Source organism: Macaca thibetana, chromosome 4 (genome assembly GCF_024542745.1).
Source record: "Macaca thibetana thibetana isolate TM-01 chromosome 4, ASM2454274v1, whole genome shotgun sequence".
Lineage (NCBI taxonomy): Eukaryota > Metazoa > Chordata > Mammalia > Primates > Cercopithecidae > Macaca > Macaca thibetana.
In genome coordinates, this window is record NC_065581.1 from 82802241 (window position 1) to 82874329 (window position 72089).

At 42.0% G+C, this 72089-nt stretch overlaps 1 long non-coding RNA gene, 3 other non-coding genes and 1 pseudogene across 5 annotated transcripts; all 5 read right to left on the reverse strand.

Annotated features, from left to right (window-relative positions):
* Window positions 1-9832: 9832 nt before the first annotated feature.
* LOC126953415 (pyruvate kinase PKM-like) lies at window positions 9833-24294 on the reverse strand (annotated as a pseudogene).
* Window positions 24295-27143: 2849 nt separating this feature from the next.
* On the reverse strand, window positions 27144-27216 carry LOC126954059 (small nucleolar RNA SNORD50). The gene has a single exon (XR_007725510.1). It is a non-coding gene; the product is annotated as a small nucleolar RNA SNORD50 (small nucleolar RNA).
* A 430-nt stretch (window positions 27217-27646) lies between these two features.
* Window positions 27647-29519, reverse strand: LOC126952963 (uncharacterized). Of its 2 annotated transcripts, none has more exons than XR_007725082.1 (6): window positions 29290-29519; window positions 28732-28780; window positions 28554-28630; window positions 28396-28469; window positions 27982-28051; window positions 27647-27757 (listed from the first exon to the last, which is right to left on the reverse strand). It is a non-coding gene; the product is annotated as an uncharacterized LOC126952963 (long non-coding RNA). The 2 variants fall into 2 exon arrangements; XR_007725083.1 differs by having other exon boundaries at window positions 29286-29329.
* On the reverse strand, window positions 27854-27926 carry LOC126954058 (small nucleolar RNA SNORD50). The gene has a single exon (XR_007725509.1). It is a non-coding gene; the product is annotated as a small nucleolar RNA SNORD50 (small nucleolar RNA).
* On the reverse strand, window positions 28189-28258 carry LOC126954060 (small nucleolar RNA SNORD50). The gene has a single exon (XR_007725511.1). It is a non-coding gene; the product is annotated as a small nucleolar RNA SNORD50 (small nucleolar RNA).
* Window positions 29520-72089: the final 42570 nt, after the last annotated feature.

Genomic DNA, 72089 nt, shown 5'->3' on the forward strand with positions numbered 1-72089 from the left:
ATGAAATAAATTCTAAAACGGAAAAATGGAGGAAAAAATGTAAAAAAAAAATTGAAAAAAAGTAAAGTCTGGGTGTTGTGGCTTACGCCTGTAATCCCAGCACTTTGGGAGGCCAAGGCATGGATCACCTGAGGTAGGGAGTTTGAGACCAGCCTGACTGATATGGAGAAATCCTGTCTCTACTAAAAATACAAAATTAGCCGGGTGTGTTGGCGCATGCCTGTAATCCCAGCTACCCGGGAGGCTGAGGCAGGAGAATTGCTTGAACCTGGGAGGCGGAGGTTGCGGGGAGCCAAGATCGCGCCGTTGCACTCCAGCCTGGGGAACGACAGCGAAACTCTGTCTCAAAAAAAAAGGAAAAAAAGAAAAAATACATTATCAAAATTAACCCAAGTAGAAAATAGACAGAGACCAAAAACTATGGAAGAAATGAAAAAGATGTTAACTAATTAACTTCCTAAAAGGTTTTTGGCCTAAATGGTTTGAAGAATAGATCCTTTGTTTCTTTCTTTTTTTTTTTCTTTTGTTGAGACGGAGTCTCACTCTGTACACAGAGTGCAGTGGGGCGATCTCGGCTAACTGCAACCTCTGCTTCCTGGGTTCAAGCAATTATCCTGCCTCAGCCGCCCGAGTAGCTGGGATTACAGGTGCCCGCCACCATGCCCGGCTAATTTTTGTACTTTTAGTAGAGGCGGGGTTTCACCATGTTGGTCAGGCTGGTCTCGAACTCCCTGACCTCAGGTGGTCCGCCCACCTCAGTCTCCCAAAGTGCTGGGATTACAGGTGTAAGCCACTGCGCCTGGCAAAGAATGGATTCTTTCATAATTACAATGTTATATAAACTGTTACATAGAATAGAAAAGATGGAAACTTTCAGTTTATTTTATAAAATTAGCATAAACTCTGATATCAAAACCCAAGAGAGCACTCATACACACACACCCAAATTTAGACTAATTGACATTATAAAAGAAATGTAGGGTCAGGCATGGTGGCTTATTCCTGTAATCCCAGCATATTGGGAGGCTGAGGCAGGATGATCACATGAGCCCGTAAGTTCAAGACCAGCCTGGGCAACATGGTGAAACCCCATCTCTACAAAAAAATATATAAAAAATTAGCCAGGCATGGTGGCATGCATCTGTAGTCCCAGCTCCTTGGGAGGCTGAGGTGGGAGGATTGCTTGGGCTTGGGGAGTGGAAGCTGCAATAAGCTTCGTTCAAACTACTGAATTGTTCGAACTACTGTTCCTGCCTGGGGAACAGAAAGAAACTCCATCAAAAGAAAAAAACAAAAACAAAAAAACTCCAGGTGCTGCGGTTCATGCCTGTAATCCCGCACTTTGGGAGGCTGAGACAGGTGGATGGCCTGAGGTCAGGAGTTCGAGACCAGCCTGGCCAACATGGTGAAACCCTGTCTCTACTAACAATACAAAAATTAGCCAGGCGTAGTGGCGGGCACCTGTAATCCCAGCTACTTGGGAGGATGAGGCAGGAGAATTGCTTGAACCTAGGAGGCAGAGGTTGCAGTGAGCCGAGATCACATCACTGCACTCCAGCCTGGGCAACAGAGTGAGACTCTGTCACAAAAGAAAAGAAAGAAAGAAGAAAGGAATAATTTAAAAATCTGAAATAAGTACTTGCAAGTTAAATTCTGCAACTGATTTCAAAAAAGTTCTAAAAGAGCCAGTTATGGTGTCTGGTACCTGCTACTTGGGTGACTGAGGCAGGAAGATGGTTTGAGCCCAGGAGTTTGAGGCTGCAGTTTGAGGCTGAGCTATATCTCACCACTGCACTCCAGCCTTGACAACAGAGTGAGATCGTATCTAAAAAAAAAAAAAAAGCTTGGGCATTGTTCACACCTGTAATCCCAGCACTTTGGGAAGCCAAGGTGGGCGGATCACCTGAGGTCAGGAATTCGAGGCCAACCTGGTCAACATGGTGAAACCTCTAGTCTAATACAAAATCTCTATTCTCTACTAAAAATACAAAAAAAAAAAAAAAAAAAAAAGAGCTGGATATGATAGTGGGCTCCTGTAATCCCAGCTACTAGGGAGGCTGAGGCAGGAGAATCACTTGAACTTGGGAGGTGGAGGTTGCAGTTAGCCGAGATCGTGCCATTGCACTCCAGTCTGGGGGACAGAGTAAGACCGCATCTCAAAAAAAAAAAAAAAAAAAAAAAGAATTTATTGTGTAACACTTGATCGAATACATCATTCTAAAAGGTCAAAGAGATGAAACTACATATTTATTTAGATAGTTGCTGAAAAGGCATTTGATATAAATAAATATCCACTTTTGAGTTTTATCTTAGTTTGGGCTCCTATAGCAAATTACCATGGGCTAGGTGGTTCAACAACCATTTGTTGTCACAGTTCTAGATCAAGGTACCAGCAGATCCATTGAGGGTCTTTTCCCTGGTCTGTAGATGGCTATCTTTTCACTGTATCCTCACATGACGGAAAGCAGAGAGAGATTGAGATCCTGTGTCTCCTCCTCTTTTGATAAGTGCATTAATCTCATCACGAGGGTCCTACCATCGTGAACTAATCTAATCCTAACTACCTCACAAAGGCCCCACCACCAAATACCATCATATTGGGGTTTAGGATTTCAACATATGAATTGTGGGGAAACATAGACATTCAGTTCATACAAGTATTAATAACGATAAACTAGGAATTGAGTGAAACATAAACATCAAGAATACTTTTATGAAATCCAGGTAATATCACACTTAACATTGAAATACTAGGTTTCCATTAATGTAAGGACTACAAAAGATAATCTGCCCTTATTACCATTATTTAACAAGTTCTGGAAATTCTAGCAATTAAAATAAGATGTAAAACAAATAAGGATAACTATGAAAAAGAGAAGATAAATGTATCATTATTTACAGATGATAAGGTTGTATATATTTATAACTAATAAAAAAGTTAAATAAAATAGGCAGATAAGAAAGCAGTCACTGAGCTGGGCACTGTGGTGCATGCCTATAGTCCCAGCTACGTGGGAGGATCTCTTGAGCCAGGAGTTTGAGGCTGCAATGTTCTATGATGACACCTGTGAATAGCCACTGCACTCCCACCTGGGCAACACAGCAAGACTCTGTCAAAAAAAAGAAAGAAGGAAGGAAGGAAGGAAGGAAGGAAGGAAGGGGAAGGAAGGAACGAAGGAAGGAGAAGGGAGGAAGAAAGAAAGAAAGAAGGAAAGAAAGAAAGAGAAAGAAAGAAAGAAAGAAAGAAAGAAAGAAAGAAAGAAAGAAAGAAAGAAAGAAAGAAAGAAAGAAAGAAAGAAAATGCAATCAATGACACCATTAACTTTTCTATATACCAGCAATATCTTGTAATCAAATATGACGGAAAAGAGTTCTGTTTCACAATTGCGATGATTTTACATATAAGTGTGTTTGTATTCACACACATATACCTACACAAACATATATAAAACATGTGCACCTTTGGATATGACGATCACATATCAGGAAAATTATAAAACTTATATTGAGAAATACATGTAAGACATATAAATGGAGAGATACAGCATAGTCGTGGATGAGTTTGCTTAAATGCTGTAAAACTGTCACTAGTTCTAAACAGGTTTAAGACAATCAAAACCTTTGGAAATTAATTTGGCAATATATGTCAAGCTTTAAAACTATTATATTCTTGGACACAGTGATAATTTTGCTTCTAGGGCTCTATCCTAAGAAAATAATCAGAGTACTTGAAAATATTTAAGTTCAAGGTCATACATACATAACAGTGTAACATACTTTAAATAGAAAATAGAAAAAATATATTTTCAATTTGATATAATTTAACATGATTTGTTGAGCAATTGCTATATGCCAGATTCTATGCTAATTAATAGAGACACAGATGAACTCACAAGACTAAAACTTCCCTCACAAGACCAAAACTCAGCTAAGCAGTTATACAACATGGTGATTAGTTCAATGAGAGGAGAAAGGATGCTTGTAGCCCTTAGGAAGAGTGACTTACTGAGACTTAGGGTTGGAGAAGGCTGTACTGGGACCTCAAGTCTGAATAGGCATTATCTAGGTGAAGAGGTAGGGAAAGAGGAATCCAGGCTGAAGGAACAACATGTGTCAAAGCAGAGGGGTAAGATAAACATGGGGGGCTTCTAGAAATGGAAAAAAGTTCATTGTAGTCAGAATGCGGAGTGGGCAAAAGGCAGGGCTGGGGAAAGAGAACTTCTTGCAAGTGTGATATTGGAGAGGTAATATACCATCATATTGGGACAGCCTTGCACACCATCTGGAGCTGAGGCTTTCACACTTTTTTGACCATGACTAAAAGAAAAAGATATATTTCATAATATCAGCAGCTTACACATTTCATGTATATGTATATAAGAACTATATTTCATGAGAATACTTTTACTATGTCCAAAGCTCTTTTATATTTTCTATTTCATGTTCACTTTTACTTTTAAAAAATTCTGTCTTCTACTAGACTACACTGAGCCTTAGTGTGAATTAGAAATAAGTGTTCTCTCTAGGCAGATATAGTTAGAGACTGTGAAGATCAGGCCTTGAAGAGTGGAAGGGGCAGTGGAAAGTGCCTTTATCCAAAAAAGATGCCTCTTCCCCAAGTTGGATGAAACTCCACATATTTGCCCCCAACATTTGGAGAGCATGGGGCGAGAGTGCAAACAGAAGCCTACATACCCTCAAGTCTATTTAAAAACTGTAGACCAATCTAACCAACCAATAAATAAAATGTGTTCTGGCCGGGCATGGTGGCTCACGCCTGTAATCCTAGCACTTTGGGAGGCCGAGTCGGGCGGATCACCTGAGGTCAGGAGTTCAAGACTAGCCTGGCCAACATGGTGAAACCCCATCTCTACAAAAATACAAAACATTTGCCGAGCATTATGGCAGGTGCCTGTGATCCCTGCTACTTGGGAGGCTGAGATGGGAGAATTGCTTGAACCTGGGAAGGGGAGGTTGCAGTAAGCCAAGATGGCACCATTGCACTCCAGCCCGGATGACAGAGAGATTCCATCTCAAAAGAAAGAGAAAGTGTTCTACCCTTCTACCCTGACTTATATAACTTCATAGTGACCTCAAAGATTCAGGTACCAATTTAGAATTCTTGGACTCAGAATTCAATGTAGGTGGCCGGGCACAGTGGCTCACGCCTATAATCCCAGCACTTTGGGAGGCCGAGGCGGGTGGATCACGAGGTCAGGAGTTCAAGACCAGCCTGGCCCATATGGTGAAACCCTGTCTCTACTGAAAATATAAAAATTAGCCGGGCATGGTGGCACTCACCTGTAGTCCCAGCTACTCTGGAGGCTGAGGCAGGAGAATCGCTTGAACCCGGGAGGGGAGACGGAGGTAGCAGTGAGTCGAGATTGTGCCACTGCACTCCAGCCATCCAGCCAGGGCGACAGAGCGAGACTCCATCAAAGAAAAAAAAAAAAAAAAAAAGAGAATTCAATGTAGGCACATAACTTCAAGCCTGCTCCCCTTCTTTTCCCACCCTGAACTCCACCCTATCCAAAAAGGGCTTTTTGTCCATATACATCTGAACACTCTGTCCTAGTAATCCAAGTTCTATTCACCATTCCCTCTCCTCCCAGCAAACAGTTAGAAGTGAACTTTCAACTGTTTGAGTAGGAAAATACGTAGTCCTGGGTAACTGAACTAGAATTGTGTGTGTGTGTGTGTGTGTGTGTGTGTGTGTGTGTATTTAAGAGATAGAGTATTGCTATGTTGCTCAGGCTGGACATGAAATCCTAGGTTCAAGCAATCCTTCTGCCTCAGCCTCCTGAGTAGCTGGGGCTACAGGCATGTGCCACTATGCCTAGCTGAAAATGGGTTTTCATGTCAAAGTGGCATGGCATAAGAAATCCAAGAGCAAGGTCCTCTAAAGCTTGGTTACTCAAAATGTGGTCCTTGGACACAGCATGGACACCCCTGGGGAGTGCGCAAAAATGAGGAACCTCAGGTCTCATCTCATACCAATAAAAGAAGAATCTGCAGATCCTAAATTGATTTGCATGCACTTTGGAGATTAGACACACTACTATCAAGTGGGGGCCCCAAAATAGTGGCTTCTTTTCCGTGGTGTAAGGTCATTACTGCACCCCCACGTCAGGATGCAAAGCAGGACAGGCAGAGTGCAGGCTGGATTCCCAATCCCTTTTTCCTTTTGAGTATCATTGTGTAAAATGCAACTGTAAGGGAAGGCTCTGGCAAGTCTCAGAAACATTTGTTTTTTGTTTTTTTGAGACAGAGTCTTGCTCTGTCACCCAGGCTGGAGTGCAGTTGTGCCATCTCGGCTCACTGTAGCTTCCATCTCCTGAGTTCAAGAGATTCTCCTGACTCAGCCTCCCGAGTAGCTGGGATTACAGGTGTGCACCACCACACCTGGCTAATTTTTTGTAGTAGAGATGGGGTTTCGCCATGTTGACCAGGCTGGTCTTGAATTCCTGACTTCAGGTGATCCTCCCACCTCAGCCTCCCAAATTGCTGGGATTATAGGCATGAGCCACCACTCCTGCCCTGAAGATTCTTAGAATGTCATTGCCTTCTTTGTTTCTTCAAAGCAAGATCTGATTCCCCAGTGGAAAGCATGGCTTTTCTGTGCTCACCGAGACTCAGCACATTTCTTTTGTACTCACTTCGAGACTTACTGAACTCCCACATATCATGGGTCCACTGGAATCCTGTGCTCATGAGGCATCATGGCTACTGTATGGAAATGGAACAGCAAAAAATGGTAGGCACACATATTGCATATATCTCCCCTGCTCACACATGTGCTCTATTGTCCCATTGGGCTTCACTTACAAAATACAAGTTTAAAGATAAAATATTAAGAATTTCAAGTTGGCAATAGTAGAGCTTAAAACCAAGCATGGAGCCCTTTGAGTGTGAAGCCCTGGGTGACTGCACAGGTCATCTGCCCATGAATTCCACTTTGAGAGCCACAGCAGAGGCAAAAAGACCAATATAGAGGGCACTATAATAATCAAGGCAAAAAAAGGTGGTGGCTAAGACTGTTAACTGTTGACGTTGGCAAGGACAAATTCAGTGGAGTGATGGAAGCAAAGATGAGAATGCAGTGGGCTACAATGTGAGTAGATCAGCATACAAGGCAGGTGTAGACAACTCTTTCAAGAAATGTGACTGTAAAAGAAGACTGTGGAATAACTTGGTAGCTAGAAGGAAACTTGAAGGCAAGGAATATTAAAATTTTTATATAAAGAGATTTGGGACATTTAAAAGTGAGAGGAGCCAGAAGAGAGGGAGAAGTAGAAAACAGAGGATAAAAAAGAGATAATCTATATGTCTAGGCTTTTAGAAGGGCAGTTAAGCTCTACAGCAAGGGCAGGGATCTTTGTTTTGCTTACTGTTTTGTGCTGATAATAGCACATTAGTTTCCTAGGGCTTTTATAACAAAGTACCACAAACTGGGTGGCTCAAAACAACAAAAATTTGTTATCTCACAGTCCTGGAGGCTAGAAGTCTGAAATCAAAGTTGGCAGAGTCATGCTCCCTCTGAAACCTTTCTTGCCTCTTCTCAGCTTCTGGTGGTATACAGGCAATCTATGACATTCCTTGGCTTATAGTGCATAACTCCAACCTCTACCTTTATCGTCACATGATGTTCTCTCTGTGTCTGTCTTTTTTATGGCCCTCTGTTATAAAGACTGCAGTCATATTGGATTAGGACCCACCCTACTCCAGCGTCACCTCATTTTAACTCACTACATCTGCAATGATCCTATTTCCATTCTGTGGTACTAGGGATTAAGACTTCAACATATCTTTTTTGGGAAGACATAATTCAACCTATAACAAACTAGTAAATTCTGTATTTGTTGAATGAATGAATGAATGAATGAATGTGATTCAGAGCACTGGAGGAGAAATTTGCCTTACCCCAGAGGACACCATTCTATTGTAGTGAGAGGGAATGAAAAACAGTGGATACATGTGAAAACTGGTGTAAGGAAATTGTGTTGTCTGACAACATCAAAATTCTCCATGAAGAGGGAGGTAAAACCATATTTTTAGGTGAGGAAAGAATTGAGATAGGGGAGGAAGGAGTGAAGAGATGTGGAGGAGAAAGGAAGTCTGAGGAACAAAAACTGACAAAGTGGCTGGGCACGGTGGCTCATGCTTGTAATCCTAGCACTTTGGGAGGCTGACGCAGATGTATCATGAGGTCAGGAGATTGAGACCAGCCTGGCCAACATGGTGAAACCCTGTCTCTACTAAAAATACAAAAATTAGCTGGGTGTGTTGGCACGTGCCTGTAGTCCCAGCTACTCAGGAGGCTGAGGTGGGAGAATCACTGAACCTGGGAGGCGGAGGTTGCAGGGTTGCAGTGAGCCGAGACCATGCCATTGCACTCCAGCCTGAGTGACAGAATGAGACACCGTCTCAAAAAAAAAGAAAGAAAACTGATAAGGGAAACAAGAATTGCCTGTAGTATTGAGAACCTGGTTGAGTTGGAGACCATAAATTTATGGTGGCATAAGTCTGCGCTGCCATATGATTTAGGCAGCAAGGCTCAGTAATACTGGCATGTTATTGGGAAAGGCAATTGGTTGAATCAATCCATAGCTAGGTTTTTCCAGGTAGTGTTACAGACCAATGGATTCTTCTTGCCCACTGCACAGAAAAGCCAATACAATGAGATAGCAGTGTTGCAGCAGAGAGTTTAATTGTAGCAAGGCAACTGGATGGAAGGATGGGAGATATTTCTTGAATCTTCCTCCCAGAGAACTCAGAGGCTAGGGTTTTGAAGGATAATTTGGTGGGCTGGGTCTAGAGAATGAATGCTGTTGATTGATTAGGGATGAAATCATAGGGACTTTGAAACTGTCTTTGTGCCCTGAATCAGTTTCTGCATGGGGTGGGGGGGTGTCAGGGAATCACAGGACCCATAGAGTCAGTTCTTTGGCATGGGCCACAGGTACAGCTAGCATCTGCCAGGATGCCGAAGTCTGAAAAATATCTCAAAGACCAGTTTTAGATTTTACAATGGTAATGTTATTTATAGGAGCAATTAGGGTTACAAATCTTGTGACCTCCAGCTATGTAACTCCTGAACAGTAAACACTTACAGAAAAGTAAGCTAGGGAACAATGGCTTGTTATCGTTTAACTGTGTCTACGTCTTCACAGAATTCAGGCCACTCCCATAATTCTAACATTGTGGACTTTCATTAGCTTTAGGGAGGCAGTTTTGGTTCCTGAACAATAAGGGGTTAGTTTTAAGAAGGGACTGCTATCATCCTTGCTTTAAACTATCAACTAAATTCTTCCCATAGTTAGTTTGAACTGTGCCCGAGAATGAGCAAGAGTAGTTAGGCCTTGTGAGGTTAGAAGCAAGATAGAGTCAGTTATGTTAGATTTCTCTCATTGTTATAATTTTTGCAAAAGTGATTTCAGTAGTTGCCCAGGAAAGAAGACAGGTAAGGAAGTTGGGAATATTGCATGAGAGAGCCACCAATAAACCTTGAAATTAGGCTGGATAGGAAGGGAAGTTAAAAACAAGTAGAATTTGATATGAAATGCAGAGGTCCTTAACTTTTCTTGCCATAGACGACTTTGCCAGTCTGATGAAGCCTATTGACCCCTTCTCAAAAAATATTTTAAAATGCATAAAAGATGCTCTTCAATTTACAATGAAGTTATGTTCCAATAAACCCCACTGAAAATATTGTAAGTTGAAAATGCATTTAATATAACTAACCTACTGAATATCATAGTTTTCCTAGTCTACCTTAAATGTGCTCAGAACACTTACTTTATCTTATAATTAGGCAGAATCATCTAACGCAAAGTTAAAATGTTGAATATCTCATATGCTTTATTAAATATTGCAGTAAAGTGAAAAACACAATGATTTTATGAGTATTTGACCTACAGTTTCTACTGAAAATGCATTGCTTTCACACCATTGTAAAGATGAAAAATCATAAGTTGAACCATTGTAAGTTGGGGACCGTCTGTACAAGATTACAAATGAAACCCTTTACATTAATATACAACTATCAAAATATTTAAACAAACCAAAAGTGTCCCATAGTAATATATGTGCTTCTTTGCATTAAATAACAAAATCTGTGACAGGCTTAAAGAGAAACATAATTTCTACATAGAAGTAATGTAGAGGTTTACATATTTGTGTCTGATCTGAACTGTAAGATATATAAAAATAGCTGTGACTCTTAGTTCCTGTGGGAAGGTAAGAGCCTAACTCCGGTGGGCAAGTGGGCAGCTTGCTCCAATGTGCAATAATTGCCTTTCTAATTTCATGGACATTAGATGCCACGTGGATGAAAGAGGCAAACACCATATCCACATCCAATCCTACCCCACACTTCAGATCCTGGATGTCCTTTTCTGACATGGCAAGCACGTCCACAGCCACCAGGAAGGTCTACACCCTTTTTGCTGCCCAAGGAGCCACCATTTTCCACTGCTATCACCAGGAGGTCAGTACCTTTCTGCTCTGCCTGCAGAGAAATAAGTTATTACATCTGTAGATCTTGCTGCCGACTTCCACTACCTTACAAATGTTCTTGTAGTCCAGCCACAGGAAGTTCTAATCATAGTTTTCCATGTAGGCATTATCCAGTGTGATCTGAAGGTGGCTCCCTTCTTCAGCTCCACCTCCATGGGGACACTGCTCTGTGTGAGCCCAGTTCGTATCTCAGGCCCATTAGCGTCCAGAGCCACAGCAACTAGCCGCTAGAGATTGGGGTTCGAAGCAAAGCTTTCCAGAGTTGTGCACACGTTCTTGATAGTCTCTGCGTGGTACTCAAAAGTTCAGACAAGCCATATTAATTCCAGACTTAATCATCAGCATTTCCACCAATCAGGAAGCTGGGCTGATAGTACAGATGATGCCAGCATTCTGGGCTGTGGGGGTGGCCAGTCAGTGTTCAGACAGCACACATGCTACAGCAGTGTGTCAACTACGACCGTGGGCAGCTGCTGAGTCTGAAATGAAGGCCCTCCTGGCTTCACTCTGGGGCTTCCACTTGGCTTCTGAGGTCTTCCAGCATTTTCTCGCTCAGACTACTTGTAAATGCAGAGAGGTCAGGAGCCTAGGGATATTCACTCCTGTCCATTATATATGTTTTATTCCAGAATGTCTATTTGATTGTTTTCATATCATATGAATTATTTTTGATGGTCTTTTATTTCTGTATCATATACCAATGTCTCCCTTTATTTCTTTACACATTTTAACATACTCATTTCATAATTTTTATTTAAAATTTCTGTATCTGAAGTCCTTGTGAGTCTGGTCTTGAGGTTTGAAGATTTTGCTAATTCTTATTCATGCTGGCTCAGTTCCTTGTGTGTTTTGGATTTTTTTTTTTTCACTTTTAAATGTTTTTAAGTTGACATATTATAATTGTACATATTCGTGGGGGTACATAGTGATGTTTCAATATATATAATGTATAGTCATCAGATCGGGGCAATTAGCACATCCATCATCTCAAACATTTATCATTTCTTTGTGTTTAGGAACATTCAATATCCTCCTTCAAGTTATCTGAAAGTATATATTATTGTTTAACTATAGTCATCCACAGTGGTATAGAACACTAGAACTTATTCCTTCTACCTAGCTATAATTTTGTATCTTTTTTTTTTTTTGAGACAGAGTTCTACTTTTGTTGCCCAGGCTGGAGTGCAGTGGTGCAATCTCGGCTCACCACAACCTCCGCCTCCCAGGTTTAAGCGATTCTCCTGCCTCAGCCTCCCGAGTAGCTGGAATTACAGGCATGCACCACCATGCCCAGCTAGTTTTTTGTATTTTTAGTAGAGACAGAGTTTCTCCATGTTGGTCAGGCTGATCTCAAACTCCTGACCTTAGGTGATCCACCCACCTTGACCTCCCAAAGTGCTGGGATTATAGGCATGAGCCACCACACCCAGCCTTAATTTTATATCCTTTAACAAATCTCCCCTATCTTCCCATTTCCCATAGCCCTGCCAACCTCTAGTATCCTTTGTTCTACATTTTACTTCTATGAGATCAACTTTTTTTTTTTTTGAGACGAAGTCTCACTCTTGTCCCTCAGGCTGGAGTGCAATGGCGCGATCTTGGCTCACTGTAACCTCTGCCTCCTGGGTTCAAGCAATTCTCTTGCCTCAGCCTCCGGAGTAACTGGGATTATAGGCACCCGCCACCGCACCTGGCTAATTTTTGTATTTTTAGTAGAGATGGGGTTTCACCATGTTGGCCAGGCTGGTCTCGAACTCCTGACCTCAGGTGATCCACCTGCCTCTGCCTCCCAAATTGCTGGGATTACAGGCGTGAGCCACTGTGCCCGGCAAGATCAACTTTTGTTAGTTTCCACATGAGTGAGAATGTGTTGTGTTTAACTTTCTGTTCCTGGCTTATTTCACTTAACATAGTGTCTTCCGGTTCCATTCATGTTACTGCAGATGACATGATGTAATCTTTTTTATGACTGAATAGTAGCTCATTGTGTATATATACACCACGTTTTCCTTTTTTTTTTTCTTTTGAGACAGGGTCTTGCTCTGTTGCTCAGCTTGGAGTGCAGTGGTGCTATCATGGCTCACTGCATGGCTCATTGCAGCCTCAATCTCCTGGGCTCAAGTGATACTCCCACCTCAGCCTCCCAAGGAACTAGGACTACAGGCGCACACTACTGTACTTAGCTAATTTTTAAAATTTTTTGTAGAGATGGATTCTTGCTACGTTGCCCAGGCTGGTTTTGAACTCCTTGGCTCAAGCAATTCTCCTACTTCAGCTTCCCAAAGTGCTGGGATTACAAGTGTGAGCCACTGTGTCCAGCCCAAATTTTCTTTAACCATTTATCTGTTGTTGGACACCTAGGTTTATTTCATATCTTAGCTATTGTGAATAGTGCTGCGATAAACATGGGGATGCAGATGACTCTTTGGAAAAAAACAGCTGTGCTTTCTATTGGTGACAAACCCATAGATATTGCTAGTACTACTGTGGTGTACAGTCTACATTTGTTATTGAAGGAAATTCTAAATTTCAGTTAGTGTTTAGTAAAAGTATACATATTTTCCCCTGTCCAAGTTCACAGACTTCTTGAATTTTATCCATGGCTCTCTATGGGACAGTGGAATCCCAGGTAAAAAGGGAGGAAGTGGAGGGAGAAAGTGGAGGAAGTCAAAGAAATAATAAACCAAATTGTTTGGACATTGACTTGTGAATATTAGAAATAGATGTTACAGAATAGAGCCACGAACCTGGTCTCAAACTCTTCAAAATTAGTAAGGGGCAGTAACCACCAAGTAGGAAAATGATAGCCTTGAAGTAAGACAAAAGGTGACAAGCCAGGTGACATGAACATGAAAAGATCAAGGGGTTTTACATAAAGATGGAGGAGTAATTGTTAAGAAGTGGCAGTAGGGAGTCTGGGCATGGTGACTCACGCCTGTAATCCCAGCACTTTGGGAGGCTGAGGCGGGCAGATCACTTGAGGCCAGGAGTTCAACACTAGCCTGGCCAACAGGGCGAAACCTTGTCTCTACTAAAAATACATAAATTAAGCCGGGCATGGTGGCTCACACCTGTAATTGCAGCACTTTGGGAGGCAGAGGCAGGTGGATCACTTGAGGTCAGGAGTTCAAGACCAGCCTGGTTAACATGGTGAAACCCCATTTCTACTAAACATATAAAAATTAGCTGGGTGTGGTGGCACACACCTGTAATCCCAGCTACTTGGGAGGCTGAGGCAGAGAATCACTTGAACCTGGGAGTTGGAGGCTGCAGTAAGCCGAGATCGTGCCACTGCACTCCAGCCTGGGCAACAGGGCAAGACTCCATCTTAAAAAATAAAATAAAATAAAAAAATAAAAATACATACATTGGCTGGGTGTGGTGACATGCGTCTGTAATCCCAGCTACTAGGGAGGCTGAGGCATAAGAATCTCCTGAACCTGGGAGGGAGGTTGCAGTGAGCCAAGATTGTGCCATTGCACTCCACCTGGGTGACAGAGTAAGACTGTGTCTCAAAAAAAAAGAAGTGGCAGTACAGGGCAAGGAAGATACTAACCTTAACTTCATACCTGAGGAAGGAAGCAAGCTGCAGCAAGAGAAGGCAGTACCCTAAGGAGGGAAGAATCAGATTTTAATTAGGGCAAGGAGGTGGAAGAAATGCATGCCCACAAAAAAAGGTCGAGGATATGGGGGTAGTTTCTTATCCCTGTAGACTGTGCGTGGAAAGATTGAGAGAGAGAGGGCCATGTTGGGGGGTAGTGTAGACTAGAATGACTGCAAATGGATATGAGAGGATAGACTACCAGAGAGGTTTAATTTTTTAATGGTAATATAAACCCACTAGCTAGAGATTATTCTACTGTCCAGAGATAACCAGTGTACCATTAAACATTTGGACTATTTATTACTGTAAACTTTGTCATCCTGATAAAATTCAAGGCAACCTGAATTTCTAAAATTGATTAAATAACCATTTAATATCTACAAAAATAAAATGCAGCCGGGCACGGTGGCTCACACCTGTAATTGCAGCACTTTGGGAGGCCGAGGCAGGTGGATCACTTGAGGTCAGGAGTTCGAGACCAGTCTGGCCAACATGATGAAACCCCATCTCTACTAAAAATACAAAAATTAGCCGGGTGTGGTGGCATGCACTCCAGCCTGGGCAACCAAGTGAGACTTTGTCTCAAAAAAAAAAAAAAAAAAAATTAAAAAATAATCCAGGCGCGGTGGCTCACGCCTGTAATCCCAGCACTTTGGGAGGCCGAGGTGGGCAGATCTGAAGGTCAAAAGATCGAGACTATCCTGGCCATAGTGAAACCCTGTCTCTACTAAAAATACAAAAATTAGCTGGGCATGGTGGCACATGCCTGTAGTCCCAGCTACTCAGGAGGCTGAGACAGAAGAATTGCTTGAACCCAGGAGGCACAGGTTGCAGTGAGCTGAGATCACGCCACTGCACTCTAGTCTGGTGACAGAGTGAGAGTCCGTCTCAAAAAAAAAAAAAAAAAAAAAGGATAAAAAAAGAATAAAAGAAAATGCTCTCAATATTGCCAATGAAAAGAATGAGTAGGAGAATTTTTAATAATGTTGACAATTGTCATGATAGAAATTAAATGAGCTGGCCTGATCCTGGCTCACTGCAATCTCCATCTCCTGGGTTCAAGCACCTCCCGAGTAGCTGGGATTACAGGCATGCACTATCACACCCAGCTAACTTTTTTGTATTTTCAGTAGAGACAGGGTTTCACCATATTGGCCAGACTGTTCTTCAACTCCTGACCTCAAGTGATTCACCCGCCTTGGCCTCCCAAACTGCTAGGATTACAGGTGTGAACCACCGTGCCCAGCCCCAGTTAGTCACTTATACTCAGGTAGAAGAGTGTTTAAGGCCGGGCACGTTGGCTCAGCCTGTAATGCCAGCACTTTGGGAGGCCGAGGCAGGCAGATCACCTGAGGTCAGGAGTTCAAGACTGGCCTGATGGTCATGGAGAAACCTCGTCTCTAGTAAAAACACAAAATTAGCCAGGCGTGGTGGTGCATGCCTGTAATCCCAGCTACTCGGGAGGCTGAGACAGGAGAATCGCTTGAACCTGGGAGGTGGAGGTTGCAGTGTCGAGATCATGTCATCATACTCCAGCCTGGGCAATAAGAGTGAAACTCCATCTCGGAAAAAAAAAAAAAAAAAAAAAAAGGAGTGCATAAGATGTCGTGTTAGCCATGGTGGTTGACACCCCAACATTCATTTTGTCCCCAAATGATTGGTTCACATCAATCATAGTAATGCCATTCTCCTTCATAGTAAGTAGTTTAGTAATGGATATATGATCTAATCTTGGTAAATGAGCTGTGAAGTGTGGTCTGTCAGAAATTTCTGGAACAGATTTCCTCATTCTCAAGAAGAATAAAATAAGAGATAATCCCTCCTTTCCTCTGGCTAACGTTGTGTCTGGAAACGATGTCTGGAACTACTGCCACCAGTTTGTGACCATGAGGGAAGCCATCCTGAGGGCAAAACTTACAGACCTAGGATGATGGAGCGGAAAATGGAACAAATCTGGGTTCTTAATATAATAACTGAGCCCTTACATCAATTTACTTTCATTACCTCTGAGCTTCCTTTTACAAGAGCTAAGAAATTTGGCCAGGTGTGGTGGCTCACGCCGAGGCGGGCGGATCACCTGAGGTCAGGAGTTCGATACCAGCCTGGCCAACATAGCGAAATCCCGTCTCTACTAAAAGTACAAAAATTAGCTGGGTGTGGTGGAGGGCACCTGTAATCCCAGCTACTCGGGAGGCTGAGGCAGGAGACTCACTTGAACCGGGAGGCAGAGGTTGCAGTGAGCCAAGATCATGTCACTGCACTCCAGCCTGGGCGACAAGAGAGAGACTCCGTCTCATAAAAGAAAAAAACGTGGGCTGGGCGCGGTGGCTCACGCCTGTAATCCCAGCACTTTGGAAGGCCGAGGTGGGCGGATCACGAGGTCAAGAAATCGAGACCATTCTGGCCAACATGGTGAAACCCCGTCTCTACTACAAATACAAAAATTAGCTGGGCTTAGTGGTGCGCGCCTGTAATCCCAGCTACTCGGGAGGCTGAGGCACGAGAATCGCTTGAACCCGGGAGGTGAAAGTTGAATCCGGAAGGCGGAGGTTGCGGAGTAGAAATGGAGCCGCTGCACTCCAGCCTGGCAACAGGGCAAGACTCCGTCTCAAAAAAAAAAAAGAAAAAGAAAAAAAAAAAAAAAAAAAAAAAAAAAGGTCCGGGCGCGGTGGCTCACGCCTGTAATCCCAGCACTTCGGAAGGCCGAGGCGGGCAGATCACGAGGTTAAGAGATTGAGACCATTCTGGCCAACATGGTGAAACCCCGTCTCCACTAAAAAATACAACAATTAGCTGGACCTGGTGGCGCTCGCCTGTAGTCCCAGCTACTTGGGAGGCTGAGGCACGAGAATCGCTTGAACCTGGGAGGCGGAGAGTGCAGTGAGCCAAGGTCATGCCCCTGCGCTCCAGCCTGGTGACAGAGCGAGACGCTGTCTCCAAAAAAAAAAAAATTTGTATAGTTTAAGCCATTTTGGGTTTGATGTTATATTCGAGTAAAAGCATCTTAAGATAGAGATGGCGTTTTATTAAGAGATATGTATGGAAGATATGTTGAAATATAAAAAGTATATTTTGGAAAGTTTTATTACGTTGAAGCCAGGCATAGTGACATATTACTGTACTCCCAGCTACTTGGGAACCTGAAGCAGGATTGCTTGAGCCCAGAGTTAGAAGCTACAGTGAGCTGTGATCAAGCCACTGCACTCCAACCTGGGCAACAGCAAGAAACCTTGTCTCTTAAAAAAAAAAAAAATATATATATATATAATGTATATAATATATATATTATAGGTGTGTGTTATATATATGTAACACACACATATATGTATATATTTTATATGTATATATATATATAATCACACACACATATCTCTCAAAACATCCTTTGCTGGCATTAAACTCTCCAGCTGTGAGTTCTTCACCTTGCCAAGTGAAGTGGGAGCACACCAGCACTTTGGGAGGCTGAGGTGAGAGGATCACTTGAGTCCAGGAATTTGAGACCAGCCTGGGTAAAAGAGAGAGGCCCTGTCTCCATGAAAAAAGAAAAAAAAAAATGCCAGTTGTGTGTGGTGGCATGTGCCTGCTAGTTGCAGCTACTTGGGAGGCTCCTGGGCTCAAGTCATCTGTGTGTCTTGGCCTCCCAAAGTGCTGGAATTATAGGTGTGAGCCATCACTCCATGCCGTGCTGGGGTTTTTTGTTTTTTGTTTTTTTTTTGAGACAAGAGTCTTCACTCTGTGGCCCAGCCTGCAGTGCAGTGGCATGATCTTTGCTCACTGCAACCTCCACCTCCCGGGTTCAAGCGATTTTCCTGCTTCAGTCTCCTGAGTAGCTGGGATTATAGAAGCGTGCCACCACGCCTGGCTAATTTTTGTATTTTTAGTAGAGACGGGGTTTCACCATGTTGGTCAGGCTGGTCTCAAACTCCTGACTTCACAGATCACAAATTTTTTTAACTGAAGGAATCTGATGGACTTAACTTATTCGAACGTAGTGGCTCACAATATTGTGTTTACTGATATGCATTGAAACACCCAATTTTATTAACAGTTATGGCTAATGCATGATGACAAGCACTATATTAAACATTTTATATGCATTATTTCTTTTTCTTTTTTTTTTTTAGATGGAGTCTCCATCTATCACCAAGACTGAAGTGCAATGGCATGATCTAGGCTCACTGCAACCTCCACCTCCCGGGTTCAAGTGATTCTCCTGCCTCAGCCTCCCGAGTAGCTGGGATTACAGGCACCTGCCACCACACCCAGCTATTTTTTGTATTTTTAGATTTTTATTTTTATTTTTATTTTTATTTTTTTTTTGAGACGGAGTCTCGCTGTGTCCCCCAGACTGGAGTGCAATGGCGCGATCTCGGCTCACTGCAAGATCCGCCTCCCGGGATCCCGCCATTCTCCTGCCTCAGCCTCCCGCGTAGCTGGGACTACAGGCGCCCGCCATTGCGCCCGGCTAATTTTTTTTTTGTATTTTTAGTAGAGACGGGGTTTCACCGTGTTAGCCAGGATGGTCTCGATCTCCTGACCTTGTGATCCGCCCGCCTCGGCCTCCCAAAGTGCTGGGATTACAGGCGTGAGCCACCGCGCCCGGCTATTTTTAGATTTTTAGTAGAGATGGGGTTTCACCATGTTGGCCAGGCTGGACTTGAACTCCTGACATCCAGTGATCCGCCCACCTCAGCCTCCCAGAGTGCTGGAATTACAGGCGTGAGCCACCTCACCTGGTCTGCATTATTTCATTTAATGCATGTAAAGTGTCTCTAAAGCATATGCTCTGACTGGAATACTCTGAATTTAATCACTAGGAGAACACATGAGAGCACTGTAGAATCATGAAGACATTATATATCTATATGGACAGGTGGGCTATGTTTGTGGCAGCAGTAAACGGCCCTGTTCTGTTACAGCACTAGCTAGAACACAATAAAATCAAATTGTGAAGAAACACAGTATCTTGTTAGAAATTAAGTCAACTTAAAAAATTCACAGATTAAAAAAATTTTATTCTATAAATTTCAAACAAGTACAAAAATAGAGAAAGAGTATAATAAACTCCCAAGAGCCCATCATCCAACATTAACAATTATCAACTTCAGGCTAATCTTGTTTTTTTTTTTTTTTTTTTTTTTTTTTTTTTGAGATGGAGTCTGGCTCTGTCGCCCGGGCTGGAGTGCAGTGGCCGGATCTCAGCTCACTGCAAGCTCCGCCCCCCGGGTTTATGCCATTCTCCTGCCTCAGCCTCCCGAGTAGCTGGGACTACAGGCGCCCGCCGCCTCGCCCGGCTAGTTTTTTGTATTTTTTAGTAGAGACGGGGTTTCACCGTGTTCGCCAGGATGGTCTCGATCTCCTGACCTCGTGATCCGCCCGTCTCGGCCTCCCAAAGTGCTGGGATTACAGGCTTGAGCCACCGCACCCGGCCAATCTTGTTTCATCTATACCCTTCAACCACTTCCTTTGTTTTCTGCATTATTTTGAAACAAATCTCAGACATCAAATCATTTCATCCATAAATAACTCAGTATGTCTAAAAGATACAGCCTCTTTAACAACAAAAAGAGCCACAATGCCATTATCACACCTAACAAAGTCCCAATTATTTTTTGATACATGAAATAGCCTGTATTTAAGCATGTATCTCATAAATGTTATCTTTTTTTTTTTTTTACAATATTGAATGAGAATCCAACTGGGATGCAAACATTGAGAATGTTGATATATCTTCTCAGTTTCCTGATTTATAGGTTACCCATTCATCTCTTGTTGGTTTCTTTCCTTGCAATTTATTTGTTATAGAAATCATTTGTAGAGTTTTCCATAGTCTGGATTTTGCTGATTGTATCTCTGTAATGTAGTTTAACATTTTCCTCTGTCATCTGTAAATTGGTAATTATATCCAGAGGCTTTATCAAATTCATATTCATTTTTATTGTTTTCAGACAAGAGTCTGAAATAGGCAGTGTCAAATTCTTTCTTCAGGGACATATAATATTTCATCACCTCTTTTTTGGATGTTAGCAGTTGTTGATATTTATTGCCTATATATATTAATTCATTAGAATGTTGCAAAATGATGATCGAATTACGCCAATCTTTTTTCATTGTTAACTGGAATATATCAATAAAGACAAACTTTTTATCACTTTTTATTTGATTATGTCAGTACAGTTGGTATTGGAAAGTCCCTTTATTTGCAGTTCTGAAACTGATGATTAGCATCCTTTAACACTATTAAATTCAGTTTTTAAAAGCATCATTCTGAATTCATAGATTTGAAGACATTTTATGTCTTTTTCTCTATTACAGCTCAATAATAGTCAAATTTTCCATCTTTGGAAAGTGAGACACTCTCCAAGTTGACTCCTGAGTTCCTTTTTTCTTTTGAGATGGATCTCCCTCTGTCACCCAGGCTGGAGTGCAGTGGTGAGATCTCGGATTACTGCAACCTCCGCTTCCCAGGTTCAAGTGATTCTTCTGCCTCAGCCTCCTGAGTAGCTGGGATTACAGGCACCCGCCACCATGCCCAGCTAATTTTTGTATTTTTAGTAGAGCTGGGGTTTTACCATGTTGGCCAGGCTGGTCTCGAACTCCTGACCTCAAGTCCTCACTGGGATTACAGGCATGAGCCACCGTGCTTGGCCTCCTGAGTTCTTTTAACACAACTCTTAACAGTCTTGCTACCTGCTATAGCAAGGTACAACAAACTCATCTTGTACATTTCCTGTCTCAGATCTATTTCCTTTTAGTGGTAAGTGGTATTTAGAGGCCACAATCTGGGCCCTAGGGGTAGGGTTCGTAGATTTTGATGTGTGTGAATCATACTTGGAGTTTCTGTGTTTTCTTTCACAGTGGTTCCCATTTGACTAAGAGTGAAATCCTTTCAATGACACATTAAGCCCTACATAAGCTGCATGCCTTGCTTCCTTTCTCACTATGCATGCTCCTTCTTATGGGCCACTGCTATGGAAATGCACTTTTCCCAGATATATGCACAGATCAATCTCTCACCCTCTGTTAGGTGAGAGATTGAGCTACGCACACATGTAAATCTCTGCTTAATTAATCTCACCTTTTCATTGAAGCCTATTCTGTCAACCCCATTTACTTCAATTGCCTCTTAGATGAGAGAATCCCCATTTGAAACTGCAATACTAATTATCTCCCCAAACACACTCCCAATATCTCATATTCTATTTTTTGTGTCACTTCTCATTTTTTAACATAGTTTATAATTTATTATATAATGTCCTTCTCGTCTACCTACAATGTAAGTTCCACAAGAGCAGAGGTTTTTGTTTGGTTCACTACTGTATCTTTCGTGCCTAGGATAGTACCTATACATGGTAGGCATTCAGGATATTTGTTCAATGAACAAATGAATGCAAACCTTAGTATATTTCTGAATCATCACACACTTAGTCTATCAGTATGGTTCAATCTCCTGAGGAACAGATTGAATTGAAAGCAAACAACATCCTTCAAGAAAGTGAGCTATATCAATATGTGGGGACAAGTCCATGAATTTCAAAACTATCCTAATATTTCTGGGCATGTGGCCAAACTGAACAATGTTTGTCTCCCTCTCTCCCTCCCTTCCTTCCTTTGTTTTTCTCTCCCTTCCTCCGTTTCTCTCCTTCTCTTTCTTTGAGACGGGGTCTTGCTGTGCCTAGGCTGGTCTTAAACTCCTGGGCTCAAGCGATTCTCCTGCCTCAGCCTTCCGAGTAGCGGGGATTACAGGCATGCCACCACGCCTGGCTGCTTTTTTCTTTTTTTTTTAAGGGCTAGTCAATGTACATTCACTTTTGAAAAAGAAATGTAGTATAAACTCAGAATCTCCATCAGCAATGAAATTCAAGTCAGAATTAAGATATATCTCAAAGAGTATACCTTACTATTGTTCCAGAGTAGTTTAGTGTGTTTAATGCTAATGTTCTCATTGAAGCAATTAAACTAATGAACTATTAGCAACAATTTCCAAACTGTACTTTTGTTTTTATTTTATTTATTTTGTTTTTTGAGACAGAGTCTTGCTCTGTCACCCAGGCTGGAGTGCAGTGGCGTGATCTTGGCTCACTGCAACATCCGCCTCCTGGGTTAAAGCGATTCTCCTGCCTCAGCCTTCCAAGTAGCTGGGATTAAAGGCTCATGCCACCATGCCAGGCTAATTTTCGTATTTTTAGTAGAGATGGGGTTTCACCATGTTGGCCAAGCTGATCTCGAACTCCTGACCTCAAGTGATCTGCCCGCCTTGGCCTCCCAAAGTGCTGGGATTACAGGCGTGAGTCACTATGCCTGGCCTTAATCAACTACTTTTATACAAAAGTACAGGTTGCGGCTGGGTGCAGTGGCTCACACCTGTAATCCCAGGACTTTGGGAGCCTGAGGCGGTCAGATCACGAGGTCATGGTGAAACCCTGTCTCTACTAAAACTACAAAAATTGGTTGGCCATAGTGGTGTGCGCCTGTAGTCCCAGCTACTTGGGAGGCTGAGGCAGGAGAATCGCTTGAACCTAGGAAGCAGAGGTTGCAGTGAGTTGAGATGGCACCACTGCACTCCAGCCTGGCAACAGAGCACGTCTGTTTCCAAAAAAAAAAAAAAATAAAAAAAAGTAGTTGATTAAAATTATTTAGTATAGGTGTGGCTACTCACATCAATAATCACAGCTACTCAGGAGGCTGAGGCAGGAGGACCACTTGAGGTCAGGAATTCAAGAACAGCTTGGGCTACAGAGTGAGCTCTCATTGCTTTAAAAAAAAAAAAAAGGCAGCTTGGTGAGGAGACTCACACTTGTAATCTCAGCACTTTTGGAGGCCAAGCTGGAAGGATCACTTGAGGTCAGGAGTTTAAGAGCAGCCTGGGCAACACAGTGACACCCCATCCCTACAGAAAGTAATACAAATCAGCTGAACTTGGTGGCACATGCTGAAGGATCTCCTGGTTATTTGGGAGGCTGAGTGGGAGGATCCCTTGAGCCCAAGAGTTCAAGGTGGCAGTGAGCTATGATTAGGCACTGCATTCCAGCCTGGGTGACAGAGTGAGACCCTGTCTCTAAAATAATTAATGACGATAACAATGATAATGTTATTTGGCCTGTATTTTTGTTACTGCTCATATCCATCTTTTTTAATGCACTAAATGTGTTTTTATTGATGGTATGGCCTCCAGTTATAAAAAATATGGATATAAGCCTAATAAAGACACAGTGCAAATAACTTCAAATAACTTTTTCTTTTTTTTTGAGAAAGGGTCTCACTGTTGCCCAGCTGGAGTGCAGTGGCACAATCATAGCTCACTGTAGTCTTGACCTCCTGGGCTCAAGCAATCCTCCCATCTCAGCTGCCACATAGCCAGATCCTCCAAGTAACTCAGTTACTTTTTAACACGTTGTAGAGATGGTCTTGCTATGTTGCCCACTGGTCTCAAATTCCTGGCCTCAAGCGATCTTCCCACTTTGGCCTCCCAAAGTACTGGGATTACAGGCATGAGCCACTGCACCTGACCTAATAAACTATTTTTGTACAAAGGACAATTTGGGGTTTGTTGCTAATAGTTGGTCACTTTAACTGCATCAATAAGAACACAGGCATTAAACACACTAAAATTCTCTAGGGCAATAGCAAGGTATGTTCTTTGGGGTATATCTCAATTCTGACTTTTGAATCTCATCATTTATAGTGATTCTGGGCTTACATTATACTTCGCTTTGGGGTATTCAAAATATGAATTTTGGGGGTATACAGTCAGGACACAACAGCTTCTGACTTTTCTCATTTCTGTCTCTTTTGGATAATTTAAATCATGCCACCAGTTCCACCCTAAAAAACATGTTGAACTCCATTCCATTCGGTATTTTATGGATGCCAACACATTGTCCTAGGCACCAAGTTTAAACAGAGATTAAAGGGAAGTCTCTGCTTTAGAAGAACTGACACTCCAGGTCCAGAAGGGAGAAACCAATAATCACATATTACATGGCTCATTCCATAGTGTAATTGGAGAGGGGCTTATTCTACCTTGTTTTCAGCAGCACGTTTCTATGGCACATCTGATCCTCTGTCATTACCTGTGACAATTTTCCAGCCCTCTCCTTTTTTTTTTTTTTCCCTTCCCTGATCAGCTTGGGATTACAAGGTCAATACAGTAATTTTAGCACTTTTACCTGCATCCTCAATACTCTTGGCCCATTATTGCTCTGCTCCTCCTGGTCAGTTTATCTCTGATTTTGGATTAATCCAGTCTTATCTTTTTGCTCCCAAGGAGATAAGCACCACACAATACTGAATATGCTGATTATCTTTGTTAAAATTAGTGGTTTTCAGCCTCTGCTGATACTTTATCAATGCTAGGCAAGTTTATAACTTGTCCATGGTCAGCTCCATTTTCTCCAAATCCGCAGGGTCTGATGAAAAAGCCTTATCATACCTCCTAAATTCCTCATCTTATTCTCTCCTGAAGATCACTTTGTTATTTTGCAAAGTCATCATCAGACACTAACTTCTTCAGTTTTCATGTTGACTAATGGTCTGTATTAAATCCAAGGCAATTTCCAGCAACTTTTGCTTGGTTCTCATCCTTCTTTTTCTTGGCTCATTTCATTCCAGGCATCCTTGGTTTTCTACTTAGTTTCTGTTCCTAACAAATATGGCACTTGAACTTGGCAGCAGATTCCTGTGTCCTGATTTTTGTCCCTTGGCACAAATTATTCTCTAGGATTTGAATAAACCTGGAATGTCCTAATCCTGAAAGGCCACAGGGTTCAACTCTTGGACACCTTTTTTTCTCTATTGGTGATCTCATCTAATCTTATGGCTTTAAATATGCCTTCCATATGTCGATGACTCCCAATTTTATTTTAGTCAGATCTCTCCTCTGAACTGTGGACCTCTATAACTACTCAAAAATCCCAATTTGAATATCATGTGCTATCTTAAACTTAACATGTTCAAAATCAAGCTAACAAGAGAACATTTTTGGAAGTGATGGATATAGTCATTATCTTGTTAATGGTTTCATGAGTGTATTCCTATGAAAAAAACTCATCAAATTGCATACTTTTTAAATGTACACATTTTTGTATATCAGTTATATCCACTACAGGAGGTAAGGACAAAACAATTTCCTGATCTCAGTGAAGTGATGCACATTTGTAAATTATCCCCTTCAAATGACAGATCTTTTGCATATTCTGAAGTGCCTTTTCCATTGCTCGTTTGAAGAGAACTATAATAAATGAAGTAACAAGAAAAGATAAAGTTCTCAAATAGGTTGGACTGGACTGTACTTGATTTGGGATTCTGATTAAACCCTCATAACTCTGATAAACTCAGCTACATGGCATGCTGAGACCTCAGCAGTGGGGAGACCAGGACTCATCAGAGTAAGACAAGGAGTCTAGTTCTCATACTGAAAAGGTATCCTCTTCTGCCCCAAGATGGTCTCTAATGATGTTATTCTACAGGGTGGAATAAGATCAGAGGGAGTGGTAATATGCAGTTAAGTCATGCATATTAATATATACTTATAACTAAGTACTATGTTATAAGTATTGTTTGGATCCAGAACCAAGTTTTTGGAAAGGTAGGGAGGGTCCTACTCCCAGAAAAGGACTAGCAAAAGATAAGCAGTTTATTCTAGTAGGCTGAAATTCAAAGAAAGGCTCTAATCCCAACTGGGGAACTGTTACAAAAACCATGAAAACAGCTAAAAGCTCTTTCATACACACTGGGCAGTGAGGATTGATGTGTTAGTTCACAGGACACTTGACTGGGGAGCCAAGCACAGTGGATATTGGGTTTCCGGCAATAGAACTAATTTTAGAAAGCACCAAATGGTAGGTTTGAGCTTACTATATTTTAAGATTACCTGGAAGCCTGGTGTAAGGCAGAAGGAAAATTCCTGTTGGCTGAAGTCACTAAAGTCAGACACATGTAAATTGCCTTTGAACTTCTGAAGCCAATCAGAATCAAGGATATCCCAGTTTAATTATTATAGTCAAGCTCCTTAGGTCCTTAAGGATTTTTTTTAGCCTGGCCTGTTGCTCACGATAGAGCATAGAGGTGCAATTATGGCTGATTGTAGCTTCAGTTTCCTAGGTTCAAGTGATTCTATCTCAGCCTCCTGAGTAGCTGGAACAAGTGCACATCACCACACCCAGTTAGTTCTCTTATTTGTAGAGATGGCATCTTGCTGTTTCCAGGTTGGTCTCAAGCAACCCTTCCTAAGTGCTGGGATTACAGGCATGAGCCACTGCACCTGGTCCCAAGCAGCAGATATGCTCTGGAGGGTGAACTTATGCAACTGATCTTAACCAATATTGCCTGAGTTTTTAGGAGGCTATTACAGACTAACAGCCTCCTGTGTGATTAGAAATTGCCATCAAGGAGTCGGTAACCAAAACTGAGCTTTCAAGTTCAATTCCATTCAAGTTAAACCTTTTTGGATCTGACTCTAATTACAGGATATTCTTACATTTCTAACTCCCTTGCTCACGAATCTTAAGGGTATTTATAACATGTTTTCTGTCCCACACACATCCACCCTATTGGTACCCAAATCCTCAATATTTGTCTCTCAGACTCTGAACCATACTGTCTTTGCTCAGTATTTCTTGGGCCTATTTTCCCAACATCTGTGCTGGTTTAAACTCAAATCCACTTGTTCTATTTTCAAGAATTCTTCATAGCTTGACTTTTCCTTGGCATCCTGTGCCACTATTGACAAAATGGTGTTTTATTTCAGGAGTCTTGGCAGAGCCTAGCACAGGCCAGTGTATATAAATGTGGAGTACTAATTTTGATATCAACTAAGAAAATGTGACATATTAAAAGATCTATTGGGAGGCAAGGGAGTTAGAAGGAGCTACAGAAAAAGAGGTCAGAGGGCTCGAAAGCAAATAGTCTATTTCACGTGGCACTAGCCCTAGAAAAGGAAAAACATGAGATTCTTACAAGACTACCAACATTACAACAGCTTATGTAAAAGCATTAAAAAAAAGTATTGTCCTTATAATGGTCCATCTCAGAAGCCAGATCCGTAAAAGTTTTTTTTTCAACAGAAGTTCAGGTTCGGGATAAGATCATCTTTGTCTTGGTTGCCAGCTTTGACAAAAGGGAAATGGCACTCTTCCCTGAAAACTGTGGAATATGAATAGTCTTTTACCACATATTCTATAACAGTAAGTGCCTGGCCCTATTCTAGGCACTTTTGAAGTAATGAAACACAGATCTTAAAATTTTATGCAGAAGTTCTGGAAGGGGGAGAAAAAACAATGATTAAGTTTTATGTCTAGCAGGCAAGGGTTATAGGAGATCAAGGGTATAAATGCAAACACTGCTTTCACTGCCATCTTACACACACTACCTTCATAGTGAAGGTGTATTTTCTATCTCCAAATGTAATGTTACATGCCTAAGGCTTCTCTCTCATTTTATTTGGTAGTATCAGATAGTAGTGGATTTTCCATTTAATGCCCGCCATGTTATTTCAGGACCTATTTAAAATAATTAAAAACAACATAATCCAAAATTACGTGTTTTATTTTCGTGTTTGTAAAACGAAGAGCTTTTTTTCTGGATGGTTTTCTTATCAGCTTTTCATACAACAGTCAAGTAAACCTCGTGGCACTAGCCCTAGAAAAGGAAAAACATGAGATTCTTACAAGACTACCAACATTACAACAGCTTATGTAAAAGCATTAAAAAAAAGTATTGTCCTTATAATGGTCCATCTCAGAAGCCAGATCCGTAAAAGTTTTTTTTTCAACAGAAGTTCAGGTTCGGGATAAGATCATCACAGATAAGACCAAGGACACAATATTCACTAATCGCTAAGCAAACAGAAAAACTCCACTTACAGAAATCGTTGCAACTTTGGAACTTCCAAGACAATCTGGCCTCTTATCAATGGGCAGACAGCGACCCTCACTGTTGGCAGAAAAAAAAAAAACAACAACCCGGGATTTTATAACAGAACTGTTATAAACTTTTACGGATCTTTTATAACAGAACTGTTATAAAATCCCGTCAACAAAATTTACTCCACTTCTGAATTATTGGTCTTAATCTCAGAAGCCGAATCCGTATTTATTTTTCTTCAGGTTATCAGCTTCGGGATAGGTTTCATCATTGATTAGACCAATCAGACCTTGTATATGTACACATTAACACATTAAACTGCACTTCTGTGACACTGACCATAAGCCAAGGTAAAGGTAAAAGGCAAGTATTATAGTACAAATACTACAGAACTTTTAAGCCATACAACCTACTTCAAAATGAAGCTGCTAGTCAGTGACATCCGACATTCATTATCTTCACTGGCTGATCGTCCACACCCAGAATGCTGTTCAATGACAAAAAAATTTGATTTAGTCTAGGTGTGGATTAAATACTATGCTCTATCATAAAGTACTAAAACAACACATACCCATGAAGAGTGTCAGGTTTAACCAAGCGGTTTTCCATTAAATATTCTCCCGCATATTCTGGAATTCTTTCATGTATCTAACAAAAAAAAGTAAGTATCAAACGATGCAACAGTTCCTATTCCTGTAAATCAACAGGTTTACTCCTTTAGTTTGGTAACTAAGCTTAACAGCTCTTACCTTTGCATCTTCAGAGCTGCTCTGCTGGGCCATGACAGCGCCATTGTTCCTGCGGGAAACCGATAAGCATTCTCGCAGAAACGTCACACTCCAAGGTGTTTTTCCACACAAAACCTTTCCCCTTCATTAATCCGAGTTGTACACAACGCCGCCTTCGAACAGCTCAGTCTCAATGCAGGGTTGAGGCTGCCCGTTTTAAAACAACGCCGACGGAAGGTCTTCGCCATTTTAGTAAAGGCCCCTTGCTCTTAAAACTAACCCTCTGCCCCAATTAAGTGTGGCTTTTCCGCCGCCGTTCAGGCACATGCCAGAGGCCAGCAAGCGCGGCACCCGTGGCCGATCAGCGTTCTCCTCACGCCAAAACTCGGAGCCTGTGGCCGTCACGACTCAATCTCAGTACATGTGGCGGTCGGGCTGCACATTTCCCACGTGCAAGCTTTCAACTCTCAGCACTCTAAGCTCTACACTAACATGGTTTCACACTATCAAAACTCTTAACTCGGCCTGCACCTCCACCTTTTGCTCCAGTACTCGCCCGCAACACCGACGCTTACCTACCACACAACCAAACGATCACGAAGGCCTACGTAAAAGACCGAAACACGCAGCCAGTAGCTCCTTATATAGCCTCCCCAGTCAGAACGAGGCTGCCCCGCCCTCTCGCACCTATTGGACATGGAAGTAGACAGGGGTGTGGCCGCGAATTAGCGGGAGCGCGCGCGGAGGCTCTTCCGAGGCCCGTCCCGCGTTGTGGCGCGCGCGCCGCAGGCCGGCCGCGCGCCCGGCCATTTCCCGGCGCGCGCCCGCAGGCGCACTGCGAAGCGTAGCTTGCTAGTCTTGCGCCCGACTTGGCCCTACGTGGCGCGGGTGTGGCGCCAGAATTCAAACAGCCGCAGTTGGAAACGACGCTATCGCCTGCCACAAGCCAAGTTCGCTTAGGACAGATTGGGTCTGAGAGTGGACCCAAGTTTTGCAGCACAGGGCCGCCTCAGCTTAGGACCGACTCGAGAAGCCGGGCTGGCTAGCCGGCGCCGGCTGTAATGGGCCCCCAGCGGAGGCCGCCGGAGGAGCGGGCTAGCTCTGGCCGCAGCACTCCGGGGAAGGGCAGTTGGCTGGCAGAAAAGCTTGGGTGAAAAAGCAGACAGCGCCACGTGAGAACCGCCCCAGCGTGCGGGTCCCAAGGCCTCAGGGCCTCAGGGCGGGCATCAAGGCCCCATGGGGGCCCATTCGTCTTCACGCTTCCTCGTGCCAAGCATCCGGTTACACTAAACCTGACCACACAAGTCTCCCTCAAACAGCGAACGTGAGGTTCAGTACTCCATTTCGCAGAGGAGAAAACTGAGGCTTAAAACAGCCAGGTAATTTGCCTAAGGTCACACAGCTGAAATGCTTTGCTAATTTTTAACTTCTTTGTACTCAATTAGTTATATTGAAAACGAGAGAAAGATTAATTTGAGGAGTATCCCTGAATACTTTATCCAGACGACAAACTTACAAAATTCAAAAGCAGTGCTTTCATTAATTAGCATGTTTGAGTTAATTTGTGTGCGTGTGTGTTTGTGCACACATTTGAACATTTCAGTATGTGAAAATTCAGGCCCTTGACTTCTGTATTTCAAAGCACTACTTATTAAAGTTGTTTATGTGTGCATTTGATTATGGTCCGATTCTGCTAGAGTGTGGGAGAAACACATCTGATTTTGTGCTCTGCTGTTTATTTTTTCTTAAAACAGTGCCTAGCATTAAGTAGGTTGTTGGTAATGGTTAAATGAATGAATTAACAAATACATTCGGTGACTTTTTAGAAAATTAGAATGAAGATCAAACTTCACATTCAAAGGCAGTGAAAAGCACTTTTCTCTAGCAGGAACCTAAATAATGAAGTATTGTCAGGGCCGGGCATTTTGTCGGTTTTTATATTACTTCGTAATGTCTAATATAAATTTTCATATTGCTCATAGTAAATAGTAAAACAAGCAAAATTAATACAGTACAAAAGGATATAAGAAGCAAAGTAGGCTGGGTGTGGTGGCTCATGCCTGTAATTACAGCACTTTGGGAGGCCGAGGTGGGAAGATTGCTTGAGCCCAAGACCCTGTCTCTATTGTATTAAAAAAAAAAAATTAAAAAGTTAACAAAAAAAAGCATAGTGAAAGTATCTTTCCACATGCCTGGGAATCTTCTCCCTAGTTGTACTCTTCAGCAATGCCACTGTTAACAGTTTTTGAGACTTCCTATGCAAATACAAATATATGTACGTCGTTTTTCACATACAAATGGGATCTATATGTTCTGCAACTTGTTTATCCTTCTTGTATCATAAACATCTTTCCATATCAGTACATATAGATGACTTCTTTTTTTTTTTTTTCCAGACAAGGTCTCACTTTGTCACGCAGACTGGAGTGCAGTGGCTCTATCTCGGTTCACTGCAACCTCTTGGGATCAAGTAATCCTCCTGCCTCAGCCCACCAACTATGTGGGACTACAGGCATGCACCACCACGCCTTGTAATTTTTTGTATTTTTCGTAGAGATAGGGTTTCTGCCATGCTGAAGACCACAAACATCACCTGGTCAAAAGCCATGTAAAACAGTGATTCCTTACCCTGACTTACCAGTTAAAATCTGGTAAGCTAAAAAATATCAAAATTCTGGGCCTGAACCTGGAACTTTGAAAGCATGATGTTCAAAAGTGGGACCCAAAATCCACATTTTAAACAAGCATTAAAGGCAATACTGTCCAATTGGAATATAATATGAACCACAAATGCAAGCAGCACAAGTAATTAAAAATGTACATGTTGCCAGATGCGGTGGCTCACGCCTGTAATCACAGCTCTTTGGGAGGCCGAGGCAGGCGGATCACGAGGTCAGGAGATCAACACCATCCTGGCTAACACGGTGAAACCCTGTTTCTACTAAAAATACAAAAAATTAGCCGGGCGTGGTGGCGGGTACCTGTAGTCTCAGCTACTCGGGAGACTGAGGCAGGAGAATGGCGTGAACCTGGGAGGCGGAGCCGAGATCCTGCCACTGCACTCCAGCCTGGACAACAAAGCGAGACTCTGTCTCAAAAAAAAAAAAAAAAAAAAGTACTAGTAGCCACTTTAAAAAAAATTATTTATTTTATTTTATTTTTTTGAGACGGAGTCTTGCTGTGTCCCCCAGGCTGCAGTGCAGTGGCGTGATCTCTGCTCACTGCAAGCTCTGCCTCCAGGGCTCACGCCATTCTCCTGCCTCAACCTCCCGAGTAGCTGGCATTACAGGCGCCCGCCACCAAGCTCGGCTCATTTTTTGTATTTTTAGTAGAAACGGGGTTTCACCGTGTTAGCCAGGATGGTCTCGACCTCCTGACCTCTTGATCTGCCCACCTCGGCCTCCCAAAGTGCTCGGATTACAGGCGTGAGCCACCGCGCCCAGCCTATTTTTTTTTTATTATACTTTATGTTGTAGGATACATGTGCACAATTGTGCAGGTTTGTTACATATGTATATATGTGCCATGTTGGTGTGCTGCACCCATTAATTCGTCATTTACATTAGGTATATCTCCTAATGCTCTCCCTCCCCGCTCCCCAACCCCACAAGAGGCCCCGGTGTGTGATGTTCCCCTTACTGTGTCCAAGTGATCTCATTGTTCAGTTCCCACCTATGAGTGAGAACATGTGGTGTTTTGTTTTCCGTTCTTGCGATAGTTTGCTGAGAATGATGGTTTCCAGCTGCATCCATGTCCCTACAAAGGACACAAACTCATCCTTTTTTATGGCTGCATAGTATTCCATGGTGTATATGTGCCACATTTTCTTAATCCAGTTTGTCATTGATGGACGTCTTGGTTGGTTCCAAGTCTTTGCTATTGTGAATAGTGCCGCAGTAAACATACGTGTGCATGTGTCTTTATAGCAGCATGATTTATAATCCTTTGGGTATATCCCCAGTAATGGGATCGCTGGGTCAAATGGTATTTCTAGTTCTAGATCCTTGAGGAATCACCACACTCTTCCACGATAGTTGAACTAGTTTACAGTCCTACCAACAGTGTAAAAGTGTTCCTATTTCTCCACATCCTCTACAGCACCTTTTGTTTCCTGATTTTTTAATGATTGCCATTCTAACTGGTGTGAGATGGTATCTCATTGTGGTTTTGATTTGCATTTCTCTGATGGTGAGTGATGATGAGCATTTTTTCATGTCTGTTGGCTGCATAAATGTCTTCTTTTGAGAAGTGTCTGTTCATATCCTTTGACCACTTTTTGATGAGGTTGTTTGATTCTTTCTTGTAAATTCGTTTAAGTTCTTCGTAGGTTCTGGGTATTAGCCCTTTGTCAGATGAGTAGATTGCAAAAATTTTCTCCCATTCTGTAGTTGCCTGTTCACTCTGATGATAGTTTCTTTTGCTGTGCAGAAGCTCTTTAGTTTAATTAGATCCCATTTGTCAATTTTGGCTTTTGTTGCCGTTGCTTTTGGTGTTTTAATCATGAAGTCCTTGCCCATGCCTGTGTCCTCAATGGTATTGCCTAGATTTTCTTCTAGGGTTTTTATGGTTTTAGGTCTAACATTTGTCTCTAATCCATCTGGAATTAATTTTTGTATAAGGAGTAAGGAAGGGATCCACTTTCACCTTTCTACTTATGGCTAGCCAATTTTCCCAGCGCCATTTATTAAATAGGGAATCCTTTCTCCATTTCTTGTTTTTGTCAGGTTTGTCAAAGATCAGATGGTTGTATATGTGTGGCATTATTTCTGAGGCTTCTGTTTTGTTCCATTAGTCTGTATCTCTATTTTGGTACCGGTACCATGCTGTTTTGGTTACTGTAGCCTTGTAGTATAGTTTGAAGTCAGGTAGCGTGATGCCTCCAGCTTTGTTCTTTTGACTTAGGATTGTCTTGGCAATGCGGGCTCTTTTTTGCTTCCATATGATCTTTAAAGTGGTTTTTTCCAATTCTGTGAAGAAAGTCATTGGTAGCTTGATGGGGATGGCATTGAATCTATAAATCACCTTGGGCAGTATGGCCATTTTCATGATATTGATTGTTCCTATCCATGAGCATGGAATGTTCTTCCATTTGTTTGTGTCCTCTTTTATTTCATTGAGCAGTGGTTTGTAGTTCTCCTTAAAGAGGTCCTTTACATCCCTTGTAAGTTGGATTCCTAGGTATTTTATTCTCTTTGAAGCAATTGTCAATGGGAGTTCATTCCTGATTTGGCTCTCTGTTTGTCTGTTATTGGTGTATAAGAATGCTTGTGATTTTTGCACATTGATTTTGTATCCTGAGACTTTGCTGAAGTTGCTTTTCAGCTTAAGGAGATTTTGAGCTGAGACAATGGGGTTTTCTAAATAGACAATCATGTCAGCTGCAAACGGGGACCATTTGACTTCTTTTCCTAATTGAATACCCTTTATTTCTTTCTCTTGCCTGATTGCCCTGGCCAGAACTTCCAACACTATGTTTAATAGGAGTGGTGAGAGAGGGCATCCCTGTCTTGTGCCAGTTTTTAAGGGGAATGCTTCCAGTTTTTGCCCATTCATTATGATATTGGCTGTGGGTTTGTCATAAATAGCTCTTATTATTTTGAGATACGTTCCATCAGCACCTGGTTTATTGAGAGTTTTTAATATGAAGAGCTGTTGAATTTTGTCAAAGGCCTTTTTAGAGCCTCGCTGTGTCACCCAGGCTGGAGTGCACTGGCGCCATCTCGGCTTACTTGCTCTGCCTCCCGGGTTCACGCCATTCTTCTGCCTCAGCCTCCCAAGTAGCTGGGACTACAGGAGCCGGCCACCACGCCCGGCTAATCTTTTGTATTTTTAGTAGAGAGGGGTTTTCATAGTGTTAGCCAGGATGGTGTAGATCTCCTGACCTTGTGATCCACCTGCCTCAGCCTCCCAAAGTGCTGGGATTACAGGCATGAGCCACAGTGCCTGGCCTAGCCACATTTTTTTTTTTTTTTTTGAGATGGAGTCTTGCTCTGTCGCCCAGGCTGGAGTGCAGTGGCGCGATCTTGGCTTACTGCAAGCTCCGCCTCCTGGGTTCATGGCATTCTCCTGCTTCAGCCTCCGGAGTAGCTGGGACTACAGGCCTCGGCCACCACGCCCGGCTAATTCATTTTTATTTTTATTTTTACATTTTTAGTAGAGATGGGGTTTCACCATGTTAGCCAGGATGGTCTCGATATCCTGACCTCATGATCCACCCGCCTCGGCCTCCCAAAATGTTGGGATTATAGGCGTGAGTCACTGCGACCGGCCACACATTTTTAAAACGTAGAAAGGATCAGATGTCCTGGGGTGGTGGTTCGTGCCTATAAGCCCAGCGCTTCGGGAAGCCAAAAGGGGTGGATTGCTTGAGCTCAGGAGTTTGAGACCAGCCTGGGCAACATAGCAAAACTCCGTTTCTACAAAAAAAAAAAAAAAAAAAAGAAGAAAAATTAGCCGGGGGTGTGGCTGAAATGAGAGCAGAGCTTGAGCCCAGGAGGCAGAGGTTGCAGTGAGCTGAGATTGTGCCTCTGCATTCCTGAGGTGACAGAGCCAGACCCTGTCTCAAAAAAAAAAAAAAAAAAAAAAAAGAAAAGAAATTAGTTCTGTTCTACCTAATGCAAATATAATCAAAGTTTTTTATTTTGACATAGAAACAATATACAAATTATTGAAATATTTTCCATTTGTTTTTTGTATGCAGTAAATTAAATCAGGTGTACATTTTTAACATACATCTCAATTTGGTCTGTACATTTATTATTTTTTAACTTTTCGGTTCGTGGACACATGCTCAGATTTGCTATATATAGGTAAACTCATATCACAGGGATTTTTTTTTTTTTTTTTTTTTTTTTTTTTTGAGACGGAGTCTCGCTCTGTCGCCCAGGCTGGAGTGCAGTGGCGCGATCTCGGCTCACTGCAAGCTCCGCCTCCCGGGTTCACGCCATTCTCCTGCCTCAGCCTCCCGAGTAGCTGGGACTACAGGCGCCCACAACCGCGCCCGGCTAATTTTTTGTATTTTTAGTAGAGACGGGGTTTCACCGTGGTCTCGATCTCCTGACCTTGTGATCCGCCCGCCTCGGCCTCCCAAAGTGCTGGGATTACAGGCATGAGCCACCGCGCCCGGCTTCACAGGGATTTTTTTTACAGATTATTTTGTCACTGAGGTATTAAGCCTAGTACCCAGTAGTTATTTTTTCTGCTTCCTTCCATCCTCCAACCCTCCACCCTCAAGGAGGCCCTAGTGTCTGTAGTTCCCTTTTTTGTGTTGATGAGTTCCCATTATTTAGCTCCCACTTATAAGTGAGAACATGCCGTATTTGGTTTTCTGTTCCTGCATTAGTTTGCTAAGGATGATGGCTCCAGCTCCATCCATGTTCCTGCAAAAGACATGATCTAATTCTTTATGGCTGCATAGTATTCCATGGTGTATATGTACCACATTTTCTTTATTCAATCTGTCATTGATGGGCATTTATGTTGATTCCACATCTTTGCTATTGTGAATAGTGCTGCAGTGAACATATACCTGCATGCGTGGTCTGTACTTTTCAAGTGCTCAGTTGTCACATGTGGCTGGCCACTGCATTGTACAGCACAGGTGTAGAGTGATTGATATAGAAATCTGAGAACCACTGTCTTAGGGTAAGAGAGGTACTACATATGTGATATATATTCCAATCTTTTTTTTTAAAAAAAAATCTTCCTTGTAATTATTTTTTGTTTTTATACGGACAGGATCTTGCTCACTCAGGCTGCAGTGTAGTAGTGTGATCACAGCTCACTGCAGCCTGGAACTCCTCAGCTCAAGTGATCCTTCTGCCTCAGTCTCCCAAGTAGCTGGGACTACAGGTGTGTACTACCACACCCGACCAATTTTTTTGGTTGAGACAGGATCTTGCTTTGTTAACCAGGCTGATCTCAAACTGCTGGTCTCAAGCAGTCGTTCCACCTGGACCTCCCAAAGTGTTGGGATTACAGACATGGGCCATCTTGCTGAGCCCCGAATTACTTTTGACTCAAAAACTAATAACTGTAACAAGGGCAATGCAAAAATGAAATTTACTAAGAGCCTGATAATTGACAACAGTGCCTTCCTGTTAACGTGGACAATGACTGTAAAGTCAGTACACAACTCCTTTAAGATGTTTATCTCTTCAGGAAACAAAGATGAACTGAGGGATGAAGCCATCAGTTATTGCTCCCACACTTAAAACAGTCAAGCGAATTACTACCAAATATTTGAAGTGGCTTAATAAAGATCAATACTGAAATTAAAAGTGTCTTGAAAGTATTCATTATACTGAAAATAAATTCTTTTTTTTTTTTTTTTTTTTTTTGAGACGGAGTCTCGCTCTGTCGCCCGGGCTGGAGTGCAGTGGCCGGATCTCAGCTCACTGCAAGCTCCGCCTCCCGGGTCCACGCCATTCTCCTGCCTCAGCCTCCCAAGTAGCTGGGACTACAGGCGCCGCCACCTCGCCCGGCTAGTTTTTTGTAGTTTTTAGTAGAGACGGGATTTCACCGGGTTCGCCAGGATGGTCTCGATCTCCTGACCTCGTGATCCGCCCGTCTCGGCCTCCCAAAGTGCTGGGATTACAGGCGTGAGCCACTGCGCCTGGCCTGAAAATCAATTCTTACATTCTATAACAAACTTCCTGATAAGATAATCACTTTAGTCATTTTTTTGAAGAAATGTTCACTGAACCCCTGGTACGTACACTGTGCTTCAGATAAATCTAATATGAATATACAAAAATCAACTTTGAAGGAGTTTATAGTTTAGTAAAAAGTAAAAGTGTCCACCCAACTTTTTACAAAGTTTAGAAATGAGATATTGTGAGGGACACCATTATAATTTTGACCATGGAAATGGAAGGTAGGGAAAAGTATAACATATGGTGAGCACTTGTTATATGCTGTTAGGTTCTTGTATGCATTAAATCATGTACTCTTCAAGACAATTCTGGTGTGTATTTTTAACTTTATATTAGAAATGAGCAACGTGAGGCATGGAGGTCTCAGTTAACTAATGTTCCCAAGTCTTTCCGACCTTAAATGCATAATCATGTCACCAGGGCATTATGTAGCTGTGCTGAAGTAAGAAATGAAGGATGTGATGATGAGCTGCGGGAGAGGAAGTGGAGTGGAGCCCAGGCGGCTTAGAGAATGGCAGCTAGTTACTGGTTTAGGAGCAAGGAAAATAAGATAATTCCATTTTGGTTGTGTTAATTTTTGAGTGGAACATTGGTGGGTTATAGTTGTTCAGTGGACCATCAGAAATTGGACCTGAAGGCAGAGAAAAATCAGCACTAGAGGAGGACCATTTGGCAAACACTAATGTAGAAGGGAAGATTGAAGCTATGTGAACAGATGAGTGTGGAGAGAAAAGGAAAAAAGAGCCAATAGTGGTGGCCTAGAAATAGAATTAGTACTATAGTGTGTGCAGATAACTTACAGTAGACAACTTTAAAAACATAGTCAATATAAAGATCTGGTTACAAAATTAATGTATAAGAAAAAAGTACACAAAGGTTTTGGTTATATCATGGGAGAAACACGTATAACAAGTTAAGTATTGGAGGCATAATTACCTTATTCCAAAACAGAAAAATAGCCTTAAAAAAATTAAAGAATTCTATGACAACTGAGAAACAAAGGAATTCTATCTGTTAGTCTAATTTTTAAAAAAAATTTTCCACAATATCTGATCTGGCCAGTAAATTCTAGGTTCCATGGGACAGCCAACTGAAAATCTTATGAATACTCCAAGAAGTAGTAAAGTTAAAGAGTTAAATTAGGGAAAATATCTTGTGTATGTGGAAACATTAAGGAGGCAGTTTGGTTCTTGAGTGTGAAGTTCAGAGGAGAGGTCAGGGCTTGAGTGTCATTGGCATGAATAAGGAATTTAAAGCCTGACGTGAGTGAGATCATCAGAGAAAATATAAATAGAGAAGAGGAAAAAGCCCAGGACAGGACCCTGAAACACTGCAAAGAATAGAGTTCTAGTAGAAAAGGAAGAGCCGACAAAGGAGACACCTTGGGAAAACTGGAGAATATGATACCTCAGAAATGAAGTAAAAAATTTTAGGAAGAGTTAGGTGAATTGGTTCAATGTTTCTGAAAGATGAAGTAAGAACAGAAATGATCACTGGATTTGGCAACATGAAGATCACTGGTGATCTTGTAAACACAGTCCCAGTGGAATCATGATGATGGAAGTCTACTTGAAGAGATTGAGGTGAGAATGAGGTGAGAAGGCAGAAACGGGTCACTAGGTAGAGAGGGATGTAAGGACAAGGGACTCCTTTGTAAATAGGAAATACTAGAGTATATATGTTCATGGGAGTTATTTAATAGGGGGAGAATATTTATGATGCAGGACAAAGAGGCAAAAGTTATAGGAGCCAAACCCTGGAGAAGACAAGAGGAGATCCTTTCCAGAATGCAAATGGAGATCTTTGATTGGAATAGGGACACTTCATCTGTTTCATTTGTTCAAAGAGAAGGCAGGTATTGGGAAAGGCTATCATGTGCAGCCTGTCCACCCTTGCGTGACTGCATGAGTGTGCCTTGTAACATGGGCCTGGAACACTCTTTTTTCATTGAGATAAGGAGCCCTTACATCCTGAATTGGACATGTCACCTTATTTGGTAGTATCTTTCCGTGTTCCGGGCTTGATGTGTACTTCTTTGTTCTTTGTTCTGCTTAAAATATGTGCAGCATACAGCACCTGGCCAATCCCAGTACTATTACCTATACCTAGTTGGGAAGGAAGGGGTTCCTTTGCCCACAGCCCAAGTAGGATGCATACAGACCATTATGCTGTGTCAGCTGCCTGGCAAGACCCACTGCAGGACCATACTAAAATTGAAGCTAATCTCGCTCTGTCTCTTCTCTATGTGAGTAAAGTGTTGTTCTATCCAGTACGTCTGTGAATTGTGTCTTTCCTGGTGATCCTGTCGCCTGCAAACCACGCAGTGGGATGACATCCTCGGACTGCTCCTCCTCACGGTAGGCAACAGGTGTTGCTTGCTTGACAGTTTGGCACAGCAAGCAGGGTCTGCCAGTGCAGCCATCTCAGTATGGTGCCAGCTCCCTGAGGGAATGATGGGCTGACTAAGCTGCTGGCTTCCCTCTGGTTGCGTGGGGGGTACATGGGATGTTGACACTCTCCCTGTTAACAAGAATAAACTGGTACAATGGATGAGGGTAGAGATGTAAGAGGTGGGCCCTACGAAAAATATAGGATAACTATACCTTGGCTCTGGCTGGCCAGCTTTACACTCCCAAACCATCTGCCAACTCTCACTGTGTCCCAGGAGTTGCAGACAATGCCTGAGGGGAATCAAAGGCCCCCACACAGGAAACTCCTCCTGGTGTGGTCACTTACAAGTCCCAAGTAAGACCTGTTTTCACTATCACATAATCATCAATGATGTTGCTGAAAATGAAACTTAAAATGAGTATCTTCCTTGATAATGAAATAATAACACTGAAAAACAGACATGGGCAGAGGCCAGGGGAGTCCTAGGTGGCTTCAATAGTTACTTGTTTAATGAGGAGGTATTGTACACCTTAGTGTCTCAGACTGAGTGGTTCAGTCTAGGTAAGCTAACCACTGACCCCCTGCTGCAACATTATTTTGCTTACATTGAACAGGAAAACCAACAGGACAGGGATAGAGATGAGTCCTAGCTGCTCTTGATCTAGGTTGAAAAGAGCTTGATAATGGTCTTCCCAACTGTGGGGGACTTCATAAAACCTACTCGAAAACTGTCCATAAAGCCGAAATCACTCTTAAGAAAAAAGTCATACCTGACCGTGTGACCCTGCTCCCAGGATATGGATGATGCAGTGGAAGCCTTCATGTGACAGATGTCTCCCCAAACCTGAAGACCCCATTATCCCTACTGTTGTTTCCTGAAATGATCATGGGGAAGCAATGGAAAAACTCCACTGAGTGTCCAGCTTTGGGATAAAAACAAAATGGTTTCAATGGTCTCCAACAACTTGAGCTGAATGGAGTTCTCAACAATAGGAAGCAATGTCTAGAGGACCAAAAGAGGAAACCAATGGATGACAAAGGGAAAAAACGGAGAGAACAGGGCTGACCCAGAGAATAATATAGCTTTCGTTGTTAAAATGGGGGATAGACAAGGCTGGGTGCGGTGGCTCATGCCTGTTTAGATTTATGCAGAGGGGATGGGTTGGGAATATTAATCTTTCTTCTTCTCATTCCTGCTTTGCCTGGCATGACAACACTGATGAGAATCAGCACAGTTGTGGTGAGAAGTGGCAAGCTCAAAGTATGCAGGATTTGCCACCCCACAATGAAATCCTTTTCATCCCACACTCCCATTGTAGTGGCCTGGGCAGTGCACAGTGACTCGAACCTTCTCCAAGACATCCAAGACCAACAAAACTCGCTGAATTCACTAGCCAAGGTGGTGATGGACAACGGAATAGCCCTTGATTATTTGCTGGCAGAATAGGGTGTTTTTGTGTTATTGCCAACACCTCTTGCTCTGTATATATCAATAATTCAGGGAGGATAAAAACTGAGCTGGAAAAGATCCACACTCAGGAAGACAGTTAACATCATACACTCACAGTTTCCTTGGACTCATTTTAATCCCTTTAGTTGGCTTGATCCAGGCACTTGGGGTTCCTGGTTAAGTGCCTAGTTAAGCCCAAGTGCCTGTTTCTCTAGTAACCCAGATGGAATGCTGTCTCAAAATGACAGGGAGTCTCTGAGATAAACTACATCCATAATGAGTTGTTCAGAGGCCCCACAAGAACCAACTTCACCTCTAAATCCTGGTCAGGTTAGTGGTCCTACCAAATTTGATGTGCGTTACCTGCTGTCAGCATCCAAATATGGATTGGAGGTTGGACTGTTGGGAAAGACAGTTGTGCACAGCCTGTTGACCCTTGCATGGCTGCATGAAAGTATGTCTCAGGTCTGAAACATATTTTTATATGGAGATAAGGGGCCCTAACGATCTATGCTGGGCATATCTCCTTATTTGGGAGTATCTTTCCCTATTCTGGGCGTCATCTGTACTTCTTGATCCTACTTAAAGAATGTATATCATATGACACCTGTCCAGCCCTACTGCTCCATCTGTTCCCAGTGAGAAAGGAACAGGGTCCTTTGCCTGTAGCACAAGAGGGATGTGTGAAGACTATCACCCTATGTCAGCTGTCAGGCAAGACCTGCTGCCATGGTGGACCAATGCACACTATTGAAACTGATCTTGCTCTCTTCTCTAGGTGAGTAAAGCATTGTTCCTTTCAGTGCCTGTGTGAGTCATATCTTTCTCAGTGACTCCAATACCTGCAAATCGCTCAGTGGGTTGACATCCTGATGCTGCTGCTCCTGATGGTAAGCCACAGGTGTCGCTTGATAGCGGGAAGTATAAGTAGAGAAAATGGAGATCCTCAACCATTTGTATTTTCTTAAATGATTATGAGGTAGGGTCATCAACTGAGAAAGGAAAGTTGGCAAAAGAAAGAGAAAAGAAATGTGAAATTGTCATTATGCAGAAGAGAAAAGCAGGCAGACTAGGGAAGTAAAGTAGGATTGCCTGGCAGTCTGCAGTGCCCATGAAATTTATGGCCATAAATGTAATGCGAGTAAAGTTGTAAGCTTTCTTTTTCTAGAGCTATTCAGACACTTGGGTGCAGGTGTGGAGTATGTAGGATTAATTAGGGTCAAAGCTTTGTCAGTTAAGGAAGAAAGAAAGGGCTGGAGGAGTTAAGGGCTTTTGCAAGGAAATGATTTTAGCGGTGAACAAAAATATAAACTGGGTAAGGGAATGCTTTATAGCATGAAAGGGATGGTGTTTCTGGACTGAAAATTTTATTAAGATCAAAAAAGAGCTTCTGTGCAAAGACTAGAAGTGATAGGACATGGGAGGGCTAGAGAATAAGGTTCTGGCATTTGGGATTTTGGAGGCAGTACAGTTGTTAAAGACAGTCTTTACCTTGGGAGTGAGTGGGTGGTTGAGATAGAGTGGTAAATTGATCATTGGAAGGAAGGATCATTGGAGGTTGAGAAACTGAGAGTGTAAGTTGTTAGGTGGGTCATCACTGTGAATGTTGACAACACTACTTATGTTGATAGGAGTATTGGTACAAGTAGAATATAAGAGTGCCAGAGTCATCAGCACCTGTGAAGGTTACAGCCTAGGGGTTTGGCAGGTGACAGCAACAAGGAGAAGAAGCTAGTGCTAAAATATCCTGGTCCACATCAAAGATTATGGGGCTTTATAGCAGGAGAGTTAGGATAAGGTTTGGGAACCACAGTAAAAAGCAAAAGAAGCACTTCCCACCTCCAGATCTGAGTTCCATGGGCGATTCATTTTGGAACATTTAAAGTTTGAAATGTCTGGAGATATGCAATATTAAATACCAAATATGCTGTTGAATATACAAGCCTGGAATTTGGAAGAAAGGTGAAGGGTGAACAAATTTGGGATTTGTATTAGAAATTCATCATTTTTGGTAACCTGGCATCCACAGTGATTCTCCCTTCTTTCAAATTGTCTCATTTTTTTTGGTGTGAATTTACCCTTCATTTATTCTCAGCTTATATTATTTGGATCTACTTACCTTACCCTAATCCCTCAGGTAGGCCCTGATTGACTTAACCACTCAACAAACCCCACCACTTGGCTACAGTAATTGGTCTGCTGTGATGAACACAACTCACTTTGAGAGTTAGACTGGACATTTTTGCCTAATTATTGGAAAAAAGAAACTTTCTTTTTCCTATTGCGCATTAAACATGGAGGATGTGAAATCTGGGAGTGCTGCAACCTTCTTGTAACCATGAGAGAAGAACTATTCTATTTGAGAATTAAGTCAACACTCAGAGAGAAAGAGAGAACAGCTGAGCTGTGAGGTGGAGAGAACCAGGTTGTAGGCATAGCATTTGAACTTGGTTGATTCCTGTGGCACTGGCATTTAGCCATTCCTTAGTAGAAATCAGGTTTCCCCAGAAATCAGTCAGTATGGAAGGGGGATACACAGGATCTGGATACCGAATGGCGTGAATACTGAAAAGTATAATGCATCAGAGCCATTACTATAAGAGTCTGACAATCTGCTTCTACTAATTCTTAGACCCCTTGAAGCTCATCCGTGGTGCAAAGAGATAAATCAAGCCCACTTTACCCCATACAAGAAAAAAAAAATCAGCTATGCTAATTATCTTACATTTCCCATTCAAGATCACCTCCTCAGCATTTTCCACAGTGCTTTATGCTACAGGAAGCTGACCTAGGTGATGAACAGCACCAATGAGTTCCCTTGTCCTCTGTCTTCCCATTGGTTTGGGCCAATAGGGAGCCGCAGCAGGAGATTAGAGGGAGGAGGGAGTTGCTGTTGACATCCATCCAAGGGAAGTTTCTGTCAAGATCTCCATCTCATACCTTTCCCCCTTTCCCTTGCACCTTCAGGCCCAGAAGTAAAGCTCAACTAGGCCCAGGATGCTATTACTAAATATTTCTTTACAGAAGAAAGTAAAGGCTAACCGAGATACTGTTCTCTTTTTTCCCTGTACCTTACTCACCTTGTAAATAGCTTCTTTATTGAACTTTTCTCAAATTATCCATGTTTTCTGTTGGGACTCTAATATTTACCTGATGAAGTAGTTTTAAGTACCCTTCAAAGCATACATGCACTCATATACATAATAAAGAATATCCTTGTCTTGTCAGCTTGGCCAATTTGAGTTAATCTTTTTGGTTTCTGTATACCAGCTTGACCTCATGGTTGATACATATATTTTTAACCCCATCCTCCAACGTTATGCAACATTGTCTGAATGAAAGATATCTTTCAATATGTTCTTGGGTAGCACCTTACATCTGCCCATTCTACTGCAGCTTCTCACAAGTCAATTATAGGCAGTATTAAATAAAATGTTCAGATCATTCTTTTTTTTTTGGAGACGGAGTCTCGCTCTGTCACCCAGGCTGGAGTGCAGTGGCACGATCTCGGCTCACTGCAAGCTCCGCGTCCTGGGTTCATGCCATTCTCCTGCCTCAGCCTCCTGAGTAGCTAGGACTACAGGCGTCTGCCACCACGCCCGGCTAATTTTTTGTATTTTTAGTATAGACGGGGTTTCACCATGTTAGCCAGGATGGTCTCGATATCCTGACCTCATGATCCATCCATCTCGGCCTCCCAAAGTGCTGGGATTACAGGCGTGAGCCACTGCGCCCAGCCCAGATCATTCTTAAGCACTGATCATTCTTAAGCACTGCAAGCAAATGATTGCTTAGAAACTGGCTGGGAATGCTTATAGTAACCGAATTTTATACCTTGTTGAATTCTATAACTTGTTGGTAAATTTTATACAATTGCTGTTAGATATTGTTTCTAACTTCTGTGACATACATCCTAGAATTTTAAATCCCTAAAATAAGGTTTGCAAGCAATGTTACATTGACCCTTTCACCCCTTAGCTTTACAATATATGACCATGTGTTATATATTTTGAGCTGAGCTCTGGTTTAGAGAGTTTCGTAATTCTTTAAAAGACAAACAGATAACAAACTGTTATTATAGATTGTTCAAAGATGTCTTAAGAGGAAGTCACGGTCACAGTTATGTATGTTATTAACGTAATTTTTCAGTACACTAAAAAGTTTTGCCAGCCATTTTTATCCTGCAGCCATTGTGATGACTATATTTTGTAAGTACTTTATAATTAAAAAGAATTACAAGCTATTATGTACCAAATGTCATGAATGGTTAATTTCCTTTTTTTTGCTTGTCTGTTTTTTGGAGTCTTGCTCTGTCGCCCAGGCTGGAGTGCAGTGGTGCGATCTCCGCTCACTGCAACCTCCGCCTCCTAGGTTCAAGCAATTCTCCTGCCTCAGCCTGGAGATGTGTATCTCCCAGGAATACATTGTGTACATAAAGTCTGTTGTATTGTTAATGAATCTTTGGATTCACTGAAACTGTTTCCAAATAAGTTGATTTACCATGTATTTTCCCTCCCTTCCCTCCCTCCCTCCCTCCCTCCCTCCCTCCCTCCCTCCCTCCCTCCCTCCCTCCCTTCCTTCCTTCCTTCCTTCCTTCCTTCCTTCCTTCCTTCCTTCCTTCCTTCTTCCTTTTTGAAACAGAGTCTCACTCTGTTGCCTAGGCTGGAGTGTACTGAGTGGTGCCATCACACCCACTGCAACGTTGATCTCCTGGGCTCAAGTGATCCTACCACCTCAGCCTCTTGAGTATCTGGGACTACAGGCACACACCACCATGCTTAGCTAATTTTTGTATTTTCTGTAGAGACAAGATTTCGCCATGTTGCCCAGGCTGATCTTGAACGCCTGAGCTCAAGTCATCTGCCCGCCTCAGCCCTGCAAAGTACTGGGATTAGAGGCCTGAGCCACCACACCCAGCCTAGTGGAGAATGTTAGAACATGCATGTTGAAATATTTAGAGGTGATGTTGGCCAGGCGCCATGGCTCACGACTGTAATCCCAGCACTATGGGAGGCCGAGGTGGGTGGATCACAAGATCAAGAGATCGGGACCATCCTGGCCTACATGGTGAAATCCCATCTCTGCTAAAAATACAAAAATTAACTGGGTGTGGTGGCGCGTGCCTGTAGTTCCAGCTACTTAGGAGGCTGAGGCAAGAGAATCACTTGAACCAGGGAGGTGGAGGTTGCAGTGAACCGGGATCGTGCCACTGCACTCCAGCCTGGCAACAGAGCAAGACTCCATCTTAAAAAAGAAAAAGAAATATTTAGAGGTGATGTCTAAACCTCACTTCATGATGTCTGTACCTCACTTTCAAATGGTTCAGACAAATATATATACATATCATATATTTGTTTTATTTCTATGTATAATATATGGCAAATGGTTCAGCAATCTACATGTGTGTATCTGTGTAGGCACACTGGCATATATGTATGTATTTTACCATGTTCTCTCTTCCCTCCTACACACACACACCCACACACACACTTTTGTTGGTTCTGTTCTCTGAAGAGCCTTAATCAATACATATGATATATTTTATCGCTATTTACTATTCTTTCTTCAATTACTTTCCCTTACTGGGAAATTTAGCCTTTGTCTATTAGTCTTAACTCTTTCAAAACTCTGGAAATCAAGTGTTGTATTCTTATTTAGTTCTTTTAAATTCTTTTGTCTAATGTCTGTGATGGTTAGGAATTTTAGTAAAAAATGTTGGCATACAAAGAGTATTGAATTGCTCCATTTCTTTCAGAATCAAATCTGCTTTAAGCCTCCCCCTGTAACACGGCACTCAACTCTGGGATCTCCTTACCCATTCTATTTGTTTATATAAGAAAGTCTTATCAGAACACTCGGGAAGAGATTAGGTTGTTAATCCAAGGTGATTGCTGGCATTACTGAAACTTCTGCTACCTGATGCAGCCTTTCTGAAGCTGGTTCTCTACCTTAAGTCATGTGTTCTTTGAGATGAGTCAGGTGCGTTTCACAATGACCATAAGTTTTCTTGAATAGAACTTTTCTGTTGCTGTCAACTTTATCCTAAAGGTTGACCCGAAGGTGGGTGGGGAAGATGGGCTGAATCAGCTTTTCCTGGACAGCTGGAAACTCTCAGTTCAAGAAGTAATTGGGGAAGGGGAAGTCCAGAAGTCAGTAGCGTTGGACAAATATCAAACTTCAGGTCTGATATGGTTTGGATCTGTGTCCCTATCCAAATTTCGTGTTCAGTTGTAATCCCCAATGTTGGAGATGGGGCCTGGTGGGAGGTTATTGGATCACAGAGGCAGTTTCTCATGGTTTAACACTGTCTCCCTTGGGCCTGTCATCATGATAGTGAGTTCTTGGGAAATCTGGTTATTTAAAAGTGTGTAGCCCCTCCTTCTTTTCTCTCTTCCTGCTCCATCCGTGTAAGACATGACATTTCCCCTTCACCTTGCACCCTGAGGCCTCCCCAGGAGTAGAAGCTGCTTTGCTTCCTGTACAGACTGAAGAACTAATAACCAATTAAACTTATTTTTCAGGCTGGGCGTGGTGGCTCATGCTTGTAATGCCAGAACTTTGGGAGGCTGAGGTGGGTGGATCCCTTGAGGTCAGGAGTTTGAAAACAGCCTGCCAACATGGTGAAACCCCATCTCTACTAAAAAATACACACACACACACAAATTAGCCAGGCATAGTAGTGGATACTCGTAATCCCAGCTACTCGAGAGGCTGAGGCAGGAGAATCACTTGAACCTGTGAGGTAGAGGTTGGGGTGAGCCGAGATTGCACCACTGCACTCCAGCCTGGGCCACAGAGTGAGGCCCTGTCTCAGAAAAACAAAACCAAACAAAAAAAACTTATTTTAAAGAATAAATTACCCAGTCTCAGGTATTTTTTAATAGCAGTGTGAGAATGGACTAATGCAAGGTCCAAGGGACAAGTTCATTATAAACAGTAAATAATATAAGGAATCATCACTTTACTCTCTGGCTCCTGGGTCACCTCTTTTTCTTGGTTCAGATGGTTTCTTAGCTTCCTTCTCTTTATCTATCTCTTCCTTAAATGTAGGCGTTTCCTATTGTCTGTTCTTGGTTCTCTTCTCTTCTTACACTACACTCTCTCTCAGTGATTTAATTCACTGAGTACCTTTTGTGTGTCAGGCACTGTTCTAGGAGCAGAGGTTACAACAGTGAATAGGTCAGACAAGTCCTTGCTCTCATAACACTTTTGTTTTAGTGGAAGACAGAAAAAGTAAATAATTAAGGAAGGTAATTTCAGATAATGATAAGTAATGTGATAAATATAAAATAGGAAGATATAATAGATAATGGATTCGAGGGAGCACAGAAGCCCTCTGCATATAAGATGTGGGGTAAAATTGCTCTAAACAAAAGGCACAAAGTGAAGTCCCCAGACAGAGGGAAGATATAATGTAAAATAAAGTTAGCATACTCAAGAAACAGAAAGAAAGCTAATGTGACTGCAGTACCTTTAAAAAGGCAAAGAATGGCCAGGTACAGTCCCCATGCCTGTAATCCCAGCACTTTGGGAGGCTGGGGCAGGAGGATTGCTTGAGACCAGTGTCATGGAATCCTTGGGGTGTCACTTTGCCAACTGGAAACCTCTGTGGCTGGCAGTGCCTTCTGCCTGAGTATAGCTTGTGCCTGCTGGGCTCTTTTGGCCCACTTGGCCTGGCAGTGGGTGCTTGGCTTGTGCTATTGGCCCAGATCCCACACCTGCCAAGGGTGAGCCAGGCATGGAGCAGCCAGGGGTGTGTGGGCCAGTGAGCATGGGGTCCAACCACTGCACGCAGCCAGGCATGCTGGCTGCTGCTGTGGTGGGGCAGGCAGTTCCAGGCACTAACACAGTGCCGCCTCCGTGTGAGGCTGCAGCTGGACCAGATGTACTGCATGCAGCTTCCACTGCAGGCACCATGTCTGGATGAGGGGAACATGGTGGTGCTCAGAAGCTTGGAGATGCCAGGAACTGCAGAGCCCCAAAGAGGATGTCACAGTCCCAGCTTGGGGAGCCCCTAGGTCTGCACTCCCTGAGGGGCTGCAGCTTTTCTCTCCTTCTTATCACCTGCAATGTGGCAAATGAGGGTACATGTTTCAACCCTGTTTGTGTTACAGCTCTTTCAGTCCCACCATTTGGCTGGTCCTGAGTTCTTGTCCCACTTCCAGGAAGAATGAGGTATGTGGGCAACTGGAGGGTGAGCAAGGTGGAGAGAAGCTTCACTGCATGACATAACAGCTCTCAGGAGACCCAAGATGGGTAGCCTTTCCACAGGCAAGTTGTCCTGATGAGTGTCCAGCTCTGAGTGGAGAGGAGGCCCACAGTGGGTAGCTCTTTTGTACAGGCAAGTTGTGCTGACAAGTGTCCAGCTCTCAGCAGAGAGGAGACTCACAGTGGGTAGCTCCTTTTGGCAGGTAGGTTGTCCCGACGGGTTGAGGAGACCTGCACCTCCTTCCTGCTGCTGGTAGTCCCAATGTCTACTTAAATCTGGAAGAGTCTGGGGTTTTTATGGGCTCAGAAGGGAAGGGCGTGCTGATTGCTCCATGGGCAGCCATGGGCAGGCCCAGAAAAAGCACCACGAGTTCTCACTCTGGGCCACGGACTCCATCCAGAACTGGCAGCCTAGCCTCCAGGCATCAGGCTGTTCCTGGCTTGAAGGTGGGGTTTCACTGGGGATCTGCCCCTTTCTGCTTAGGAGCCTGTCTGCCTCCTGCTGCCATCAACATGCCATCCACTGTGCCCAGGCCGTTCATGCCAAGGGGCACTTGCAGGCCCACTGAGCTGCCCTCAGCCCCCACTCAGCCTCCCTCCTGTGCACATCAGCGCCCAAAGTCAAGAAGGGACCTAGGTGGCAGGGAGCTGGTGTGTCAGCACTGCCCTGAGTGTGTGCACACCCAGCCAGGTTGTGACAGCACCTGGGCTCAGTCACACTTTGCTCTGCTCTGGAGCAGGCGCAGGGAGTGGGGAAAGACCAGAGAGCAGGAGCAGGTACTAACGAGTCTGGGGGGGCAGGGAGGTTTCCTGAGCCCTTGAGTGCAGGGATGCTCAGGTCTGGAGCCATCACTGGGCAACCACAGCTGCACCCAGGAGCGAGGGGCTCCCATCCTGCCAACTTGTTAGGGGGCAGAGCTTTTGTCTCTTCCTGGCACCTGCCGGTTCTGTGAAGTGTGTAGCCCTGGTCATGCCTCCCCTGTTGCAGAGGCGTCTTCACAGCAGCCACTCCAGATGGGTTGCTGCCGCCACCACCAGGAGTTCAAGACCAGCCTGGGCAACACAGTGAGACCCTGTTTCTATTTAAAACAAAAAACAAACAACAGCAACAACAAAAAATGGAGAATGGAAGAATATGAGATTAGAAGGAAGGATTTTTTTTTTTTTTTGAGATGGAACCTTGCTCTGTTGCCCAGGCTGGAGTGCAGTGGTGTGATCTTGGCTCACTGCAACCTCCATCTCCCAGGGTCAAGCAATTCTCCTGCCTCGGCCTCCCGTGTAGCTGGGACTACAGGCTTGTATTTTTAGTAGAGACGGGAATTCTCCATGTTGGTCAGGCTGGTCTCGAACTCTTGACCTCAGACAATCTGCCTGCCTCAGCCTCCCAAAGTGCTGGGATTACAGGCGTGAGCCACTGCACCCAGCTGGAAGGAAGAAATTTTGATTTTGTTCAGATTGTGATAGAAAGTTACTGGAAAGTTTCAGGCACAGGAACAGCCTAATGTGATTTACATTTAAACTTTATTTTTATTTTAAATATTTTTTATTGCCTAACATACTACAGACAATGTATACATTAATGAATTATTAAAAGTTGAGCATTCTTGTGACTCCTACCTAGGCCAAGATAAATAATTTAGCAGTCAGCTGAGGTGCTCTCTGTGTACCTCAGTGCAATCACAAACTCCTTCCTGCCTGCTGTGGTCTGACTGTTGGTGTCCCCCTGTATTAGTGTGTTTTCATGCTGCTGATAAAGACACACCCAAGACTAGGACAAAAAAGAGGTTTAATTGGACTTACAGTTCCACATGGCAGGGGAGCCTCAGAATCATGGTGGAAGGTGAAAGGCACTTCTTACATGGCAGCAGCAAGAGAAAATGAGGAAGAAGAAAAAGCAGAACCCCCTGATAAACCCATCAGATCTCATGAAGCTTATTCACTACCACGGGAATAGCACGGGAAAGACTGGCCCCCATGATTCAGTTACCTCCCCCTGGGTCCTTTGGTCCCTCCCAAAACGTGGGAATTCTGGGAGATACAATTCAAGTTGAGATTTGGGTGGGGACACAGCCAAACAATATCACTCCCCAAAATTCATGTGCTGAAACTTAATCCCTAATGTGATATGTTAAGAGATGGAGACTTGGGGGAGGTGACTAAGCCATGAAGGCTCTGCCTTCTTCATCTTTTTTTGTTTCCCCTCACATTTTATTTGTTGAAGAAATTGAGTCATTTGATTTATTGTTTCTTACAGTTTTGTTTACAGATTTTATGTTCATAATATTTATTTATTTATGTATTTATTTATTTTTGAGATGGAGTCTTGCTTTGTCACCCAGGCTGGAGTGTAGTGGCACAGTCTCGGCTCCCTGCAACCTCTGCCTCCCAGGTTCAAGCGATTCTTGTGCCTCAGCCTACCAAGTAGCTGGGATTACAGGTGTTTGCCACCATGCCCAGCTAGTTTTTGTAGTTTTAGTAGAGATGGAGTTTCACCATGTTGGCCAGGCTAGTCTCGACCTCCTGACCTCAAGTGATCCGCCTGCCTTGGCCTCCCAAATTGCTGGGATTACAGGCGTGCACCACCACACCCAGCTTATTTATTTTTTTGGAGACAGAATCGCTCTGTCAACCACACTGGAGTGCAGTGGTGCAATCTTGGTTTACTGCAACCTGTGCGTCCTGGGTTCAAGTTATTCTGGTGCCTCAGCCTCCCAAGTAACTGCAATTACAGGTTTGCACCACCACACCTGACTAATTTTTGTATTTTAGTAGGGACAGGGTTTTGCCATGTTAGCCAAGCTGGTCTCGAACTTCTGGACTCAAATGATCTGCCTACCTCTGCCTCCTGAAGTGCTTGGATTAGAGGTGTGAGCCACCATGCCCAGCCTCATAATATTTTAACACATTCTTTAGTCTTCTGTACTTTCAGTACATTGAATCTATAATCTTACTGTGATTCAGGAGACACATAATGTCTGGCTGTCTTTTGATGCTAGCTGACTTGAAACTCAATGCCTATGAATTTAATTCTGAGCCACCATACCCAGCCTTATAATACTGTAACACATTCTTCAATCTTCTATACTTTCAGTACATTGATTATATAATCTTATTATTGAATCTGTAATCTTATTATGATTCAGGAGATACATAATGTCTGGCTGTCTTTGTTTTTTATTTTACTTTAAGTTCTGGGTACATGTGCAGAATGTGCAGTTTTGTTACATAGGTATGCATGGGCCATGGTGGTTTGCTGCACCCATCAACCCATCATCTACATTACGTATTTCTCCTAATGCTATCCTTCCCCTAGCCCTCCACCCCGCAACTGGCCCCAGTGTGTGATGTTCCTCTCCCTGTGTCCATGTGTTCTCACTGTTTAACTCCCACTTGTGAGTAAGAACAGGTGGTGTTTGGTTTTCTGTTCTTGTGTTAGTTTGCTGAGAACGATGGTTTCCAGCTTCATCCATGTGCCTGCAAAGGACATGAACTCATCCTTTTTTAAGTTTGCATAGTATTCCATTGTGTATATGTGCCACGTTTTCTTAATCCATTCTATCATTGATGGACATTTGGGTTGGTTCCAAGTCTTTGCTATTGTGAATAGTGCCACAATAAACATACATGTACATGTGTCTTTATAGTATAATGATTTATAATCCTTTGGGTATGTAACAAGTAATGGGATTGCTGGGTCAAATGGTATTTTTAGTTTTAGATTTTTGAGGAATCACTGCACTGTCTTCCACAATGGTTGAAGTAATTTACACTCCCACCAACAGTGTAAGAGTGTTCCTATTTCTCCACATCCTCTCCAGCATCTGTTATTTTCTGACTTTTTAATGATCTTCATTCTAACTGGCATGAGATTGTATCTCATTGTGGTTTTGATTTGCATTTCTCTAATGACCAGTGATGATGAGCTTTTATTCATATGTTTGTTGGCTGCCTCAGTGTCTTCTTTTGAGAAATGTCTGTTCATAACCTTTGCCCACTTTTTGATGGGGTTGTTTTTTTCTTGTAAAATTGTTTATTTGTGGATTCTGGATATTAGTCCTTTGTCAGATGGATAGATTGCAAAAATATTCTCCCATTCTGGAGGTGGTCTGTTCACTCTGATGATAGTTTCTTTTGCTGTGAAGAAGCTCTTTAGTTTAATTAGATCCCATTTGTCAATTTTGGCTTTTGTTGCCATTGCTTTTGGTGTTTTAGACATGAAGTCTTTGCCCATGCCTATATCCTAAATGGCATTGTCTAGGTTTTTTTTTCTAGTTTTTTTATTTTTTATTTTATTTTTTTTTATGGTTTTAGTCTTACATTTAGGTTTCTAATCCATCTTGAGTTAATTTTTGTATAAGGTGTGAGGAAGGGGTCCAGTTTCAGTTTTCTGCATATGGCTAGCCAGTTTTCCCAACACCATTTATTAAATAGGGAATCCTTTCCCCATTGCTTGTTTGTATCAGGTTTGTCAAAGATTAGATGGTTATAGATGTGTGGTGTTATTTCTGAGGCTTCTGTTCTGTTCCAATTGTCTGTCTGTTTTGGTACTGGTACCATGCTGTTTTGGTTACTGTAGACTTTTTTTTTTTTTTTTTTGAGACGGAGTCTCGCTCTGTCGCCCAGGCTGGAATGCGGTGGCTGGATCTCAGCTCACTGCAAGCTCTGCCTCCTGGGTTTGCGCCATTCTTCTGCCTCAGCCTCCTGAGTAGCTGGGACTACAGGCGCCCGCCACCTCGCCTGGCTATTTTTTTTTTTGTATTTTTTTAGTAGAGACGGGGTTTCACTGTGTTAGCCAGGATGGTCTCGATCTCCTGACCTCGTGATCCGCCCGTCTCGGCCTCCCAAAGTGCTGGGATTACAGGCTTGAGCCACCGCGCCCGGCCTAGACTTGTAATATAGTTTGAAGTCAGGTAGCATGATGCCTCTTGGCTATGTGGGCTCTTTTTTGGTTCCATATAACTTTTTAAGTGGTTTTTTCCAATCCTGTGAGGAAAGTCAACAGTAGTTGACTTTCAAATACTAGGTCTTATTTATTCTTTCTATTTTTTTGTACCCATTAACCATCCCCACCCCCCTGCAACCTCCCACTAACCTTCCCAGCCTCTGGTAACCAACCTTCTATTCTCCAAATCCATGAGTTCAATTGTTTTGATTTTTTAGATCCCACAAATAAGTGAGAACATGCAATGTTTGTCTTATTTAATGTAACATAATGATCTCTAGTTCCATCCATGTTGTTGTGACACAGGATTCTTTCGGTGCTGTTTCACCAGCTGGAAATCTCTGTGGCTGGTGACACCTCTGCCAGAACTTTACTGGGGCCTGCTGGGCTCGCTGTTCCCACTCAGCCTGGCAGGCTGCGCTCAGCTTGCACTACTAGCCTGGATCTTGCACCTGCCGCAGTTTGCACTGGTTTGTTATGCCATGACTGGCTTCCACCTTGCTTGTCAGTGTCCGGACGAGGGGGATATGGCATTACCCAAAAACTCAGAGATGCCAGCAACTGTGGAGCTCCAAGTGGTATCACAGGTTTTGCTCAGGGAGTCCCAAGGTCTAAGCCCCCAGAGAGCTTTATAGTTCAGACCCCCAGGAAGTGGTACAGCTGTTGTTTGTTCCTACCACCCACAGCTTCCCATCACCCGCAGCTTCGGTGAACGGGGGCATGTCACAGCTTGTTTGGTTCCACCACTGGCAGCTTGGCAGGCATAGCATGTGATTTCCAGTGGTTTTTTTTCTCCCCCATTGCTCAGTGAGCAGGAGGGAGGGTTACAGTGTTATAGCTCTTTTTGCACCCACTGTTCAGTGGGTTCTGGGTTTTTGTCCTGCAACCAAAAGGAATGAGGTACACAGACACTGGAGAGTGAACAAGGAAAAGAAGAATTGTACTGAGTGACAGAAAAGCTCTTGTCAATGAGAGGGGACCTGAACTTGGTACCCCTGTGTGTAAGAGGGGGCCTGAAAGCTGGTAGCCCTCTGTGAGGCTGAGTCTGGGGTTTTTATGGGCTCAGAATGGGGGAGTACATGCTGATTGATCCATGGGTGGGCCTGGAAAAAGGACCATTTAATTGACGAAAGGGCATTGAGGAAGTTCTTACTCTGGTCATGGACTCCACCTGTAACTAGCAGCTTGGTTTTCAGGCTTCAGGCTGTCTTTGGCTTGAAGATCAGGTTTCACCAGACCCATTCTTGTCTGCCTAAGACTCTGTCTCCTGTCACTATCAGTTGCAAATGACAGGATCTCATTCTTTTTTTATGGCTGAATAGTACTCCATTGTATATATGTACCACATTTCTTTATCCATTCATCTGTTGATGGACACTTAGGTTGCTTCCAAATCTTAGGTATTGTAAACAGTGCTGCAACAACATAGGAGTAGAGATATCTCTTTAATATACTGACTTCCTTTCTTTGGGGTATATACCCAGCAGTGGGATTGCTGAATTATATGGTAGCTCAATTTTTAGTCTTTTGGGGAACCACTGAACTGTTCTCCTTAGTTGTTGTACTAATTTACATTCTCACTAACAGTGTACAAGAGTACCCTTTTCTCCTCATCCTTGCCAGCATTTGCTATTGCCTGTCTTTTGGATATAAGCCATTTTAACTGGGGTAAGATGACATCTCATTGTAGTTTTGATTTGCATTTCTCTGATGATCAGGGATGTTGAGCACCTTTTCATATACCTGTTTTCTATTTGTGTGTCTTCTTTGGAGAAGTGTCTATTTAAATATTTTGCCCATTTTAATAATCTGATTATTTTTGCCTATCAAGTTGTTTGAGCTCCTTATATATTCTGGTTATTAATCCTTTGTCAGATGGGTAGTTTGCAAATATTTTCTCCCATTCTGTGTTTTTTTCCTTCACTTTATTGACTGTGTCCTTTGCTGGGCAGATGCTTTTTAACTTAATGTGATTCCATTTGTATATTTTCGTTTTGGTTGCCTGTGCTTGCGGAGTATTGCTGAAGAAATTTTTGCCCAGACCAATGTCCTGGAGATTTTCCCCAATGTTTTCTTGTAACAGTTTCATAGTTTGAGGTCTTAGATTTAAGTCTTTAATCAATTTGATTTTTGTGTATGGCAAGAGATAGGAATCTAGTTTCATTCTTTTGTATATGGACATTCAGTTTTCTCAACCCCAATTATTGAAGACTGCCCTTTCCCCAGTGTATGTTCTTTTTTTTTTTTTTTTTTTTTTTTTTTTTTGTGAGACAGTCTTGCTGTCTCCCAGGCTGGAGTGCAGTGGTGCCATCTTGGCTCACTGCAAGCTCCGCCTCCCGGGTTCACGCCATTCTCCTGCCTCAGCCTCCCAAGTAGCTGAAACTACAGGCGCCCCCACCATGCCCAGCTAATTTTTTTTTTTTTTTTAGTAGAGACAGGGTTTCACTGTGTTAGCCAGGATGGTCTCGATCTCCTGACCTCATGATCCACCCGCCTTGGCCTCCCAAAGTGCTGGAATTACAGGTGTGAGCCACCGGGCCCAGCCCCAGTGTATGTTCTTGACACGTTTGTTGCAAATGAGTTCACTGTAGGTGTGTGGATATTATCCTGGGTTCTCTATTCTGTTCCATTGGTCCATATGTCTGTTTTTATGCCAGTACCATGCTGTTTTGCTTACAGTAGCTCTATAGTATAATTTTTAAGTCAGGGAATGTGCTTCCTTCAGTTTTGTTCTTTTTGTTTAGGGTAGCTTTGGCTATTCTGGATCTTTTGTGGTTCCATATAAATTTTAGGATTCTTTTTCTATTTCTGTGAAGAATGTCATTGGTATTTTGATAGGGATTGCATTGAATCTGTAGATGTTTTGGGTAGTATGAACATTTTAACAATATTCTTCCAATCTAGGAACATGTGGTCCCACAACACTTCAAATATAACATATTCAAAATTGTACTAGTTTTCTTTTCTTTAAATATATTATTCTCCTTGCATTCATTATCTTGGTCAGTGGCACCAATATAGTCACTTACTTTCCCAAGTCAGAAATCTGGGAGGGTTTATAAACTCTTCTCTCTTACATGCCACATTTAATGAGTCATGAAATTCTTTTGTTTCTTTCCTTAACATTCTTCTTGTTTTCTTTCTTGCCTCCCCCCGGCCTGCCTGTTTTTTTCAGAGACAGTGTCTCACCCTCGTCCAGGTTGGAGTGCGGTGTCAAGATCATAGCTCACTGCAGCCGTGAACTCCTGGGGTCAAGTGATCTTCCTGCTTTAGGCTCCCAAAATGTTGGGATTACAGTCAGAAGCCACTGTGCCCAGCGTTAACATTTTTCTTATCTATCACTTTTTCTGCTCCAGTGATTTTGATTTTGATTTTCATCGAGCCTGTCTTTCTCTCTTAACTAGGACTTTTCCTACTTAAAATTACATTTTATTAATGTATTTAGGAATAGGTAGTACACTCATGTAGTTCCAAATTAAAAAGCTCTAGTAAAATGTCTGTTCCAACTCCTGCCCCTCATCCACCTAGCTCACCTCCCTGTAGGCAATTAATGTTGTCAGTTTCTAGTATTTTCTTCCAGAGATGTATTATGCATATGTTGTTCTTTCGTGTACTGCATTATATTAAAAGCATTACATGCTTTTGTTTCTCCTTTTTACTTAAATGGTAACACATACTATGTTTTGTTCTGCAATTTATTTCTTTTTGAAAATTTCACAATAGCTTTTGGAGATCATTTTATATCAATACATAAAATGGTTCCTTAGAGCTTTAAAATATTCCATTTTATGGACCTGTTGATGTACATTTGTGTGCTATGAATAACCTTTTATGTAACCTTTTACACATGTGCAAGTGTACCTGTAGGATCATTTTTTCCAAGTGAAATTGATGAGTCAAAGAGTATGTAGATTTTTAGTGCTGACAGATGTTGCCAAATTGTCCTTCAACATATCTTTTTTGGTAGTCTTTTGAATGATCTCTGTGCTTTGAATTCACCTCCATAATGCTGCCAGAGGCCATTTCTAAAATGAAACTCAAATCATGTTATGCTGTTTCTTCAAACTCATCTGTAACTCCCAATTACTTAACAGATAAAATCCAAACTCCTTGGTATGGAATGCATAACCTTCCTTTTTGAATGTTTGCTTGTCTGGCCAGACTCATCTCTCACTATTTCCCTTGGTACATTTTACACTCCAGTTAAATTAATTCCTGTTTCTCATGCAAACTTCATGCCTCTGTACCTTTACACATGCTATTTCCTCTGTTTGGAATACCTGCTCAGCCTTCAATCCTCAGTTTAGTTACTTATTACTCAAATGGAGCAAGATACATCTTGGTTTCTGCTACCACAGTGCCAGGTACATACCTATAAGATTGCCCAGTCTCACTGATTAGCAATTACTTATTCATATCTGCCAATTAAATAGCTATAGAATAGATGCTACACACAAAAATATAAAAAGAATGCAGAACCCAGTCAGGGAATGAGATTGGTTAAATCAAATCAACCAGTGAAGGAAATTAGCTGTAGCCCCAGGAGAGGTAAAGCATGCCATCTGTCTGAATGAGAAAGAAGTTATGATGAAAATTGGGTAAACCTAAAATGTGAAAGACACCTAGGGAAGCATAATGCCAGTATGTCTTTTTCCCCATCTCCTGACTCTCATTTTGTCTCCATCATTATCAGACTACAGTATTTAATTGATCCTCAGATCAACCACACTGATTGTACATATCATGCTCTCTGCTTGGAACCCCCTTCTCAGCTCTTGCCTCAGAACCCAGATCAGCAGATAATGGATTCCCTTGGAAACTGTACCCATGACAGAGAAATAATTTCCTCCATTATTGTACTTCTAAAACTTGAACTTGTTTTTTTCATTATTCTTTTGCCCCTGTATTGTAGTTTGTTTATTAGTATGGCTATTGGCCTCCTGGCAGGACCAAAAGCTCTTTAAAGGCAGGATTATGTTCTATTTATCTGTGTATCATCAGTATCTCCTTGGCAATGTTTGGCACAGGGTAGTTGCTCAATAAATGTTTATTTAGCTGAATTGATTATGCACTGTATTTGTCGTCTGCAGTATAATGTAGCAGCCAAGAGCATGGGCTCTGAAGTCAGATTGCTGGTTTTCAAAGCAGCATCTATCATGTACTAGTTGTGTAACCTTAGAAAAACTGCTGAACTTCTTTAGTGTCTCAATTCCTTCATCTCTACGATGGAGATATTAGTACATACATCATAGTATTGTGATGAGAATCAAATAAAATAACCTTGTGCTTAGCAGTGTGCTTGGCATATCCTGAATGCTCATTTAAGCATATAACTTGGTCAGTTTTGCTAAAAGCAGTGTCTAGGTTCCAAGTCACTCCTCAAGTCCTTAGTACTAATGCCAACTTCACATTTGTTGCTTCAGCCTCTTAGATGTTTTCTACCTTCCCAACCTGATGTTGATCTCTGGCAACTTTCTCGTTAGTCTTTTGGCATACCAACACGTAGAAAAGGAAGCAGTATTGATCACAACGCAGCAGGATTCATTAAAAGCTAGTAATGGCAAATTCATATGAATCCCTCCCTGTTTTAGAAAGGATTATCAGACACACCTTAGACAATTCATGGATTCCAAAAAGGATTTAAGGTGGCTACATAAACACACACAGAAAAGGAAAATTAAAAAATAAAATATTAGTGGGAAGGGAAAATAAGGATAGAATACTCAAAGCAAGTCAGGGGAGACGTTAGTTAATACATAGTGTAATTGTTTGTTAGGGCTGCCATAATAAAGTATCATAGACTGAGTGTTTTAAACAATAGAAATGTATTTTCTCACAGTTTTGGAGGCTAGAAATCTGATATCTAGGTGTCAGCAGGGTTGGTTTCTTCTGCGGCCTCTCTCCTTGGCTTGTAGATAGCTGCCTCCTCGGCTTGTAGATAGCTACCTTCTCACTGTGTCTTCTGTACTGTCCGCCTGCCTCCCTCCTCTTCTCTTCTCTTCTCTTCTTTCTCTTCCTTCCTTCCTTCCTTCCTTCCTTCCTTCCTTCCTTCCTTCCTTCCTTCCTTCCTTCCTTCCTTCCTTCCTCTTTCTTTCTTTCTCTCTCTTTCTTTCTTTCTTTCTTTTCTTTCTTTCTTTTTTTTTCTTTTTCTCTTCTCTTCTCTCTTTCTTCTTTCTTTTTTTTCTTTTTCTTTCTTTCTTTCTTTCTTTCTTTCTTTCTTTCTTTCTTTCTTTCTTTCTTTCTTTCTTTCTTTCTCTCTTTCTTTTTTCTTTCTTTCTTTCTCTTTCTCTCTCCCTCCCTTCCTTCCTTCCTCCCTCCCTCCCTCCTGTCTTTCTTTCATTCATTCCTTCCTTCCCTTCCCTCCCTCCCTCCCTCCCTCCCTCCCTCCTTTCCTTCCTTCTTTCCTTCCTTCCTTCTCTCTTCTCTTCTCTTCTCTTCTCTTCTCTTCTCTTCTCTTCTCTTCTCTTCTCTTCTCTTCTCTTCTCTTCTCTTCTTTTCTTTTTTCTTTCTTGATGGAGTCTCACCTTGTTGCCCAGGCTGGAGTGCAGTGGCACAATCTTGACTCACTGCAACCTCTGCCTCCCAGGTTCAAGCAATTCTCCTGCCTCTGCCTCCCAAATAGCTGGGATTATAGCCACCCGCCACTACACCTGGATAATTTTTGTATTTTTAGCAGAGATGGGGTTTCACCATGTTGGCCAGGCTGGCCTTGAACTCCTGACCTCAGGTGATCCACCATCCTCTGCCTCCCAAAGTGTTGGGATTACAGGCATGAACCACCGTGCCCGGCCTGTACTGTCTGTTTCCTAATCTCCTATTCTTTTAAGGATACCAGTCATTGGATTGGGGTCCACCCTAATGACCTCATTCGAACTTAATCACCTTTTGAGAGATTTTTATCTCCAAATATATTCACATATTGATATACTAGGGTAGGACTTCAACATATAAATTTTGAGGGGACACAGTTAGCTCACAACACACAGTAATCTGTAGCATAAGATTCTGTCTAGTGGCAAGAAGCAAGCCACATATTTGGTTCTATATTTCCTAAAAGCAAAAAGAAATCAAGAGTTGGGAGGATAAAATGACTTACAACATTCACAGTATCACCATTCATTTGAGCTAAAATCTAAATGTTGACACTCTACCAGCCACAAGAAGATATAGGGGCTGAGAATTCCTGGCAGAGGGTCCAAAGTCCCAAAAGCAGGAAATAACTTGGCATATTTGCAACATAGAAAGGACCAGTGTGCTGTGGACCATCAGGGTGGCGAGGGAGGGGGGCGTGGGTTGCCACATGATTATCTCAATAGGTGCAGAAAAGGCCTTCAATAAAATTCAACAGCACTTCATGCTAAAAACTCAATAAACGTATTGATGGGACGTATCTCAAAATAATAAGAGCTATTTATGACAAACCCACATCCAATAACATACTGAATGGGCAAAAACTGGAAGCATTCCCTTTGAAAACTGACTCAAGATAGGGATTGCCTCTCTCACCACTCCTATTCGACATAGTGTTGGAAGTTCTGGCCACGGCAATCAGGAAGGAGAAAGAAATAAAGGGTATTCAATTAGGAAAAGCGGAAGTCAAATTGTCACTGTTTGCAGATGACATGATTGTATATTTAGAAAACCCCATCATCCCAAAATCTCCTCAAGCTGATAAGCAATGTCAGCAAAGTCTCAGGATACAAAATCAATGTGCAAAAATCACAAGCATTCTTATACACCAGTAACAGACAAACAGAGAGCCAAATCACGAGTGAACTCCCATTGACAGTTGCTTCAAAGATAATAAAATACCTAGGAATCCAACTTACAAGGGATGTGAAGGACCTCTTCAAGGAAAACTACAAACCACTGCTCAATGAAATAAAAGAGGACACAAACAAATGGAAGAGCATACCATGCTCATGGATAGGAAGAATCAACATCGTGAAATGGCCATACTGCCCAAGATAATTTGTAGATTCAATGCCATCCCCATGAAGCTACCAATGACTTTCTTCACAGAATTGGAAAAAACTACTTTAAAGTTCATATGGAACTAAAAAAGAGCCCACATTTCCAAGACATCCTAAACCAGAAGAACAAAGCTGGAGGCATCATGCTACCTGATTTCAAACTATACCACAAGGCTACGGTAACCAAAACAGCATGGTACTGGTACCAAAACAGAGAGAGAGAGACCAATGGAACAGAACAGAGCCCTCAGAAGTAATACCACACATCTACAACCATCTGATCTTTGACAAACCTGACAAAAGCAAGAAATGGTGAAAAGATTTCCTATTTAATAAATGGTGCTGGGAAAACTGGCTAGCCAGATGTAGAAAGCTGAAACTGGATCCCTTCCTTACATCTTATACAAAAATTAATTCCAGATGGATTAAAGACTTAAATGTTAGACCTAAAACCATAAAAAACCCTAGAAGAAAACCTAGGCAGTACCCTTGAGGACATAGCCATGGGTAAGGACTTCATGACTCAAACACCAAAAGCAATGGCAACAAAAGCCAAAATTGACAAATGGGATCTAATTAAACTAAAGAGCTTCTGCACAGCAAAAGAAATTATCATCAGAGTGAACAGGCAACCTACAGAATGGGAGAAAACTTTTGCAATCTATCCATCTGACAAAAGACTAATATCCAGAATCTACAAAGAACTCAAACAAATTCACAAGAAAAAAAATCAAACAACCCCATCAAAAAGTGGGCGAAGGATTTGAACAGACATTTCTCAAAAAGAGACATTGATGCAGCCAACAGACGAAAAAAAGCTCATCATCACTGGTCATCAGAGAAATGCCAATCAAAACCACAATAAGATACCATCTCATAACAGTTAGAATGGCGATCATTAAAAAGTCAGGAAACAACAGGTGCTGGAGAGGATGTGGAGAAACAGGAACACTTTTACACTGTTGGTGGGACTGTAAACTAGTTCAACCATTGTGAAAGACAGTGTGGCGATTCCTCAAGGATCTAGGACTAGAAATACCATTTGACCCAGCCATCCCATTACTGGGGATATACCCAAAGGATTATAAAACATGCTGCTATAAGGACACATGCACACGTATGTTTACTGCAACACTATTCACAATCACAAAGACTTGGATCCAACCCAAATGTCCATCAATGATAGACTGGATTAAGAAAATGTGGCACATATACACCATGGAATACTATGCAGCCATAAAAAAGGACGAGTTCGTGTCCTTTGCAGGGACATGGATGAAGCTGGAAACCATCATTCTGAGCAAACTATCTTGAAAACCAAACACCACATGTTCTCATTCATAGGTGGGAACTGAACAATGAGATCACTTGGACTCTACAAGGGGAACATCACACACCGGGGCCTATTATGGGGAGGGGGAGTGGGGAGGGATTGCATTGGGAGTTATACCTGATGTAAATGATGAGTTGATGGGTGCTGACGAGTTGATGGGTGCAGTACACCAACATGGCACAAGTATACATATGTAATAAACCTGCACATTGTGCACATGTACCCTAGAACTTAAAGTATAATAATAAAAAAAAAAAGAAAATGTGGCACATATAGACCATGGAATACTATGCAACCATAAAAAGGGATGAGTTCGTGTCCTTTGCAGGGACATGGATGAAGCTGGAAACCATAATTCTGAGCAAACTATCGCAAGGACAGGAAACCAAACACCACATGTTCTCACTCATAGGCGGGAATTGAACAATGAGAACACTTGGACACAGGGTAGGGAACATCACACACTGGGGCCTGTCATGGTGTGGGGGAGAGGGGGATAACATTGGGAGATATTCCTAATATAAATGATGAGTTAATGGGTGCAGCACACCAACATGGCACATGTATACATATGTAACAAATTTGCACGTTGTGCACATGTACCCAAGAACTTAAAGTATAATTAAAAAAAAAAAAAACTTGCCTATTTGGTACTATGCTGACTAGGTGCATTATACCCATGTAACAAACCTGCACATGTACCCTTGTGTCTAAAATAAAAGTTGAAATTAAAAAATAGAAATGATCAGTGCGGTTGGAGTGTAATGAAGGAGAGATGCATCTGGTTAGGTAAATTCATGTAGCTCTTGATAAGGGGCTAAGATTTTACCTTAGTTGTGATGGAAGACTTTATAGGGTTTTCATCTGGGGCCAACATGATGTGACTAATTTTAAACATACTTTTTGGCTATCTTATAAAGAATGGGTATATGTATAAATCAGTGAGAATGGAAACAGTGAGACCGGTAATGGTGCTACTCAAAGTGCTATTCTGCAAAGAAATAAAGAGCTTTCTCAGAATACAAAATGATTCATTCCTTCTTTCATCAAGAAAGCTTGCTATGAAAAAAATATGTTAACTGGGCTAGGTGCAGTGGCTCATTCTTGTAATCCAAGCACTTTTGGAGACCAAAATGGGAATGCTTGAGGCCAGGAGTTCATAACTAACCTGGGCAACATAGCAAGAGCCCATCTCTACAAAAAATTAGAAAAAGAGCCTGGTGTCATGGCATTTGCCTATAGTTCTAGTTACTTGGGAGGCTGAGGAGGATAATTGCTTGAATCTAGGAGTTCAAGGTTGCAGTGAGCTATGATCATGCCACTGCATTCCAGCCTGGGTGACAGAATGACATCCTGTTAAAAAAAAAAGAAAGAAAAGGCTGGACACGGTGGCTCACTCTTGTAATCCTGGCACTTTGGGAGGCCGATGTGGGAGGATCACCTGAAGTCAGAAGCTCAAGACCAGCCTGGCCAACCTGGTGAAACCACGTCTCTACTAAAAATACAAAAATTAGCCCTGTGTGGTGGTGCGTGCCTGTAATCCCAACTACCCAGGAGGCTGAGGCAGGAGAATTGCTGGAACCCAGGATGCAGAGGCTGTAATGAGCCAAGATCATGCCGCTGCACTCTAGCCTGGGCTACAGAGTGAGACTCTGTCTTAAAAAGAAAAAAAAAAAAAAAAAAAAAAAAAAAAAAAAAAAAAAAGAAAAGAAAAGGAAAATAAATTTTAGTTGACCTAAATATTGTGCTTAGCAAAGTAGTTGTTTTTCAAGTTTCTTATGTTATCATGGACTAGAAACAAACAGTTCTTGTCTGTGGGTCTCACTTTAAGTAACACTTCTTAGATCATTGCATTAGTTAAGAGATGACAGTGACTGGGACTGAAGCGATAATAGAGATGGTAAGATGTGGACATGTTAGGGCTCTATCATGATGGTAGAAACAGGATTTGCTTAAAAATTCTTGGAGGTAGGAGAAAGAGGAATTAAGAATAATTCTCAGATTTTGAACTCAAGCAACAAAGTAGATGGTAGTGGTGTTTGCTGTGTTAGAGAAGACCAAGAGAGGAGCAGGTTTGAGGGGGAATCTCAAATGTTCTGTTTTGAACATGTCGTGTTTGGGAAGCCTATTAGAAATCTCAGTGGAGATGTTGGGCAGGTAGTCTTGAATTCCACAGAGAGGTTAGGGCTTTACATTTTTTAGAAAAAGGTAATTTGTTCACATGTTTCAAACATCAAAAAGTAAAATATAAAGTGCAAAGTGTTTTTCCATGTTTGTCTCTCATCTGTCTAGTTCCTACGTTACTGCTTTCCTTCTTAGTTTCTTATGTATCCTCAAAAGTTTCTTTATTTAGATTTATATTTAATAAAGTTTCTTTATTTAGATCTATGTTTTCACTACCTGTGAAAAGATTTTTAAGTTTGTTTATGCCTGTACAAGCATATACAAATACACATGCTTGTTTTCGCTCCATTTTACACAAAAGTAATATTTATATATATATTATAAGCTAAATGTTTGACTTCTCCCAAATCCATTTGTTGAAATCCTAACCTCCATATAATAGTATTAGTAGGTGAGGCCATTGGGAGGTATCTTGGTCAGTTTGGGTTGTTATAACAGAATACCGTAGACTGGGTGTTTTAAACAACAAACATTTATTTCTTACAGGTCCTCTGCTTGACTAGGTCCAACCTTGATCTTCCCTCTTGGTCCTTGTTGGATCCAGTTTGGACAAAGTCAGTTTAGGGAAAATCTCATCCTTGGTATCTTCTCATTGTATCTTCACATGGTGGGGAGAAAGATGAGAGAGAGGGAGGCGGGTGGAGAGAGAGAGAGAGAGAGAGAGAGAGAGTGCCATCTGCAAACAGATGAGTGCTCTCACTAGACACTGCATCTGCTGGAGCCTGCCTCTTGTATTTCTCCACCTGCAGAACTGTGAGAAATAAATGTTTATTGTTGAAGCCACCGAATCTCTGGTATTCTGTTATAGCAGCCCAAACTGACTAAGATAATATATATTTTTCTGCACTTTGTTGTTTTCTCTTCATAGCATATCTCTGAGTTTTTTTTTTTTTTGTAATAGCGTATAGCTTCCTCATTTTTAAATTCAGTAGCTACATAGTATTTGGTTATAAGGATATACTATAATTTATTTAAAGTTTCCTATTGCTATAATTAGGATAGTTGGCATAATTTCCAACTGGTTGATTTCCAAAGTCTCTTTTAAATTCAAAGATTCATAATACTCTCCATCAAATGAATATTTTCAGAACTATCCCTTCCTTTCGCTTCCCCCCAAAAGGAGTACTAAAAAATTATTTATGATACTTGTTAAAGTTGTTAAGGCGGGCTGGGTGCAGTGGCTCACACCTATAATCTCAACACTTTGGGAAGCTGAGACGGGTGGATCACTTAAGGTTAGAAGTTCAAGACTGGCCTGGCCAACATGGTGAAACCCTGTCTCTACTGAAAAATACAAAAATTAGCCAGGCATGGTGGCACACACGCCTGTAGTCCCAGATACTTGGTAGGGTGAGGCATGAGAATTGCTTGAACCTGAGAGGCGGAGGTTGCAATGAGCTGAGATCATGCCGCTGTACTCCAGCCTGGGTGACAGAGTGAGACTCTGTTAAAAAACAACAAACAAACAACAACAACAAAAAACAAAGATGGCAAGGTGGACTTTATTCAAGGGGGCCATGGAGATAAGTATAGGGAACATGCCAGTGGGGTCTTGCACTGAGAGGAAAAGATTCGACTCAACTCTGACTTCAACAAGAACAAGTGGAGTTTTATAACTAAGAAGCAGGGTTGGGGGGTCAGTGATTGGAAAATTACTCAGAGGAAACATCAAGGATAAGAGGTTTTTGGCTAAACTGACTTGATGGGATTATGGCTGGAGGCAGTCCTGTGTTATAAGATATTGAGGGTGGTCAGATACCAAAACTGACTTAATAGGATTCCTGCTCAAACTGAATTCAACAAGGACAGAGAGGGTAGCCCAAGATCAGGCGTGGTCAGAGGACTCAAAAGAGACTGACTAAAGTTTTGGTCAAAAGGGAGAGTTTTTGTCAAAATGCATAAATTGTGTTCTGGTAATTCTAATAATTTTCAAGAAGTTATTTCCATGATTAGCTTACAAAAGTCTTCAGCATTTATTTAACAAATATTTATTAAGTATCAACTAACAATATGTGTCTAACACTGTTCTAGGTGTTGGAAACACAGCAACGAACAGACAAAAATCACTGTCATTGAATTTACATTTTAATGGGCAAAACTAAAGGATAAGGGGAAATATAACGTATGTTAGATACTGATGAGAACTAAGAAGAAAAGGAAGTTAGGAAAGAGAATAGGGAGTGTTTGTGTGTTTGTGTGAAAGTGTTTACATTTTAGATAGGATGACCAGGGAAGTCTTTGCTGTGAAGGACGCATTTAGTCAAGGTCTGAAGGAAGTGGGAGGGTAAGTCCTATGGATTTGTGGGGGTAAAAACATTCTGGGCAGATGGCAGATACCACTGTTTCAGACATTTTTCAGTGATTCCAATGCTTGGGTTATTGGAGAGCTCTTTGGCATCTGTTGCTTGAATCTGTTTTCTCTACCGTGGTCCCACTGACTTTCCATTTTCACCTAGCTCCCTGGCGTCCCCCTCTGGATGCTAGGATGACTATGATGAAGAGGACTAGATATTGTTTTCCCTGCTTTTTAGGCCTTTGGTTCAATCTCTTTTTCTAGGCTGCTTCACATCTGTTTCCCTGGTTATGTTTCTCAGCCGGGCTGCCATCTTGGTCTCTAATTTCTGCTGTTCTGTGCCTTACTCCACTTCTGTAACAACTTTAATCCAAGACTGAGCCCATTAGATCAAAGCCTGTTCAAAATGAAACTGGGCCTGGTAAAATGACCAAATTAATCCTTCTTAATTAAGTGAAATAAAGGAATGCAGACATTTCAACTACAGAAATAAATGAAAGGAGAAGCAGGAAAATCAAAGCCAATCCAGACCAATTACTGGTATTTATAAACACCCTCAAGCTTTGCACTATTTTGTCAGGCCCAGAACTGCTCCCTAGGGTGAAGCACCTTTAAATTTAACAAGGTGGCTTCAGGCCACAGATATTCCATTGATCCAATTAACTCTACTCGTTCAACTCTAATCTTCTATTCTCACTTTTGGGAACTCCACTTTGTTCTTTATAACGGCTTGGCTCAATTCCCTGATGTGTGCTTGGTATCCTTTTAGAAAGATCCTCCTACATTTTTTTTCTCTCTCTCTGGTTTATATTGGTTTCTAGTGTCTGGATTACTGGAATAGTCAAACAAGACTATTGTTTTGCTTTAAGGTCTCTCTAAGCCATAGCCCTGGTCTTGAATTCTCACGCCTTAGAGGGTAATGCAGTGCTCCTCAAATTCTCTGCTCTCTTCTAATGACAGCCTATGCAATTCTGTCTTTCCAACTGGGTTAACTGTTGGGAGACTATTTTATGGCAGTATCAGAATATATAGAATATGCTAATGTAAAAATATCAGTGCTAGGAAGTTAACAAAGCCCAGGGGTTGGAAAAATTTAGAGAGTCAAAGGGTTATGATAAAGAAACTTACAAAAAATTGTTAAGAGCAACATTAAAGTTTTTTTAAATTTTATTTTTCCATAAGTTATTGGGGTACAGGTGGTATTTGGTTACATGAGTAAGTTCTTTAGTGGAGATTTGTGAGATCCTGGTGTACCCATCACCTGAGCAGTATACACTACACCACATCTGTTGTCTTTTATCCCTTTCCCTCACTCCCTCTCTTTCCCCCAAGTCCTCAAAGTCTACTATATCATTCTTATGCCTTTGCATCCTCATAGCTTAGCTCCCTCATTATCAGAGAGAACATATGATGTTTGGTTTTCCATTCCTGAGTTACTTCACTTAGAATAATAGTCTCTAATCTGATCCGGGTCATTGCAAATGCTGTTAGTTCATTCCTTTTTATGGCTGAGTAGTATTCCATTGTGTGTGTGTGTGTGTGTGTGTGTGTGTGTGTGTGTACTTCACATTTCTTCATCCACTTGTTGATTGATGGGCATTTAGGTTGGTTCCACGATTTTGCTATTGTGAATGGTGCTGCTATAAACATGCGTGTGCAAGTATGTTTTTCGAATAATGATTTCTTTACCTCTGGGTAGATACCCAATAGTGGGATTAGTGGATCAAATGGTAGTTCTACTTTTAGTTATTTAAGGAATCTCCACACTGTTTTCCATACCAGCTGTACTAGTTTACATTTCCACTACCAGTGTAGAAATGTTCCCTGATCGCATCCATGCCGACAGCTACTGATTTTTAATTCTTTGATTATGGCCATTCTTACAGGAGTAAGGAGTAAGGTGGTACTGCATTGTGGTCTTGATTTGCATTTGCTTGATCATTAGTGATGTTGAGCATTTTTTCATGTGTTTGTTGGCCATTTGTTTATCTTCTTTTGAGAATTGTCTTTTCATGTCCTTAGCTCCCTTTTTGATGGGATTGATTGATTGTTTTTTTTTTCTTACTGATTTGTTTGAGTTCATTTTAGATTCTGGATATTAGTCCGTTGCCAGATGTATAGATTGTGAAGTTTTTCTCCCACTCTGTGGGTTGTCTGTTTACTCTGCTGTTTTTTTCTGCCATGCAAAAGCTCTTTAGTTTAATTAGGTCCCAGCTATTTATCTTTGTTTTTATTGCGATTGGTTTTGGGTTTTTGGTCAGGAAATCCTTGCCTAAGCCAATGTCTAGAAGGGTTTTTCCAGTGTTAGCTTCTATAATTTTTATAGTTTCAGATCTTAGGTTTAAGTCCTTAATCCATCTTGAAGTGATTTTTGCATAAAGTAAGAGATGAGAATGCAGTTTAATTCTCCCACATGTGGCTAGCCAATTATCCCAGCACTGTTTGTTGAAATAGGTGTCTTTTACCACTTTGTTTTTGTTTGCTTTGTCAAAGATCAATTGGCTTTAAGTATTTGGGTTTATTTCTGGGTTCTCTATTCTGTTCCATTGGCCTATGTGCCTATTTTTATCCCAGTACCATGCCATTTTGGTGATGATGGCCTTATAGTATAGTTTGAAATCAGGTAGTGTGATGTCTCTAGATTTGTTCTTTTTGCTTAGTCTTGCTTTGGCTATGCAAGCTCCTTTTTGGTTCCATATGAATTTTAGAATTGTTTTTTCTAACTGTGAAAAATGATGGTGGTATTTTGATGGGGATTGTGTTGAATTTATAGATTGTTGAATTTGTAGACCCAAGTCACTTCTTGGGTTCAAGTGATTCTCATGCCTCAGACTCTCAGGTAGCTTGGACTACAGTTGTGGACCACCATGCCCAGCTACTTTTTGTATTTTTAGTAGAGATGGCGTTTCACCATGTTGGCCAGGCTGGTCTTAAACTCCTGACCTCAAGTGATCTACTCACCTCAGCCTCCCGAAGTGCTGGGATTACAGGCATGAGCTATTGCACCCAGCTGCAACATTAAAGTTTTATATCAATCTTGTTGCCAGGGCAAAAGGCTCCTCAGAGGCCCAGATAAGGTTTGGATTTGTGTCCCTGCCCAAATCTCATGTTGAATTGGAGGAGCAGCCTGATAGGAGGTGATTGGATCATGGGGGAGGATTTCCCTCTTGCTGTTCTCTTAATAGTGAGTAAATTCTTATGAGATTTGATGGTTTAAAAGTGTTTGGCACTTCCCCTTCACTCTTCTGCTCTGCCATGGTAAGACATGCTTGCTTCCCCTTCACCTGCCATGATTGTACATTTCCCAAGGCCTCGCAGTCATGCTTCCTGTTAAGCCTCTGGAAGTATGAGTCAGTTAAACCTATTTTCTTCATAAATCACCCAGTTTCAGGCAGTTCTTTATAACAGTGTGAAAACTAACTAATATGGAAAATTGGTACCAGGAAAGTGGGACATTGCTATAGAGATACCTGAAAATGTGAAAGCAACTTTGGGATTGAGTAACGAGCAGAGGTTGGAACAGTATGGACAACTCAGAAGAAAGCAGGAAGATGAGGAAAAGTTTGGAACTTCTTAGGGACTTGTTGCATGGTTTTGACCAAAATCCTGACAGTGATTCATACATTCCTGTATGTACAATCCTGACAGTGTCCATACAACAAAGTTCAGACTGAGGTAGTCTCAGATGGAGATGAGGAACTTACTCAGAACTGGAGTTTACTCTTGCTATGCTTTAGCAAAGAGGCTGGTGGCATTTTGCCCCTGCCCTAGAGACTGTGGAACTTTATACTTAAGATAGATGATTCAGGGTATCTGGCAGAAGAAATATCTGAACATCACAGCTTTCAAGATGAGACCTGGCTGTTTCTAAAAGTGTATGCCCATATGCATAATCAAAGAGAATTTCTGAAACTGGAACTTATATTTAAAGGGAAGCAGAGCATAAAAATT